This window comes from Eutrigla gurnardus, assembly GCF_963514095.1.
Source record: "Eutrigla gurnardus genome assembly, chromosome: 9".
Lineage (NCBI taxonomy): Eukaryota > Metazoa > Chordata > Actinopteri > Perciformes > Triglidae > Eutrigla > Eutrigla gurnardus.
In genome coordinates, this window is record NC_139923.1 from 16,300,464 (window position 1) to 16,369,237 (window position 68,774).

A 68,774-nucleotide genomic window follows, 5' to 3' on the forward strand; every position below is an offset into this window, starting at 1 on the left:
AACCATCACTAAACTCCCCCCAGAAGCCTGGTAAGAGACAGCGTGGGGATACTGAGCATCACCGACATGCCCACCAACTGCGTCGAGATGGGCATTCACACAGAAGTAGTAGGAAGCCCTACTCCGAAATTCTGTCTCAGTCACGTGAACCAGCAGTGTACAAACATGACAACTCAGATAATGACAGCGCCTCTGACATTTCCTCTGTTTCTGGCTACATGGAGCGTTACAGCCCTGAGCCACAACATAGTAAATATGGCTAACTTAAATCTTCTCCAGGAGTAAACCAAACGACCACTAACCCCTTCTCCTTTTCCTCGCTTTCCTTTTCCTCCTTCGTTCCGTTTCATAGTTGGGGTGTGTCCTGTTTGAAACTACCTGAGTGTAATGATAATGTTGATGTTTGTGAAAATTGTGTCTTAGCAGATGTTTGATATAGGTTAGATGGTTAGAAATCTCTGCCCAGACCGTAGAAATCTCTGCCCAGACCTTGCCTCAATCTCTGCCCAGACAATGCCTCCATCAAAGTCATGGACTTTAACCTGAATGAACTGTTTAACCTCTTTTCCATGGAATATACAGACTGTTTGGACTCCCACGTGTTTCAAGGAATACATGGACGGTTCGGCCCTTATGTTGCTCCGAAGGTTGCGTCCCACACCTCAACCTTCAGACCAAAAGGGGGACTGTTGGGACCTAACCGTTAGGACTACACAATGCGGCCTACAGAAGCCCACACATGCGGCCAGGACAAAGGGACAAAGGGGATTAAAAACTACACCGCCATTTTAGTTTCACATCTCACCCAGGTGAGAGATGCGACACCTCACAACCATCCTATTGGCTGACATCTTCAGGGAACCCCGGGGGGTCCCCTGGAGCGGCCTGAGCTTTATAAACCGAAGCCGCCCGGAGAACGCTCTCTTATTCACTCTTACTCCGACTCCTACTCTGGCCTCTTCCTACAACCGGCGCAACACCACGTTGCAACGGGAGGCGACCCCCTCCCGCAGCGCACCGCTGCAACAAGAGGAACCAAGCCGGTTCCTGCCGTCCAGCTACCAGACGCTGTCTGAAGTAAGCTGACTAAATCGCCAAGCCGCGATTATATCGCCGTCCGTGGAAGAAAGAAACACGGACTGTTTTCTTTATTTGAGTTTGATCAACGAGAGGAAACCCGCTCCGCTCTCGTCTGGACGAAGCCGACTCATCACGTCCCCCGCTGACGCCGGGGACTCACGAACCACCGCCGTTACGGAACGCCGTCATCGTCTTATGCAACGATACCAGTAAGAGGCTATCAGTCTGGGCAGAGACACAAGTGATAGTGTAGGATATGCTTGTAATTCTTGTTAATGTGTTTTAAGTTCTGATCGCGGACCGCCGAGTCCGTTGGTTCATGTGCTGCTGTATTTGAATACTGATTGTGTACCACACAGCTGGGTTGATTTCTGTAACAGTGTTTTCGACTAACCTCCGCCATATTCGCGAGCTCAGAAAGCCTCTACTATCAGTTAAAAGACCGGTCTCGCGGAATAAACGCCAGTTCATTCACGCGAGCCCGTGTGGTAACGGCACGCTTTCTGTCCCTCCGAATATCGCTCGCGCATTTTCTCTCTCTTTGTTTGTGACCCGCTAACACACACACACATACACGTGTCCTAAGCCAGCTGTTCCCGGCGGGCGCTAGGGACATAGCTACATCTGGTGGCTACATACGGCTATCTCTCTCTCTCTCTCGCTACTCCGTCAGACCTCAGTGGCTCCGCCCCTGACCGCTGCGAGGAATAGCTCCACCTCTCTCTCTCTCTCTCTCTCTCTCTCTCTCTCTCGCTACTCCATCAGACCTCAGTGGCTCCGCCCCTGAACGCTGCGAGGAATAGCTCCACCTCTCTCTCTCTCTCTCGCTACATCTGGTGGCCGCCCATAGCCATCTCTCCCTCTCTCTCGACACGCACGCACACACACACACGCACATGCACACGCACGCGCGCACACACACACATCCTTTGTTTAAGCTTAGCTTTGTGTGTTAGGTAGTTAGGTAATAAGGCTTTGTTAATTGCAGTGTTATTGATTGTGATCATTATTACTGATTTTAATAAATCTTATTATATTATAACTAGCGGTCTCTTGTGCTTGTTGTGTATATGTCACTGGATAACAGCAGGTTGTGAAGGCTAGTGCTTGAATTTCACGCCTTTTAATTGTTCGATTGGTTTTGTACTCCTATGCCAATGATCACGATGATTGGCATGTGAGTATAAAACCTTCATATTGAGACTGAATACAGTTTTAGGTTATCTTTTCCCTGATCCCAGGGTGGTGCCCCGTTTATTCATGATTATATCATGATAATATATTAAATATAATTATTAGTACCGATAATCATATTGATATTAATAATTAACTGTTGATAACCAAATCTGCTCCTGCTACAACCCCAACACTGTGTTAAAATGTTTACCATATTGTCTCCTCTTTAAATATTCATAAATTACTATCGTAGCAAAAAAAAATGTCTTAACTACTATGAACAATTATGACTAAATACCCCATTACTCCATTCAATCGCAATGTTAACTATTATTAATGACTTACTAATTTATAAGCATTCAAAAATCCTAACTTATTTACCCATATTAACTCATAATACTGCCATTGATTGTAACGTAAGCTTTTACGAAGTGCGGTTATATAACACAGTGAACACCCCAGACACATAATCCCCCGGTAGAACTAACTCAATACCCTAAACAACTCATCTGCAGAAACAAATGTTGCAGGAGAGTGCTAATTACTGCCAGAATATTCGATCATTAACCATTACATTTTGAGTTATGTATGCAGAGACAGAAAAAGTAACAGCTGGTGAGAATGCTCAGCGGATGGATTTGGCGACTCCGGAACGTCTTCCTCTTTTCCCACAGTCATCCGGCTGAGTCCCAAAAAAAAAAAAAAAAAACACAAAGTGCTGTGTTTTGGATCAGGGGCATCGCTTATTATTTGAGGCACAGAGGGAAGGAGAAGGGGCTGAAAGCCATAGAAGAGAGAGATCGGGGGGCAAAGAGAGGCCCAGGAAAGGATGAGTGCCAGCTCCGCCTCCAGTGTCCATCCCAGATCCCTCCATCCTTCCCTTCATCCTGTCCCTGTCCCTCCTTCCCAGCAGCTGGCCACTTTTTAACCCGGCAGAGAAAGACCTCTCTGATGGTGCAGACTGAGACACCAGTGTGTGTTCAAACTAAGAACAGAGTCTCTAAACTCTCCATGAATTCACCCCCGCTGCGTGCTCTCTCCACCTCCGCGCTCTCCGGCTCCTTTCCTCCCACTCTCCAAAGCCTCTTTCTCATCCTCCAACTCGTCTCCCCTCCCATCGACTCCGCTCCTCCTTATCTCATGTTCTTTTTTCTTCTCACCCTCCTCTCCTTCCCCACTCTCCTCTCTCCCTCTCTCACTCCAGCTGTCACCCCTGTCTCTGGTCTCTTTGGACCAGCCTTCCAGTCCAGTTTTAATTGACTTGGAGTGACATGCAGCTGAGACGATAGGAGCAGTCCTCCTGGGGAGGTCGATATGTACAGATATGGAGCGGCTACAACACCGACTGGACTCCACAGAGTCAACAGCGGCTGGCTGCTGGGTATTAGAAGCTCTACTTTGATATGACACAAATAAAATCCACACAGATGAAGGCACCATGACTTTGTGTTGGTTGCTACTAGCTTAAAATCAAAGTTGTTATTTTTGTCTTATTTTTTCATTTCCATTTTTTTTTAAAAGAGCATTCTTACAAGGTCACTAGAAAACTAATATTATACATTATTATACATTTTGAGATACATTTCCACTTTTCCCCCAAATATTGTTTCGATCACAGTTTGCCAATTTTTTTGATCATTCTGTACATTATCATGAAGGATAAATAAAAACAAACATGCATATTACCATGTTGACCTCGAGATCAGGCTGAAGACACACGGGCAACTCTGCATGTCAAATATTGCCAACATGCACGCTGTTGCCACACTATTACTGAGGTTTGTTTTTGTGTCGGGGAGAAGGTCTGCAGGCTTTCCACTAAACAGAGTAGTCACTCGTTTTCACTCGTGATACATTTTTAATTCCGGAGCCCTTGAACGGAAAGCCACGGTGACCTCAACACATCACGCAGTTAAATAATGCATTCAAGGCTCCTCGCACGTTGAACATCTCTAGAGGGAAGAGTAGGGCAAGGCTAAATCTCCCTCAGGTCTTCTAATCAAAATTTGATATAAAATAACAGGGTGATATTTACTTTAAAAGACAATGTAATGTCTTGTGTAAAATGTGCAAAACTCATGATAATGTCTGTAGAATATTCACTAATCAGGACTGTAAGACGGGTGATTACCTGGTGTTTAACACTATGGAAATAAGAGTCTACTTCAATTGTGATTTATCAACCCGTTCTCACTTCCAAGGTGTCAAATAACGCAGCTTTGTCAGTGCTTGTTGACATGTCGTTTAGTGTATGTGATGCACCCACCTGCTGCATTATGGGAAGAGCAAATGATATAGCATAGAGTGAGATGGTCTCACTTTTCTCTTTTTATGTTTTATGCTCTTTTTTTATGTCCTAAATTTTATCATCATGGTTGTTAATTGTGATTTTTCTAGTGGAATTTACACCAAACTGACCAATCGGTGTCAAATATCACTATTGGCAACACATTGGCTTATCATAAGATTCATGAAAAACATCTCCAATAAAAATATACATATTGTCATCCATATTTTCCTGTATCCGCTTATCCTGAAAGGGCCGTGTGTGACATTCAACATCACTTTGTCTTAACCATGCTGGCCTTGAGGTGAGACAGAATGTCAGTTCTCTAACAGCGCTCAGCAGGTGCAAGCCCAAATGGATGATCGGACAAAATGGTGAAAGACTAAAATATTGAAGCCATCAGTCGTTTACTGACCAATGACCTCTGCTGTACAATTTCAAACAGACCTCTTTCACAGCAGCCTGCATTTGAAGTCAACAATGCATCTGTGATGGAAAAACATCAGGGGGTAGTGCCCTGCCAGATCCACAAACGCCGGTGGAAAGTTTGGAGGCTTGATGAATTCCCTTTTGATTTTGCTGCTACCTCAAGCTGCTTTGTGGGTTCTGAAACCTAAACCTGAGTTTTATTTGTGTGTGGATTCACTTTAGTAGGGACATGTTCTGTTAAATGTATGTGCACTGATTCAAACACAATGTTTGATATAAAGATATAAATGAAGTCTGATTTATGGAAGAAACTTGACAACAACATTTCAAATTGAGGCTTGGGAAATCACACCTGGTCCATCCACGATAACTACACACAGTTAAACAGGGGTGGTAAATAACAAACCGACGGACCTAGTCACACCACAAAGTCACACAACAAAATGACACAGAAGGTTTCCGATACAGCTCCAGGATCAGCACCCTGGACAGCGGTCATGCTCCTTGTACATGCAAAATAACATTCTTTTGCCACTGCTGGAGGCAACAGATGGTTTGTTCCAACCTTGATGTCTTATTCCTCTAGACTCCTAATGAGTTCCCATTAATACTCTGTATAACGCACTTTCAAATATCAGCATTTTAAATAAGAAATAAATGTGGATCCAAGCTGTTGCCCGCTGATGCAATTCCAATGAAACGATCTATAGGTACTTTCCATATGTGCTAATAATGAGGTTAGTTTGAAGTTTAATGCATTCAATGCATGTTCATTAACACTATGATTCTTTCCTGCAGTCAACTGTGTCTGAAAATAATCTCATGCAGCCGGCTGATGAAGCCTAATGAAGAGCAGAGAGCTGCAAACTGTATCTGCACGTTAGATCATACCCTTCTGTTTGTCTTCCGCTCTGCACGCACTTCTCTCTGCTTATGCACATCTGAAGCATCAATAGCAGTTCCTACTCCTGTTCAAGGAGTGGACTGTCCATCTTTTACTCACATCGACTTATAGAAATGAACACGCCACGTGTGTGTGTGTGTGTTGTGCATGTGTGCTTAAGCGCGTGTTCCATCTTTCGATTGATTCATTAACTCAGCTCAACGAATAACCTCTGAATAGGTTTGCTTTGTCAAAAGAAGCCGTTCCATATATTGGATCCGCACACGGTGATCCTTATGGAGCAAGTCGACTAAAAGAACATCTAATTAAATAATACGGCTGGATTTCAGTCTGTATTTGATACCGACTCGTGCCCACACTGTACGGGAGGAGATTTTGAATTTCAATCTGACTCTCTCTCTCTCTCTCTCTCTCTCTCTCTCTCTCTCTGTCTATCATTATTAATGATACTGATTAAATGTAAATTCCTTATAGACCAAATGAGAGCCTGCCCAGCCCCTCTGTCATTGTAAGGCACATGGACTCTGAACAGAATATCCACGAAGGCACATGTTGTATTCCTGTCACCTCTCATTATGCTGGAGAGAATTCAGTTCTCCTTCTCGTTGTCGCAGCGATTTGTGTCACACCAGATGGTGAGCGAGATTTGACCATAAAGAAAGGCTGTTTCCTCTTGTTCCGAAAGCTGTAAAAAATGTCCATACTTGATGTCCACTGTTAAAGCCATTAAAGTAACAAACATTTCAGAGTGAAAATGTCGTACTTCCTGTCAAATATTTTTCACTTCCCGGGAAATTGAGTGTATGGGGTTGTATTTTCACTCTGTGGAAGCTTTTTGTGCTTGGTGATTTAACACAGCTTCACTGATATGATGCAGGAAATTGCTTTTATATGAAGTGGATCATATAGTAATTGACAGTGATCGCCTTTGCAGCTGGTGTCAACATACAGTACAGTGTTAAGTGTTATGATGTGATGCATTTTAGGCTTTCCCTGTCTCATTTTATGCCACGTTGTTACTGTGAAGTCAAACATAAAAAAACATGATTACGGAGAACACATCACAAATATCACTCACGTGACTTCATCCGTCTCCCCTCCCACCAACAACCATAAGTAATCCTTCTCACTTTTTATACTACGTCACTTGGTCTGAGCGTAGCATATTCACGCATATGTGTTGTGTATATACTGTATATGATTCTGGAAATCCTTTTATGGAAGGAAGAGAGCAATCTGATTGAGTGATGACATTTTCATCTCAGGTAAAGGTAATCCGGATAAATCACATTCAGACACAATCCAATATCAGATGCATGTTGTCCCCACACAGGTCTCTCTGACAACCACATCAGATGCTCTGTCGGGATCAACTGTGTTAGTGGCTGAACAATTGTAATTGCTTGATGAGTAAGCCATCCGGAGCACTGCACATTTTGTCTATCACCCAGTAACCCTCAGCGGATATCATTCCCATACACCAGTCCGACATTCAGACGCACGCTAATGCTGCAGGAATCTCATTACCACAGTTGGATTGCGTTGTTGTCTACATGTTATTGGATGTGAGTATGTAGTGTTTTCTCAGATTCCATATTCTTCGGGAAAGACCTGCAGGCTAAATTCAAGCCAACACAAACAATCAATCCAATGGGTTTCAGGAATATGCGCAACATATGTTAGCTGCATCACTCTGCATAAACCATACACGTTCATCAGTTTTCTATCAAAGGAAAAATCATTAATTATGAAAACACAAGTGGTTTAAGCCGTTTGTCCATTTAACTGGGATGGAAGTAAAAACATCAGAGACATTCATCCAAAGATTCTACTTTCTGGTCTGAGGTTTAGGCTAAAACAGGACTCAGGGTTAGGATAACATCTTTGTTTGGGTCATGGTACATAGAAAGCAATGTTGACTCCTGAAAGACAACAAAAGAGAAAAAATATCCTATTGGACCTAAATCCCATTCGTCCAACAGCCTCTTATCCCCAAATAAACACCATTCGTTCCGAAAATACACACTTTCCCTACAATAAGCAGAAAGCACGTATTAAAGCAAGTATTATGCAGAATGTTGTCATTGGACCTTCACAATATTTTTTAAACACAAGTCAACCTTTAGGGCTTCGTACCAGAAAGCACTAGAAATTGCCTTAGGTAAAGGCAACAAATCAACATATGCAAAAACCATCATGACCAGGAAGGTCCAGTGCTTCTGTTTACTGCAGGAAGAGTGTGTATTTTCTGAGCAAGGGGCCTTCGGAGCTATGTGATATCGGTGTTTGTTTTGGGATGGCCTGTCGAACAAATGGGCTTTCGGTCCAATGGGATATTTTTTGGACTATTGGGAATTTAAGACAAAATGAGCAATCATGGCATAGCACAGGTCAAACACACTGGCACTTGAATATGAACACATTTCTTTATGAAGCATTTGCTGATGCAGCTCATGCTGAAGCTTTTCTTAGAAAGACAAACTCACTAAAGATACATGAGAAAATGTGTTTAACTAAGGTCAACGGACCCTTTAAGACATGACTGATTAGTTAATTTGAGAAACGCTGGTTAATTACAAAGCATATTAACTACACTGAAGATGAAGGATTGTGTTACATCTTTTAATAAAGCAAATTTTGACTACATTGGGACATTATTCTATATTATTGTTATGCCACATTGCATCTCTTGGTCTTATCTATGAGAGCCTTTACCCGTGAAGAAGCTTACTTTGGTGATCGGTGGTGTAGGCTTAGCTTGATCTCAACAGCCCTGGGGGACAGATGAGAAAACAAGACCACACACCAAGGGTCCATAGCTCCATTCAGGAGAGCTATATGGACAAACAGCGCAACGCTGTCCAGTACTGGGGGCAATCCATTATTAATATCCTCTTGGATGGGTGGTATGTATATAATGCTTGTGGAGAGAAGTTGATGTAACACTGTATTAAACATAAATAAAAGCGCCTTTGGCAGAAAGGATAACAACAATGTAACATGGGTGAGGGAAGGGTCTGTGCACGGCGCTCATCTCATCTGCATAAGAATCAGCTTTCGTGTTTCAGCATCTTGTGTGGAAAACATGCTGTTGCCGCTGGCCATGCCAAGAGATTAGGTGTAACATTAATATGTGAGGAGGCCAATCTTAATCCGCTGTGCTCACGTACTCATTCTGGGTGAGAACACTCCCAGGCGATTTGATTGCGACATAAAGAGCATGAAACAACACAAAGGCTCAGAGGTGCCTCTGAATTGTATGATTGTGTGAATGTATAAGAAGTTGAAATATAATGTAGTAAATAAGTAAGTAAGTAAATATTGTTTTTTTTTTCATTTCTAAAACAAGTATCCGTTATCATTTCGATATAATGCTTTTACATTGCTTTTGTTTGATTTGAGTTCTGCATTATATACGGTCAACAATGGTATCCTTATAAATCGCCTTGAAAATTGTGTTGGGTATTGTGTATTAAGGATACTGCTCTTGCTTGGTTTTGCTCCTACCTCTCTAACAGAACTTTCTCTGTTGTAATGGGAGAAATCTCCTCATTCCCAACCCTCTCATGTGGTGTTCCCCAGGGGTCAATTTCTGGCCTCATACTTGTTTCTATTTATATGCTTCCTTTGGGTTAAATGATCCGGAAGCATAGTATTAATTTCCACTGTTATGCGGATGAAATGCAACTTTATGTTCCGTTGACTGGTAATGATGCATTATCTCATGTTATGGTTTATCGCTCTTATATTAAATGCTGGATGTCACAAAACCTCCTCCAGCTCAATGAGTCCAAATCTGAGCTGCTTTTATTGGGCTCCCCAAACCTGACCTGTGACCTGAAAAAGAATCTTGGAAACCTGTCCCCAAACGACACAATTACAAATCACCAAGATAGTACAATAAGGCTTTCTTCAACTTCGGAACATTGTAAAAGTTAAACAATTTCTATCCCGAGCTGACCTGTAAAAAGTCATACATGCGTTCATCTCATCATGTCAAAATTTGGTTGCCAGACTGTTAACTAATTCTAGGAAATATGACCATATCGCTCCCATCCTTGCAATGCCACACTGGTCTACTATTAAATGTCTAAATTTAGAATTGAAACTTTTACGAATTACTTTTAAGCCCTACATGGCCTTGCTCCTACTTACATCATAGACTTACTCATGCCCTATGAGCCTAGCCACTGACTGCGCTCCCCAGGTAGGACCCTCCTAACTTTAATGGCTTTAACAGTGGACATCACTTCGGGCGTTCTCCATTAGAGCCCTGCAGTTGTGGAACTCCCTCCCTGAGAACCTTAGGTTGGCTTTGTATCCTCTTTAAATTACTTATTAAAATGCATTTTTACAGTAACTCGGTCTAGTTTCTACCCCTCTTCTATCACTTTTCGTTTGAACCTCTATACATTGTTTTATCAGGTATTATGTACTGTGTACCTGTATTTATCTTATGTTTTTGTTGTTTGTGTTCATTAGTGTATCTTGTTTTATCACTTTGTAACTGTTCTTGAAAAGTGCTATACAAATAAAGTTTATTATTATTATATTTTATTTTTTTACTCCTCAGCACCAGGAGGAGGACAATGGGCGGTCCTTAAAGGAGACGGACCATCAGTTAGCAATTAGGGAGGAAATCAGCCAGCAGTGCAAAGCCCAGCAGCGAAGGTTTGATCCCAGGGGGCTCTCATTTGCTGACGTTACACAGGTCAGTCCCAACACTCCAACAGGCCACTGTGACTCCTGCTGCTGAGGATTGTGCTGGCTGAAGTTGGACTGTCTTCCCAGAGCTACCACACAATCTACCCCCGGCGTTGTCTCCTGGCCATGGGGAGGACGAGACAAAGGTGTGGGTTGTTTTCTTGTACCTGCAACTTTGGATTTAATCCAATAAACAAACTATCAAAACGTACATACTGTTCACCCCCGGTGGCAAAAACAATACACTACTACTCCAGACTGAACAAACAAAAAGCAAAGTAATAAAGTTGCACAGCAATTCCAGCTTAATTCATGTTACCCTTATTTTCATTATTTTTTACAATGTTTCATCAACTGTAGATTTCATTGCTTCTTTGTAAGTGTCAACGTTCATTTTTAGATGGACCTGTTATCAACCAGTCAGCACACAGTGTTTTCAGCTTGATGTGTGGTTTTAAGTCGTGAGAGCAGATAATGACAGTTGGGTGCGTTACACCGTGGGACGACTTTGGAAAAAGACTGACAAAAGTGACAAGGCAACAGCTGACATTTGTCCTCTGCAAATGTCACACTCCCTCTCTGAAGCCATGGGAAGCAAACAAGTCACTTTCTTTCGACCTGTAATTGCACTGCCTGCTGTCGGTCAAGCACTGCCACTTTGAAACTGCCAGAAAAACCCTGAAGTTTCACCAAATTCCAGTCAGGTCGAAGGAATTGCATCTCTTGGACAAATAGAAGAGGAAGAGAGGAAGGATTGAGATGACAGCAGAGCCATGGTTAGAGTCCATTAACATGCAGCACCTTCATAGATTTAGAAGCAGATCTATGAAGTCAGGAGAGAGAAGAGATTCCCCATAGGCAGGTTGTTGGTAGTGGAGAAGACCTCGGATTATGGAAACAACAGGACAATCTGCACCAAACAACTGCAAGAGTATCACTTTGTCTGGTTTTACTATTTATAGGTATGTGAAAATTAACATATTTGCTTTAGTCAGAAACTACTGACAACAAAAAAAAAATGACATTTACAGCATTTATTCTCAGAAAATGACAACTGGTCAAAATGACAAAAAAGATCCAGTGTTTTCAGACTAGAATAATGGAAAGAAAACTAGTTCATAATTATTTTTATACAACACAATACTAATGTGAAGAGTTCAGAAATCAATATTTGGTGGAATAACCCTGATTTTGAATCCCAGCTTTAATGCATCTTGGCATCTCTCCACTAGTCTCTTGCGTTGCTCTTGGGTGACTTATGTCACTTCTGGCACAAAAATTAAATCATCCTGGCTTTGTTTGATGGTTTATGACCATCCATCTTCCTCTTGATCACATTCCAAAGGTTTTCAGTGGGTCTCAGATCTGGAAACTGGGCTGGCCATGACAGGGTCTTGATCTGGTGGTCCTCTACAACTGAACGGGTTGAATTACCAGAAGGCAACATAGCAGATGTCCTGGTCTGCAACAAATACCTTAAAGTCCGGCAAGCAAATGGAAACCATGAAGAGGCTGCAAGGAAGTCAGCCGCAGCCAAATACCTGCATAGAGTAAGACAAGTCCTGAAAGTCCTTGATGATTGCTCTACAGAAGTGTAGAATGATTTTGAAACCTGTCAATATGTGCTAGCAGCATGTCAGTGTTATATGGTTTCTCACTGACTTTTCTGGTACATTTTGTACTTACAGTCACTTTTGATTTGAGTTTCGGTTCACTCAGTCAATGACAGATTTTTGTCTGTTCTCAGTCCGTCTCCCCGTTGTCTCTTTCAGAGACAAGAAATATATGTGACAAGGGCAGGCCACATGCTTGAAAAAAGCGGGGGGAAAAAGAATCATAAAGCCAGACACCTAGATTAACGGCAGTGTCATCTCTGCAAGGTTGGGCTTCAGTGTTAGTTTGTAATCTCCTGAACCGACTGTCACAGCCTTTTGCCAAAGAGTGCACAAATAATGTATTTCGAGAACGAAACAGGCTGCATCTCTACAGGGACGGCGGACATGAGTGATATTAATGGTAACCATTAAAGAAATCGTACACAAAAACACAACCCTTGGATGGGCAGCTGCAAGTGGCACTGAGCAGGCCGGGTGTCACATTTCAGCCGGGCACAAGCAATTTCTGGGTGGCTAAGAGGGGGGGGGGGGGGGGGGGGTGAATGAGCACAACAAATTCTTGTGCCACATTAAATGTTGCCTCTGCCAGGGTGACCTCTGTGGCCAATTATAGGGGAGGCTAATGCTTTGGCTGACATATCTATTTGAATGGATGAGATGTTTTTCTCATTCGCTGACACAGGAGATCACACGCCTATTATCATCACAATGGCCGCATACACAAGCTTATGTAAATGCCTCCTCACGCGGTAGTGACTGTCAGGCCCGCCGCATATTAGCTTTGTGTATGGAAGAATGGCGAGTGTGGAGAGAATAGGAGGGGATAAATTCAGGGTTGCTTGGATATCACTGCCTGAGCTGTAAAGGCTATGCACCCCCAGATAACAAAGCAGTGGTATCTAGTGATATTTAATTAGCTCATTTGAACCGATCCTGTGGCTGCATTGAGGTGCTTGGCATTGCTCTGAAGGAGTACGACAACAAAGTCATCAATGAATTTGACATTTGTGGCCAGAGTAGCAAGACATCAAGGCTCATTGAGGACTCTGAACTGATAATGAGCTACTGTTGTGCTAATGTAATCAATTTCACCTTGATGAAATCAATTCCCAAAGTCCAAAAGGCTAAATTTGAACATGTTCCCAATGTCATAGACAAGGCGAGAGGCTCCCTTGTCAGTCCCATGTGTCCTCCAGGCTTACCCGTCCACTGAGAGCACCTTGTGGACTGAAGTAGGACAAGCGCACGGGCCTGAGGTGCAGAAGGAAATGGAAAACTCCTGGCTGCATATAGTACTGGGCAAATAATACAGCTGGTCTCACTGCCTCTGGGAAACGACCCTTAATTAGGCTCCTTCATGTCCATCCGTGCCAGCACCTGAAGAAAAGGCACGGAAGAAAAGGCTCCGTGGGGGTTGCGTGGGCGTTGGCAGAGATTTCATCTGCAGGGCCATTCTGTGACTTCATTTGTGTCGGCTGGCGACGTCCCCTTCTGCCTGCTTCATTGTTTCCCCGGATGAAGTGGACTACCTCATCAGGCCCCAATTAACTGCATGCATGGTGAAGGACTAGATAGGGAGAAATTTACATGAGCGTGTGTGCGCAATGGGAAAATGTGTGCACGACTCAGGAGTGTGTGTCAGCATGCGTTCGTCTGTGTGGCTGCGTGTGCGTTTGTGTGCAGGCTGTGAGCTGCTGTCAGTAGTCATCCCGTCTGGGGGGAAAAAAGTCAACTGATTTGCCTCCTGCTCTACTCTGTTTGATCCCACTGCTTGCTCAGTCGTGGACATGTTTGGTAACCCCTGGCATGCAGACTATAGGACCGTATTGATGAGCGTGCACGCATGACAGGTGTTTACAGGAGTTTGGATGCAAACATAACACCCACATTCACAAAACACAACGCAGATCCATGTAATTACAACACCGGCGGTGCTCATTTGTGTTTTATTATTGCCCTTGTTTATGGTGTGTGTGATGTAGGGCTGTTCCTGCATCTGTGGAGATCACGATGCAGTGTCTAGGTTTCTCCTCGATCCGCCACCTTGATTAGAGCTCTGTCCGAGAGCCTGTGGAGAGAGAGGAAAGGAGGGAGGGATGTCAGAAAACAGACTGCCATGCTTTTACATACACACTGAGGCATCTGTTTCTCTCTCTTTCCGCGTGACCTTAAAGAACCCACGGTATCCAAAGTGGGTATCCAAAGTGCACAAGTCCAGTCCCATTTGCCACCTTTCATTCTGTCAAGTGGCTGCCCCTCTTTTTTAATGACCCTCACGCTGCGCCTTCTCTTCTTTGAAAAGTTCAATCCGGCGCCCCTCTGCTGTCAGCTCGTCTCTGGCTGTGATAATTGAAGCCCCTCATCTTTGGGCTAATTTGCTGTCTTTGTACCGTTTTGTACTTTTCCCTTTTCAGGGCATTATTCGCTCCACCTGCCATACTTCAGGATTCCTTGATGTTGCACAGCCCTCACTGCCCTTAACATGGACAGCCCTAACGGAGACGTGCCACCAGCACTACTGTGGCCTACTGTCCTCTGCTGGCCCCCACTGGGTATTGCACCTGTTTGAAATGCCACCAGTGTTTCAGTTGGGCTTGCTCAGAAAAGGAGCTTAAATGCAATGGGTGATTTAGCAGTAATAGTTTGGCTTTCACTTGGTTGTAATCTCTAACGTAAGTTAGTCGGTGTACTTCCTTATTGACTACCCTGTGAATGAGGAAAAAAGCGGCCATTTGGCGGGAGATTCTGCTGCATTAGGCGTGATTCGCACACACATTGAGGCACAGGTTTTTATTCCGGATTGGTACATTCCCCTTCATATTGTCACGCTCAGCAGTTTTGTCAGCTGTGGGGGATGAGTAGTTCAAGGTTAGTTTTTTCAAAATGCTCTATTGGGACTGCACAAAGAGGAAAGACTTGCATGTCCCCTCAAGATCTCAAGCGCTTTAAACTTCAGACTAGCATGCAATAAAAAAAAAATAAAAAAAATACATCCAGTTGTGTGTCACTGTGAGAATGAGTGACTTAAAATAGCTCCAACCATTTTGCATTTTGGCATGGATGGGGACGATGTGCTGCAGCTGGCTAAAGATTTCCGACAGTGACTATGGAGCCTCCCCGGATATGTGTGTGCACACAAACACACTTGTACGCAAAGACAACACACAGACACACTTATCCTCACAACTTGGCAGACCTGCCCACAGACTTGGCCAGGGAATGCAGGCCAAAGAATGACTTTGCTTCTTCCGTGTCAGCAGTGGGCCCTCAGCACAGAGGTGGTGGAGGGGGAGGGGGCGGGATGAAGCAGAGACTGCTGCTATCCTTTGCTCGAGTGGTACTAATAAGAATAGGAAACCCAGATAAAGGGCTCTCTTTCGTGCCGTACCCACAGCAATAATGAGGCCTGGCATCTGATGGATTACCCAGACTTATTTAGCAAAGGCTGCCTCATTTTTCCAGCCACCCTCAGCTACCCTCAGCTCTCCCAGTCGGTTGAACAAAGGCCAGTCTTTTTAGTGCCTTTTGTCGCACAGCGATCACGCGTGTATGGACTTTGTATCTCTGCGCTCATTAATCGCTCAGCGATAAGTCTGGCATGATTTCCTTGGAGCTACAGAAGAAAATGTGCACTTGGTGATGATACTGGACATAACGGCCCCCTTGAGTCAAAACCATAATGACTCGCTACATTGCCGGGAAATGTCATGTAAAGCAAATGCTCTCAATTGGGAGATGTTTCAAATAACTGTCGCCCACCGGTGAGAATATAGATCTGCAGCCTTGAGGCCTTAATTCAACCCAGAGGATCGTTAGTCACTATAGAGAGCCAAAGTCCCGATGTCACCTCTACGCTACCGTTCCACTCGCTTCTGTGACTCAATGTAATATTTCATTAAACATTGCATTTATCAGTCTTTCCAGAAAAAAATTAAACATATTCCTGGGTTTTAGTAACCATATATCAAGATAAATGTGCCCCTATAGTGATTATTAAGAAGCTGAAGCCGTCATGATATTAACAGTTACACATTAACAACAATTAATGACAAAAAAACTGAAAATGTACAGCAGCGTTGGATCCTACGTCATTTTAGTTTCTTTCAAACCCAATATATCATTCAAATGTCATCTCTCCAACTGTTTAGCTGTAATCTCAGCTGTCTCACTGTGCAGTTATTAAAGACACGACTGAACTACCTGCAGCCATGTGTGACTCATCACCATCGACTCACTTCACTCTAGAGCTGTGTCGTTTAGCCCATGATCTTCTTGGGCTTTTCTGTTTATTAAAAGCAGTATATATATATATATATATATATATATATATATATATATATATATATATATATATATATACATATATATATATGTGTGTGTGTGTGTGTGTGTGTGTGTGTGTGTGTGCGTCTGTAGATCTATTAAAAAGGAAAATCTGATATATCACATTGACATAAGTATTCAGACCCTTTGCTACCCTTTGAAATGGAGCTCAGCTGCCTCCCTTGATCATCTCTGGGATATTTCTCCACGTTGATTGGAGACCACCTGTGGTAAATCCAATTGATTGGACATGATTTGGAATGGCACACACCTGTCTGGACCAGGTCTCACAGCTGACAACGCATGTCAGAGGAAAAAGCAAGCCATGAGGTCTGCAGAGTTCAGAGACGGGATTTTGTCGAGGCCCAGTAGATGCTACAAAAGAATTCTGCTGCATTGAAAGTCCCCAAGAGCACAGTGACCGCCATAATTCTTAAAAGGAAGACGTTTGGAACAAACAGGGCTCTTCCTAAAGCTGGCCGCCTGGCCTAACTGAGCAATCAGGGAAAGGGCTTTGGTAAGAGGGGTGACCAAGAACCTAATGGTCTGGCTGGGCTCCAGAGATCCTGTGTGGAGATGGGAGAAACTTCCAGAAAGACAACCATCACTGCAACACTCCATCAATCTGGGCTTTATGGCAGAGTGGCCAGACGGAAGCCTCTCTTCAGTGAAAGATACATGAAATTATGCGTGGAGTTTGCCAAAAAGCACCGAATGGACACTCAGACTATGATGAAACTGAGATTGAACTGTTTGGCCTCAATTCTAAGCTTTATGTCTGGAGGAAACCAGACATCGCTCATCACCTGCCCAGTACCATCATGGTGGTGGCAGCATCATTGGGGGTGTCCCGCAAGGACTGGTCGACTAGTCAACAAAAAGTTTGTTTTGACCACTTGGGGGCAGCAGAAACATGATGTGACCACTATTCCCTCTCTTTTAACTCTTTGTTTGGTATCTACCAACTCCTGGGGAAAATATCTAGAGAAATGCTCCACTATGACTCCCACAGTTAGTCTCTCTGCTGTTTGGTGCTGAGCAGGTTTTCACTGAAGATTGATGCCTGCCACTAACGACACTATTAGAGCAGTGAGAGTAAACAAAAACCAGTAAAGTTTCAGGTCAGACTGCTAAACAATGAACTGCAACTGAGTGATTGTCTGTCTTCACATTCTGAAATAGGTTTGATGACTCAGCAAATAACAGATTTGGGCTTCATTGTCGGTGTAGGTGATGCATTAGTAATTTGTTACCCAAAGAGCCGCCTGACCATTGGGATGACTAATCTGAAGGCCGATGTCTTCCTGTTTAGTTTGCAGCATTAATCACCCATATATTGACAGGAAATATTTCTTCAGATAGTAGCAAAAAAACAAGACCATTTAAACAAACACCTAATCATCACTAATTGTGCTAAAAAAGGGGGGCATTCAAGAAGAAACAATCATTTGAGATCCACTCACTTGTAGCTTCAAAGAGCCTGTTTGATAGATGAAAAACCAGTGACCACTCACCTCTAAAAGAAGTGAAATTCCAAGGACAGACTGGCTTAACCACCTCTTTTGCAAACACGTCCATTGTGTGTGTTTGCACGTGTCTTCTTCTTTTTTTGCATTTGTGCGCGTGTGGGCTATTGAAGTCAGCTCTGTGTTCTCTCTCCGGTGCTTCATGGTCCTCAGCCAAAGCCAGAGCTCTGTAACGGAAGATAAAGGCTCGTCTGTTACCAAGACAGGGGGAAATGGAGCTTGGCTCTTTGGAGAAGGCCACTCACAACTGTATTTACATCATTCTGGAGGGGGAGCACGGCAACGCTAAACTCGTGTGCCCTCATCGGTGAAGTGCCGCGTCTGCACAGAGAGAGAAAGAGCGGCCGTTTGTGTAGAGAGCTCTCCCTATAGGCGTAAACAAAAAAGGTGGGGGAGGGCTGCCTTTTAATTGCGGGGGGTAATTTATTGCCTGACTTGCTAATTCAATTGTGTCTTCAACCATCCTACCTAAAAGCATGAGTGCACAAAGCCAGCATTTGAACAAGGCGTGGAGTGGAAGACTTAGCCGGAGGCGAGAAGAGACAGGGGGACAGAAAGGAGAGGGGATTGCAGGGAAGAAGGAGAAGGAGAGAAAGGCATGCCTGGTGGCAAATTCAAAGGGGAGGAGATGTAAGGGGGACCAAAACACATGCCCTGCTGCATAACGTCATTGATCGCCCTGTTGTAATGCCACAAGTTACAGAAGTCGAGGGCGTTCGCTCCGATTTGTTCAGCACGCCTGAGGAAAGGAAAAGGAAAAGGTGCACTAATGAGACAAGCTCGGAGTTATATTATTCCTCTAAAGCTTGTGGTCACATGTTTCTCTGTCCGGGTGTGCGTTTTGAAGGGATTCTGTTCAAATAACTTATTTTCAATCACAATGTGTCCTCTGTATGACATTTTATATTGCTGCAGTGACAAACTAATCATGCATTTTTTTGTTTTGTTTCTGCTTTTAAAGCCTAATTGTATTTATTCTGGGCTTCATTGCTATTGATATTTATTGTTGTTTAGAGTAATTGACATTGTCATATAAACAATGAAACAAATTACTATGTGTAATGTGAAAGGGAGTCCGAGAGGATTACAAGCCAACCCTGCTGTTTCCCTCAGCTCACATAATAAATGACAGTCTTTTGACTCTTTTATTAGGATAACTGTTTCGGTTCACGCTCATCGCTCTTGTCAGTGTCACTTTCAAATGCAAAAGGCTTTTATTTTCAATTAAAACACTATAAGCTATTTGGCCCACACTAAATGGATATACACACATTTAACAACTAGCTGGTGACGTTTACCTCAGGAGTTGATTGTGACCATATATGACTTGTATATTGGATTTACACTAAATGCTAATGTTGCTCTGCATCTGCTGGATGTGTTAAATAAGCAACTTGCCGTCTTCAAATTGTGGCTATAAATGTAAAGGTTTAAAGCATGTTAATTGGTCAGAAGTTAAAGGTGCAATATGAGATTGCAGCTAACGGTGCTAACAGTACTACCTAAATCAAAATTGCTGAGGGAGCCAACTGTTAACTTGAAGGGGGAACTAGAAGGTGGGCGTTACCTCCACAACAGACGCCGGAGGTCGGTATGGCATTGGCAGCAATAACCGCCGTTTGAGCACAGTACAAAGCGGCGACAATTAGCTAGCGAGTGGGGTACATGGGGTCTCAACTGCTCGAACATGTGCGTACAGCCGGCCTGGCAATGTAAACAAAGCACAGAGCAGCTCAGATTACAACACAGAGAGGAAGTGTGACTTCATTCTCGGCTCGCGTTGACATCACTCCCGTATATCTTTAGTTGCTTGCAGCTATATTAATGCTCTGAATTTCAGATGTAGCACCTTTAAACGCTACAAATCTGCAAGAAGCACCTGAGCAGTGGGGATGTGAATTAAGGTCACAGTAGACTAAATAAACAAGAAAATGTGGTAGAAAGTTTTGAAGAGAAATCAATAAGCTCAAGAAAGACATTTAGGCGTCGGCCAGGAATCTAATCTTTATCCTCCAGATACAGGGAAAGCATGCAGACAACAACCCTCCTTGCGTTGCAGCCAGCTGCGTGGCTACTCGATGGTAAAAAGTGTTTGCTATGTACGCTGATGCTGAACATCATGAGCTACAAATGTACATGTTGTGTACAGACCTGAATCTGTGTCTGAGCTTTGGCTGTTACATCAAACATGTCACATGCAATTAGCCGTGTTTGTTGGGTGAACAAGGTCAGGCAGTGAAAATGTTTTGCTGTCCCATGTCCATCACATTAAAGGACATGACGTACAGCTGTTCCCTGAAGCTACACATATGTTTGCCTCTTGCTGCGGTGCGAATACATGTACCACTGCAAAGTGCAGATACGTGTAACAATACAAAGTGCAGATACATGTATGACAAAAATTCACATCTGGTGACCTTTGACTATATTCCATATCCGGTCTGTCCATCACTGTCACCCAAGGGAGAGGAGAAGGTGAGGACCCCCACACGGCCGCGAATTGCAGCTTGACGATTCCCATGATGTGACTGCATGCTGTCATGCAGGGTAAAACCCGACTGTAACAGTTCAGGTTATGTTGTTGTTGTAGGACACAGCAAATACGAAATGCATTATAAATAATTGCGTCTTTAATCCAACATGACATCCATGACTGTGATTTGTCACAGCCACAATGAGCAGCTTGTTGCTGCATAAAAAATGTGTTTCCCCAAGAACGTTATGAATGTATTAAACAAAAACTGTTTCACGCTCGTCCATTTCCAAGAGATGCTGCTTGTATAATTAAACTGAAATACAATTATGAAAGGTAACATCTTTTTTTTTGTCCAGTTCATATTCTTTTTTATGAATTTACTCAAACAAAAGCCCAGTGACCTGAGTTTTGTCATCATTATCTTTATTGTGTGTATATATGTATACTGTATATAGATAGATAGATAGATAGATAGATAGATAGATAGATAGATAGATAGATAGATAGATAGATAGATAGATAGATAGATAGATAGATAGATAGATAGATAGATAGATAGATAGATGTGTGATAAAGGTGGCTACTTTTCTTCTTGACCGGTAAGATATCATTAAAGCTAGCTAGCTTTTAGCTAACACTAACACTGGCAACCCATTGAGGGCGCATGCGCTTCAAGCAACAGCTGTGTTGTGAAGTGAATGCATTGAAGGGGGGGGTGCGGGTGCGATATCTAGTGGCTGGATGTTATCAATGTTGTCAATAGCACCTTTAAAAATACATATAATACAATATTATACAATGATAAAATTATCTTCAATGTACTTGTCCAGTTTACACCGAACACCAACAGCTATCAGAAAGAAAAGGAAAAAACAACGCCTTGATTTTTTTCACAATAAAGTTACTTTGCTGAAATACAATCAATTAAAAGCTGATTTCCAAGAAAGTACTCTTACTGTTCCAGAGAGGTTAGTGTATTATTTCCTTGGAAACCAGCTTTTAATTGATGGTATCTGAGCAAAGTAACAATCTAGTCAAGGCATTTTTTTTTTTTGTATTTAATTCAATAACCACTGGACAAACCTAGGGTTGTATAATGTTGTAGCATAGGAATAATGCACACAATGCATAATGAAAGGAGAAACTGGGCAGACTCATAGAGGCCCAGCAGCCCTGAACGTCTGATTTTACCCGTCCTTCTTCTTTTCATGTGAAATTCCTGCACTTTTTTATAAAATGACTTTAAATGTGGAATATTCTGCATCCTGCTTTAAAAGATACAATATATGCTTGGATAAAGAGTGTGCCAATGAACAAGGCTCATGACCATCCTCCACAAAGTCAATACAATATGTGAGAGAATAGAGTGCATTCATCAGCGCTGGTTGCTATCACCCCATGGTTCATTCAGTAAGATTATCTTACTTAGGCTATTGATTTTCTTTTGTCCATTATCTGTCAGGCGGTGCAAGGAAAATGATAAACGTGACATGGTTGGGGAGAAGCACTGTGTATGAATTTAGATAAGACATTTAAAGCTCAATGCAGAAGCGTCATACTTCAAGTTATTATCCATTGTCATCTCCTCTCCCCTCTTTAGCCCTTTACAAAGGGCAGTCTAGTCACTTTCGAGCCATCATTTGAAATCTGGGTTGCCTCACATTAAAGGTCTCATCTGCTGTTATTTAATCCGCTTTTTATTGGGTATTTCTGTGAAAATATGTGCTGCCAAAAATGTACCTGTCTTTAAAAGCTGTGACTGAACATAATTTAATAGTTGCCAAGAAAAGTAATATGATTTACATTTTTTCCCTCTCAAATGTCTCCTTTCTTTCTTTTTAAGGACACACGTCTCCTTCATTTTAGCAAAATACCAATTACAAGTTCTCTGAGAACCCTAACAATGCTTTTTGTTTGTCTGTTTAGCTGCTGCAAAAGTATATCTCTTTCAGTAGCATCTCTGTTGACCTTATGCACCTGTTTCAAATGCAAATTGTATTCCGGTGGTGATTAGGAGAGGCTTTCTTGCAGATTTAAAGTGTATGAAGTGTTGTTCATTGTGTATAAAATACAGCAAAGAAAAACAAGGTGCTTAGAGTGCTTCAAAATATGCATCATGGAGGGCAGTGAATAACATTAAATTCAGATTTCAATCAGTAGCTTCTTCATAACATTAAAGGTCATATAACAGCAGGCAAATGTAGAACCTCAGTGGAGAAAATCAAAGAGCTAACCTGGCTATCTGCCTACTGATAACTCTGAAGCACACTTATTAACATGAATCTTTGTTTGATGTGTAAACAAAAAAAAAGAGACAAATTGTGGTTTTAGGTAGGGATATGATGGAACATTCTTTATGGACAGTACAAGGTATTTCTGTGTCTCCGCTGGTTGCCTGAAAACTTTTTTGTGGTAGCAACGGGGCTCCAGGAAGTCTCTACTTTCGGTTATGGATCGACAGCAACAGAGGCGCGCCAGCTGTTACATGAAAAAGTGTTATTGATCTCTGAAGTATATTTCCCCAAATGTTGAACTTTTAGTAGCTTTTTGAAAGATTAAACGGATTGCTACCCGGGAAATGCAGCACAATTACATTACGGTATGTAGAATTTGCATTCGTTAAACTATTTGTATTGATGCGAAATGTCAGCACAAAGTTAGCTACTCTTCCACTGTAAAACTTTTTCTGGCATTTTTACAGACTGCACGAGCACAAAGGACAAAGCTGTTGAGCGATCAGGAGATGATGATAATGATGATGATGACAGCTATGATTTTTTTTTTAGTTTTTCCCCATTGTCGTGATTACGTACAGTATGATCCCTTTTTCCAGGTAGTTTCACTGATGAGCTTCAACCATACAGGAAGTACTAATCACTGAAATCACCTGTAATTGTGTCTGATTGGGATTACATTTACATTTACATTTACATTTAGGTCATTTAGCAGACGCTTTTGTCCAAAGCGACTTACAATAAGTACATTTGTCAAAAGAAGGAAACAAGGAAACCACAACGAATCATTGCCGATAAAGTAAGAGCTAAAAATAGAACAAGTGTTAGGTCGTCATCTGAGTAAACTAGTACTTCAAGAGCAACAGTGCTACGATCAGAGTGCTATAGGTAAGGTTTTTTTTGGGGGGGGGGGGTGTTAGTGGGTCGATGAAAGAGTCCGATCCCTGCTCCAGCCATCTCCAACATCTCCATGTTCTCCCAGTGAGGATGGAAAATACCCACACCCATCCATCTCTATCCCATTCACTCATAGGCCTTTGATTTTCCAGGTTAGCTAGCGAGGACTAATTATGCAGGTGCATAGCAACAAGATGATGCAACAGCCCTTATGCCCTTTAAGCTCTAGCTCTCTGTGGCATCGGCAAAGCCAACAGCTGTGCTTTGTTTTTGTGTATAACAGCAAGTGGCACTCGAGGTGCCTAATATCCTGCCACATTCACCGTCACACGCTGAACCATAACCAGTTATGCTGATGAGGTCATTAACTAAGCTAGCAGATGCATTACTTAGCATATGTTTACACCTTTGTTTTCAAACAACGCACGGTGGTATTAATATTAACAACCTATCTTAAAGCGTGAGGGCGTGAAGGAGCTGCAGTAAGATTTATCCTCATTAATATCTAACTGTATGCAGCAATTATTTGCTCTATAGCCGAGGGCTGTGGTGCAAGGATGACCTTTCTTTCATGTGGTGTTTGTGTGTGTTCAAATGAATGTGCCACCCATGTATGCACTAGGGGGGGGAGGGGGGGGCAGCATGATTCTTAGCTTATTTATATTTAATATTGATTGTGTAACTGCCAGCACAGTTAAACTCCCTACTGCTCTCTTTTTATCAGGAAAACACAAAGTTAAATGTTTCAAAGTTATTGTTACGACTGTAATGTACTGGTACTCAGATCAGTACTCGGTATATCAGCAAGTACTGGAATTTAAATATTTGTACTCAGCCTGAAAAAAAGTGGTATCTGCGCATCCCTATTTGTAAAAGTCTAGTGCATATAACTGTGTCATGTATCTTTCTGTTCCCACAACAATATACAGAGAAAATGGGACATTTTTGTGTATATTTACAAATGGTAAATAATTGTGATTAATCGTGATTAATCCACAGCTACCCTGTGATTAATCAGATGAAAATGTTTAATCGTTTGATAGCCTGCATATCTTCATTTCATTTAAAAGCCTGATGCACAATACCAAAGGAGTAACATGCTTACTCCTGACTCATGTAGGATGAGGTACTGCATTTTTACTGGTGTTAATATGTTCTACATTGGCGTATGGCAAGGCAAGGCTTATAGCACATTTCAACATAGATTCAACATATGGCGAGCATGGAGTAATATTTGAATCAGCCCACATCGTGAAGTGGTTTTGGTGATGATAGGGCACTGATTACACTCCCATAACAACTTACTGTAAATCAAATCTTTAAAACAATGGCAATCAACTGTGCTGTGGTCTCAGTTCATACAGAAGTAAACCAGACTTACATTTACATTAACATTCGGGGCATTTAGCAGACCCTTTTGTCCAAAGCGACCAACAGTAAGCACGTTTGTCGAAAGAAAGAAACCACAACATATCATTGCCGATAAAGTAAGAGCGAAAAAATAGAAACACATGTGAGTAAAGTAGTAGCTGTTCAGCAAGGATAGAAGTGCAGTTTTTTTTTGTGGAAGTCAGTTCTATGCAGTCGAGGTGAAGTCTGAACAGGTGAGTCTTGAGTCTTTTTGCGGAAGATGGCAAGACTTGGCATCGACAGATTCGTAACCATATATTCTCGGTCTCCTGGCATGCCTTGTGACATTATCACCCTCGATACCTTGAGGCAGACAGAGGGCTTGATGCTAGGCAGTGTGGGTGTCACAATATTGCCACTTTCCAGGCCACATAGGCCACCTGGCAAGGGCATATGGCTAACCCACAGAGGGCCAGTGGCTGGAAACCTTTCCTCTGCACTAAAACTTCTCAAGCTGGGAACAGCTGATTCGACGTGACGTGACAGGTGGATAACGGTAGGGGGACAGCTGGATGCTCTGCCCTGCAGGCCTGCTGGGATCTGAAGGGTCTCCGCTTCAGAGCTGATTGAAGCTGGCTCGCCATTTCCCAAGCTTTGTTTGCTGTGACACTGCCCACAATGCAGTGACCGTTGATGCTGAATGCTAAAAAGAAAGGAGAGAAGTTAAAATCCAAGCCAGAAATGCTACTGCGGGGAGTTGAACAGTTGGCCTGCATCGTTCTGTATTCCAAGTCAGCCAATTAGTGACAAACATGATTCCACTGGCAATGCTACCTCTTATTAATGCATGACTGTTGGAGAGCTACAATACCAGCTATCTTCTGCTAGGGATTACTTGTTGGCAGATGTTTTTTTCTGTTCACCTTAACTAAATATTATTATCTAATTGTGTTCCTGTTGTAATTGTAAGTAAGCCTCAATGTGGGAAAAACTACAGCCTTATATTACTATAGGGAAAAAAACACTTCTAACAAATAAAACTAATGAACAATTTAAAAATGCAGCTTCGATTGCAAAGCAGAATTGTTTTCAGCCATATAAAACATCAATACCAAATGTCAGGTTTTGATGCGGCCCCCTGAGGACTCACTATTTTCATTCTTAAGTTCAACAGTCAAAAGATGGAAAGAGCAAAAGATGTCAGTTTTTCCACCGACAGCAGCCTCTGAATGCAATGCCGCCACAAGACATTTTACTAAGGGCAGTTACTCTACTTCTCTTTACATGCTTGCTGTAACTACTATTATAACACTGTTACCTTCAGCACCTAAGGCTAATATGTAACCAGCAACTGAATCATTTGAAAGGCTTTCTTGAAAATGTATACTGTGACTTCAAGGAGAAGTAGACAAAACAGGTTGTGTAATGGGTGTTTTTCTGATTTAAACCTCACTGACTAGTTAGTATTAGTATTACAAATCCATGCTGTGTAGTCAATATAATGTTGTAATGACAACAAATGTGTCAGGCTGTACCGTAGGTCAATTCATAAATCCATATGACATCATACATATTTCACATTTATATATTCTAATTATATAACATTTGGTGGAAAGGTGAGGCCAAGAAAAGTATCTAACATGCAGGTTGAGCATCTTCAGACTTGGTTGGTTAATACTGAGAGGTTTGCTACTGCTCTTGGAGAATTTCTGGGGAAACCATTTCTTACATCCCCAGAAATTGATATGATTATCTTCAAGAAATAAGAAATTTGAGGAGCACTCTGAGCTAAATGTCTTGGTTTTGTTTGTGGCTTTCTTTTCTGAACTCTGGATGTACCCAACCTGTGTGGGTAATGGGCCTGACAATTGGGTTGGATTAACTCTGGGTAATTGCGAAGAGATTGCAATCAAAGTTTCAATTAGACTGCCGCTGCAGTCAGGTTACTCCCGCCTGGGTGTTGATTTGCTGATTTGGAATTAGAGTATTAGTCTTCTCACTCTCCCTCTCTCATTTTCTATGTCTTAAGTTATTGGTTGGGAGCTTCATTATTAATCATGTGTATTCCGTCCACAACAGGACAGTAATGTGTTACTGAATTCTATACAAGCCCACAGAGAGGAAGCTGTGCTAAAAAGGGACTACTTCCACAAGCGGTGTATTTTTCTCATATGAATATAATTGTATTTCAATTTATGGGGGTTGCTCAGTGCAATATGAGGATATTATTGTTTGCAGAAGTTGATTGTACTCCTGGGTTGTCATCCCTGTAAAGATCATTGATGAGTTGTGTGTTGTTGTGCTTTGCTCCTCGCATCGTTTTGCATGAGTAAATCCAAATCGGATGAAAGGTTTCATCCTCTCATCCGTTCAATACTTCGTGCGAACTCTGATGTGTAGCCTACTTGATAAACAAAGCTTGAAATTTCCCAAGGGATTTAACTCTGGAAATAAATTTGAGAGATGTAATACGCAAAGCGAACAGTAGGGTGAAGCAACACCCTATGTGACATGGTTCTTCTACACGAAGAAAACGGTGGCCGACGAGAGGCCACAGAATTAGAAAATGTAGAACAGTTTGCTGTAATAGTAATGACATTAATGTGCCTTTCTTTGTTTGTTCTCATTGATGTTTGAAAGGGCATAATGTTGAATTAACTTTCATAATAATGCTGGTCCTGGTGCAAACCTTTCATAGGCTGAATCAGAAACTGGGTAGCTGTAGTCAACATATTACATTTCTCTTTATATCTCTTCACCATATATTTCAGTTTTTTTGTGATTCCATTGCATTCTCTTTTGTAACAAAGCATTAACTCAAATCCGATACAATATTAAAAATACAGACCGAAGTATCAGTATTTTGCAGGGCTAAATATTACGTTTGCGACATGCCTGTCTATGTGGTGTGATTCTATGGAGTTGCTGCTGTAGCTATTGTTTTGATTAGGACAATCATTTGGAAAGGTACAGCTACGGATTACGTTATCTAAGGTTAGTTTCCGCTCGATGGTTTTCGTAATTATTAATTAATTATTCAATTGATGATGTTTCATATCGCATACTGACGAGTTAGAGTAAGATGAAGCAGAAGGTTAGCTGCCCGTCGGCTAGTTAATAGCTTGCTGAGTGCTAACGCTGGCTAGCTAGCCCTGCAGCATATCAGTCCAATATGCTAGTGCTGGACGATTGTTTCTGATAATAACTTCTACGTGCCTTTGCCTTTCTAATAACGTTAATGTTAGTCGTCGTGAATATCAGACATTCGACAGCCGTGCAACAATAAGTCGTGGTGCTTAAGACCGCATTTCTTGCACGGCAGCTGTTGAAGTTGACATTAGCTCGTGTTAGTTAACATATTGACGCTAGCCAGTAATGGTGCTGTTTACCAGCTGGACATACGGTTTGAATGGATTTCATCAACATCTTAATGTTGTCATCTTAATGTCAGTTTAACGTAAACGCTGCTAACGTGACTTTAAATTAGATTCTGTCCACCACAGCCTTTGCTAACAATGTAGCTTGTACACAATGTTAACGTTAGCCAACGCTTCCCACACTGCTGACATTATTACAAACAACAAAAAACCCTAACTCAACAACCTATTGTGGTATCTAATGCCATTTAGCTACCTTTGTTTGTAAAATCTTGGCTTTGGAGTCTGTGCTGGCCTTGGATCCCTTGTACCGAGGTTGGCCTATTCTAGGATTTATAGTTTGGTAGTTTTTAATATACAGTAGTCATATAGGTGACCAATTGTATACACCGTATTTATTGATATGAAATAACCCATGTAAAAAGTGAAACTATAAAGCAACGGTAAAGCAGAAATTGTAGTGTTATTTGGTCCAGGTAAAACTAAGATCAAATGTCTCATCATGCATTGTGTGCTCTCACCCAGCCGAGGGCACTGCGCCATAGGTTTTAGCAAATCACTAGTAATGCAGTATTTTTAATGCTTCGTTTACTTTTTGAGTTGTTGTTCATAGCAAAGCCTCAGCATCTTGAAGCTAAAGCTGCATGTAAAATAATGTCATAGTGTTGCTCAAATGAGCTTCCAAAATAGGTGGCACACAGGGATCCTCTTGTCTGGCTGTTTATGTGATGATGGCATTTATGTGAGTCATTTGAAACTGACTTCAGGCATCACAGCAGTTTTTGAAAGAAAACCCCAGCTCACCTTAACTGCTGCTGTCGGGGGACTTCCCCACATATTCACATAAAGGGCTTGTGGTGGTAGACCAGCTAATTCCTCTGTGACTTTTCCCACACTATTTATTGGCAGGGGCAAAAACCGCATCCAGGATGCAGAGGCGTGCTTCCCACGTAGCAGTTTAGAAGAGGTCGAAGGTTAAAACACAAGGATGTTGTTCCTATTTTTGGAGCTAAACCTGGGCTGTTTGCCCACAAGTACTCTTGAGTCAGCATTTTAAATTGGTGTTCTTTCAATTAATTTAGTCCCTTTATAAACAAATTACCTAATGTTTTTGAAGTTGTCTTGAGAGTCAAAACAGTTGTATTTCTACTGTCAAGCTGAGATTTAACACAAGTAAACCGTTTTTCTGATGTTTGACTACAAACTCTCTTTAAAACTTAGTTAGAACAGAGGTTCAGCTGGAGAACAGAATGTTTTTCCAGCGAGCTCTTTTCTTATCGCTAATTAAGAGGCAGTTCCAAAGCTATACTTCCTCCTGTTGAAAATGGGCTAAATTAGCTCCTGGGTAGTTGGGGTGCTTTGTCTTTTCATTCACTTGCTTGATAATGATTGATGACAGCAGGACATTTCTATTAGAGGAAATTATGGCTAGTCAAGAGGATTTTGGAGTGAAGACTGTGGGGAGATTGCAGCAAAGGTGATACCACGGCAGAAGTAACAATCTGCTCTATTTCCTGGCTAGGCAGCATCCCTGGTGACAATGCTCAACACCTCAGTCCAACCATGTCTCAAAATGCTTAACCCACCTTCATCGGTGTCACCTCCTTTTTTCATCTTGTTCCCCCAGATAGCACAAGCCTTACCTTAACTAACTACTGACCTTTTCACATCATTAACACCACTCAGATTTGTAGCTCTTACCACACTGATTTGAGATGTTTCTCCCACTGTTTTTCTCCAGATCTCCCCTGTAGTCATAGAGGTCATGGAAGAGCAGACAGGCTCTCCGGCTGCCAATGCTGATAACAACAGCCAAAGAAATGGAGATGAGGTAAGAACTGAACACACAGACATAAAATGACATATTTTCAAGTTTTTCCAATGCAAACTCCAAGTATGACTCCTGCTAGTGTGGGGATTGCTACATGGACCTTCAAAACATATGTGTTTTGTTTATTGTTATCGTTGTAGAAGCCCCGACGTGTCAACTGGACCAAGGGGAGGAAGAGAAAGAAGCCAATGAAAGACAGCAATGCACCCAAGGCCCCCCTTACAGGCTACGTTCGCTTCATGAACGACAGACGGGAGCAGCTACGGGCGGAGCGTCCAGACGTGCCCTTTCCAGAGATTACGAGGATGCTGGGCAACGAGTGGAGCAAGCTGCCCCCCGAGGAGAAGCAGGTCAGTGAAGAAGTTCCAGACAGGTTAACACATTAAGCAAACACCTGTGAGGAATCATGTGTCACAGTTCTGCCTTTCCTTCCTTTCCAGTTTGTGTGCTATTCGAAGATTACATAAAAAAAGCTTAAACTCATATAGTTTAGTGTTGGGATGTCCTGATCCATGCTCAAAGATCAGTATCGGGGCCAAACAAGGCATTATTTAACTGATCAGTATTGGCTATATGGTGTCTGGTCCAAACTTTTGTTCAGCACTTCAGTGCATTGTCACAGTCTCTCTGTGGTGCATGGTGTTACAACGGTGGCGAGCCGATGACAGCCACACTCACCACGTCACTGCGAGTGCAGCAAAAGCACTGTGAGCAAACGGCTAATAAGAGATATTTATTGATGTAATCTGTGCAACAGATGTATTGAAGATGAAAATAAAAGCTCAGCGGAATACAGTTCATCCAGGTAACTCAGGAAAAGGCAGCACCATAGCTCACACACACCACACTCAAGGATACATTTAGAGGGCCAGAGACAAGGCCAAAAAGATTCTACTAAGAGGGTTTGTTATTTTACTATGTTTGTTAATGCAATGCAGAACAATTCCGTTATCAAGCACATACATTGGATTGATTTTAATAACTTGAAAGTGTTCAGTGTGTACTGTGTTATCTCTGATTAAGACACGCTATCAGCAATTGGTCAATATTAATTAATAAATGTTGGCATCTGATGCAAAAGAACTTGATTGAAACGTTCTTGATTACTGCAACAATAGGGAATAACTAGGTTGATCGAGAGAGATGTGGAAGACAATAAACAGACAAAAGGCAGGAGCAGCCAGGAGCAAGATATGTTCATTTTTTGATTAACAAGCTGGTGGATTTTTCATTTTCATTACTTTTGGCTTTTAGTGATTGCACCAACATTGCCCTCAAATGACTGGACTGAAATATTAATCAGCAACATGCCAACACCGAAGACTATTCCCAGCTACATTTAACACTCTCAAACCAGCCAAGACTTTCATTAATTTTTTTCCTTGTGCACAAAAAGAATGTTAGAACAAAAGCCTCTTGAGTGTCAGTGCTTTCGAGCTGACAAAACACTGACTTACACATGACTGTGTTTGGTAGATTGACATCCTTTTACAAATTGCCTTGAGAAAGAGATTACTAAAGATAAAGTTGCTTCTTGTAGTGATAGGACTTAATAAATAGGGATCCACGATGTGACTTTTTCACTCCTGATGCCAATACTGAGTACCGATCGGATAACAGTGTTTCATTAATAAGTCACAGAAGGGACTGGGATCTTTATTTTGTCTGTAAGGTAACATCAGGCTCACCTTTTAACTTTGTAAAACAAAAATTAAAAAATAAATAAAGACATACACATATATTTACTATTGCTGTTTATGATTCAGCAACAAAATTTAAACAGGAATTAAGATTCCAGTACATCCATCCATCCATCCATTTTCTACCGCTTATCCTGTATTTAGGGTCACGGGGGGGCTGGAGCCGATCCCAGCTGTCATTGGGCGAAGGCAGGGTACACCCTGGACAGGACGCCAGTCTATCACAGGGAGACATGTAGAGACAAACAACCATTCACGCTGATTCCAGTACATAATGTGTTAAATTTAATCATAGAATTGAATTCAATAGATTGGCCCAATTGTCACTGATTCAGATATTTTAGTCAGTATCAGTCTAATATCTGTATTGGTGCATCCCTAATCATTACAGGTTTACAGATGTTCCATAACAATTTGCTAATCCATTGCAAACATATGCGTCATACCACTGTGCTTCAACCAGGGACAACTTGGATGGCCTAACCAAAATATGGTTTTCATTTTTATGTCAAAAATATCATTCTTTCTTTTAGAAACCTAATAATTGAAATAATAATAATAATGAAAATAATTCCTTCCACTCATCATGCCATCTCACCCACCTTCATCCTGTTAAGCCAAACTTATTTTTTCTCTTTGTGTGAATCTTCTCACCTTTCTGTCTTCTCTCTGCAGCGGTACTTGGATGAGGCGGAGCGAGATAAGGAGCGTTACATGCGGGAGCTGGAAAAGTACCAGAAGACAGAGGCCTACAAACATTTCACTAGGAAGGTCCAGGAGAAGCAGAAGGGCAAGCGGCACAGGGGAGGTGAGATCTGCTTAGCAGGCATGTCAAATACTTCATGTTTAGAGGTTGACTAACATTAACATGGATCTGCAGTGAATGTCATACAATGCAACAAGCTGCCAGTTGCCTTCTGTGCTTATGTGTCTGTAAATGCATTTAGTTATCCGAAAGATATACATGGAGGAATTGGAATCTTTAATTTGAGCACTAGTTTGAACATTTTGGTTTTGACCATAAAGATGCCCATTAGTAAACCATTAAATGAGCTTCTAAAGTTGCTTTGTGGCTTAACGTAGACGACGTCAGTCTTGTTGGGAATCTCCTTTAAATGCTCATGTGTACCTGCTTAAATTTCAAACAAGATGTCGGTGTATTTAAAAAAATAAAAATAAAATGAGGCTGACAAGAATCAGAAATCATTTCCCAACCTTCTGCAATGTTATCTACATAATTTGAATATATTCCATTATTTGGTGTTGGAACTCATTATTTTCCTTGCTCAGTCAATGGAAATGTGGCAAGGAAAAGGGATAGTTTTTGAGTTCATACTAGTTTCAGGTTATGAGTTATAGTTCGGCTTGAGGCCAAGGAGCCGTTACTATGTCTCCCACAACACATGGTCCACATTATCTCTTCCTACTTTGGTCCTGTGAATAAATCCAAGTTTGAATATCAATAATGTTGATGACATAAACAGCTCTGCCTCGGCAAACAAAAAAAATCTTGACTTAAGGGGATGATCTGCCTCATTTCAGTTGATTCACAATATAGAGTGCAGACATTGGATTTATTTTACTTTTTTGATGACTTTACTTCATTGTATTAGTTCCCGATGTAGTAAAGGCACGCTGTGCTTGGGGAAACATGATTCATCTGCCGTGCTCTTTCTTTATTCTTTCCTTCCTTTCCAGATGTCGGGCACCAGGTAGCCAACGAGGCTCTTCATGAGGTCAGTAACTCCTTCGTGCCCTTTCACATTCACAGTCACTCACAAGAATTCAATATCGGATTTAATGAAGTGAAGAAACGGGGCGTTGGCTGCAGAGCGGACATGTAACAGTGAAACGTCGTGATGGAAAGTAGAATTTTTGGCGGTGACGTCTTATTGGCTACTCCTATAAATGTGATATTAATTAATGCGTATTCAGACATTCTCCTCTTTGCTGCTCTGCTCGACTTAGTGCTGGCTGAAGGCATGCGATATGATTAAAGTATATTGGCACAAAACCTGCAACAAGAGTTACAGCCACCATTAGAAAACAGGATGACGGTCCTCTAATCAATCGGGATCTTCTTTCACCTGAAAAGAGTGAGTTCAATAGTAAAACAAAAAGTAAGTTGGTGCTAATGGGGATGTGAATACTCTGCCACAATTCCTGCAAGGAAAGCGCAATGTCGTCTAATTAATCACATCAGCCTGTCAACATATATTCTTAATTGTAATATGTGTATGAATGGTAAGAAAAGGAAAAGCTATTTTCAAATATGATACTTATAACTTCTGCCTCGGGAACACTGAATGCATTGTGGGAGCTACACAATGTCCCGATATGAAACGCAAGGTTAGGACGGTGATTAATTTAACAACCATGGGTGGCAAAGAACTCAGCCGCATTGATTGACCCCATGACCTAACAGTCAGTGTTACATCTATAAACAAACCGCGTACCTATCAGCTGTGTGCTCATCAGCATCACGCTGTCTTCTGACGTTTGGAGTTTTTAGACAGAAGATACAAGTCGTGTATTGTGATATTTACTGGAAATTACATACAATGTAGTCAATAGCAGAGTCTGTGTTGCTATTTTTTTACACCAAGGAACTGCAATTGTGTTGTGCATGCCCTTCTCTTGCTCTACCCATCAAGCACTTATTGTTGCATCGCTAAAGCTGGGTTAAGTGGTTTTGTTGTTGTGTTTGTGCTCGTAATCCAAGCACTTGGCTTATACTAAGTCTGTAATTTATTAAGTTCTGCATATAATTATGAGGAGGTTTTCCTCTGTGAGTCGTATTAGCATTCTCCTGAAGGGTTATGGTCAAGGTCACTGTAGCGGAATCAACATTCCTGTGGGGATACCAGTGTTTCCCCACTAGATTTCAAATGACACGGGATTCGGGATACATTTGATCAGAGAAAATTATGATGCATCCTTTCAGAGGAAGGAGAAAAGAAGACAAACTTGTGCTGTATCTTGTGCTGCTATTACGAGACCCATTTCAATGCCTTTGATATTTTAGCAGCATTGTTGATGAAATTACTCCCCCTTCCTCATTTCTTGAACTCTATCACTGTATTTCCCCTTTGGCCAGGTATGAAATCAATTACCCACCCACCTACTGCCCTAGACTGATAAATGACCAGCTCTCGCTGTCAGTCTGTGTGGCCACATGTTTCCACTGTTCAGCTTATCTCTGTCTCTGGCTGTCAACAGAAGGATGCAGAAGGGAAGGACAGGACTGTGTTCGACATACCGATCTTCACAGAGGAGTTTCTCAACCACAGCAAAGGTAAAGAGCTTGAACAGAGTCTGCTGTCTCGTTGAGAAATACTGTGACTTCTGTAAGTCTCCATTTGTTTCAGTGTTTGTGAACACATTCCTCTGCTACCTCATGAGAACTTAGTTTCACAGTGCTCCATCGTCCCAGAATAGTTCCACAGTCCGGCAAACAGTCATGCCCTACACACCTCTCTGAGCAAATAAAAAATTCATGATGACACCAACTGACGTATCCTGCTTAATAGCCTCTCCGTAGTTCTCTTATCTGCCGTTGTTTAAGCTGATCTGCGTATTCCTCAACAGCTCGCGAAGCAGAGATGCGGCAGCTGCGTAAGACCAACATGGAGTATGAGGAGCGCAACGCAGCGCTGCAGAAACATGTGGAGAGCATGCGCGGCGCAGTAGAGAGGCTGGAAGGCGACGTGATGCAAGAGAGGGGGCGGAACGGGCTCCTCCACCAACACCTGGAGACCCTGCGCCAGGCGCTCACCTCCAGCTTTTCCTCCGTGCCTCTGCCAGGTGAGAACCACAAGTACTTCATTCAGTGTTGATCCCAGTTCCAAACACACAACCAAAGCAAGTCTTAGTCTTCCGATGAGTCATCTGTAGTCCACTTGCAAGGGAAATTCTTGAGACAGAATGATTTAGTTTCAATAACAAAGATGTTAAATGACTCAAGAGTTTAGCAGATACAATTTTAAATTGGACATTTTTGCAGCATCTTAAATTAATCAGATATTTGCTGATACATCTATTACATATATATATATATATAACAGTGTAGACCATTCGTTCTTGAATTGAAATGAAATATACTCCTTTTTTTAATCAACATTCTGCTGTGTGTGGGAAAATAAAATCAAATACTAGCTTTGCTGTTGTTTCGGAACGTGTGCGATGTGACTGTTGGGCTTGGTGTTATTGACTTGATATCCCGTTCCAGTAATCCATCCCTAGACACAAACGCTGTAGTAAACGATTAGCTCCAGAGTCAGAGTTGAAGCTGGTGAGACATGAATAATAATGTAGGCGTTTTCATACACCCACTCTGTTTATTGTGGTTTGAACTCCAGTGTATCTCCTGGTGAGATGTATATTTACAGTCGGACCACTCGCTGTTTTAGAACCTTCATTTTAATTTAATGAATGTGGTTCTGCTTTGTTCACACTTGTTTTATGCACACACAGAGGACCTGTGCTGTGCTCACCCCCACAGGCTTTTCTCTTGCAGTTTTCCCCCCACACCTATTTGAATTCCTTGCTCACACAGCAGCAGAGGCACCAACTGGAATGTATTCATAAGAGCTCGGCGATAATAGATGATTTCAAACTCCTCAGGGAAGCTCTTTGGCACATTCAGTTTAGGAGAAAATCTCAATAAATTAATAACCGCTAACGTCAAAGTTTCTTCCAAGTGCAAGCATGTTTGCGTCTGATTTGATTGGTTCTTTCAGTAATTGTGCCATTTACATTAATACTTACTTTATGTAGTTTTTGACACACATTTAAATGATTAGATCCAGCCGTGGGATGATGTTACTTGCAGCAAAAGCATCAGTAATGAGATGTAGTGGCTGGTATTGTTGGCTCGGATCCTTTGTATTTGGATTGGTCTTTTCATCTCATAATTTGTGCCCTTGGTGTTCGATGGTCAACCCTGCCGTCACTTAGCTGAACATAAAACCTCCATTGCTGTAAAGGCTGGTTAATGTAATCAGAAATAAATGACACTTCAAAACATTTAAGCATCATTTATTAAAATGAAATACAACATAAAAGGCCGACCCCAATATTGCTGCCGAGTGCCATTTTAGTGACACATTTGGCAGCTGATAAAGTTGATCCTTTTAAAGGTTTGTGTTCTCATTCACTTTAAAAGCAACTTTTTGTACTGACATCACATACTTGTTGTCCCACAGCCAGTGGAGAGACGCCCACTCTTGACAGCATTGACTCCTACATGAAGAAGCTCCACAGCATCATTGTCAGCAGCCCCCAGGAACACGAGAGTCTCATCAACACTGTGAGAGACGTGGTCAACCGTTTGGACAGGTAAAAGCTGCTTTGGTTGTGATGACTTTAGTGGAATATAGAGTTGCAACTCATGACTTTACATTATTGATTATTCCAATAACTTATTTATTTTTGATAAATTGCCTTGTCAGTCAAATGTAATGCCTAAAATGAGGCCTTAAAATTGCTTTCAGTCAGACCAAGGTAGGTCAATTAGTCTAATTGACAGGCTGTTTCACTTCAAGGTCCATTTATTAGCTGTTGTGGCGTTTTTTTTAAATGTTTCACCATAGTATGATTTTTTTTTTTGGGGGGGGGGGGGGGGGGGGGTTAGCTGTGAATTTATAATGTCTAACATGTTTTTTGCTGTAATGCCTTTCCCCCAGATAATTGGACCAGATCCCATTATGGTTTTGATGGATTGAGATTCACCACAACATTCAGTAGAGACTGCTCGCCAGCGGTGAATCTTCCTGTCGATCTGTCATCCCAGTTGATTTTAAAACTTTTATTACTCTGCTAAGGAGATGTAGGTGAAGGTGATGTAGCATCTCATATTTATTTATTATTGTTTTACATTAAAAAAAACCTGTTCATACTTTAACGTAGCTGTAGTTTGTTTTATAAAATAATTAAATGGTAGGACAGGAAGCAGTTTTATGTCACTCGTTGCTCCTGTTCTTCACTGTCCATTCATAGCAAACACTTCCACAACAATATCTACACATTATCAAAGATGTTCTGATCAAAGAAAATGTGTCAGCGGCTTTGTATTTACCATATCCAAGGAATAGATTTGAGCGGACTTTACTTTAAAATGTGCCATTTTTTTATTTGTTTTTTCTGTGTGAAAAAGTCTGTGTTTTCAATAAACATATTTACATTTGAGCAGTCTGTTTGTTCTGGTTAGGTTCATGATATGCTGGAAATATGTTGGCATACTGACATTAAAATCAAGTGTGGACACAAAGTACCATTGCGACAAGGTTTCATCATATTCAGAAAGAAAGACATGTCAAAAATGAACGATAGAAAATGTTAAAATAGACAGTTATTTGTCAAAATAAATGCATTTTCAATTTGTGGTTCATCACACTTTAAGAATGGTTGACTTTTAACAGCCTAGCTTTGCAGTCCACTGTATAAAAAAGAACCATGAGTCGAACCTGCTCACTGTTTGGATTGTGCCGTCAGCGCCAAAGCTTATTACTTACAGTCGATTTGGAGTCGAAAAGATTTGGAATGGATTTGCTGTAATTTACCGGAATCTGGAGAAAGAGACACAGATGACTTTGCACTCTGTGGCTCAGTCACAGCCACTGAGCCGCACACAGCTTTGGGAAACAATAACCTACTGTATCATGCTGGAGGATTTTCCCACTCATAGCCTTTAAATGAGGAACGAAAATGCCTGTAGATGACTGCTATAAATCCTTTTTAATAGATTTACATTATGATTGGTTTGGAAATTTATAATGAATGTTCCCATTTGTCTTATCAGGAGCTTGCCAATTAGCCTGGATCCCAAGTATCAAGTTGCTTAGTACAGTATTTCTTTTTCACTTGATATTATGAGCCCTTCCTGTTTCCATGCATGGGTGCCTATTTCCTCTTTACCAGCTGAGACTTCCTGTCCACAATGGCTGCATGTGTCACAGGTTTATATCCGACAATGCCCCTAACAGATGTTCTGTTCCCTCGGGATAGGTCTGTTTATACAGTGAGCTACTTATATGCAATTGCTGACTGCTATGATACTGATTGCGTGGACATTGGGGGGGGAATCGGTTTCAGTTTGATGTGCACGTTGTAAAGCTCCTCGGAGCTAAGCGCTCATGTACCATGTGATGCAGTGTGGAGAGGACTTTGATAATTTGAAGGTTTGGATTTTTTTACAACCTGGAAGCTGATTCACTGCCAGTTTGTTTTGGCAGTAATATAATTGTAACTGTCAAAGTGAAACAAGCAATAGATTTGTTTGTGAGCGGCAACTATAACAAGACAGGGTCACTGTACATCTACAGTTGTGGCCCTGTAATGCTGTTCTTGTATGCACAGCAATGCTTTGAGATAAATGATATTATCAGCATGGTCACATGTCCACAATGAAAATCTTAACATGCTGAGGTTTAACACGTATACATGCAAATTAACACTAAACTAGATGGAATGTCACTATACTCTTGCAATATTATGAACCAAAAAACCAAAGATTTCAGCAAATTAAAATGGTGACCTGATGTGAATGTGTGTAGCCTAGCAAATTTAGTGGCGATCCACCCAATAGTTGTTGATATTTTCCTCTAAACCAGAACTTTTAACCTCAAAGTGACAGTAGAGGAAACATCAGGAGATCACGAAAATCAGCACGACTCATCATCTGACAACCACGAATATTTGTACAGAATTTTGCATCAATCTTGTTGGCATCGAGGTTCTCCAAAGGATAAAAGAAAATGTTGGCCTGTTGGTGGTTCGACGCAGACATTCACCAAAATCATTAAACTTCTTCCTCTGGGTACCATGAATATCTGTACCGATTGTGATGAAAAAGTTGTTGAGAAATAATTCAATAAAAAAAAAGAAGTCAACCTCATTATAAACTCGCTGAAATAATTATGGCAATCAATTCAATTGTTGAGATAACTCAGCATAGACGAGCAGCTTTGAAATGCTGCTGCTGCGGCTAAAAATGCTAAATTTAGAGAAATGCTCCAGTAGCTCTTGTGTGGGTTTGATGTACCACGGGACCTTTTCTTCTGTGACCAGTCAAACTCACTACCTTATTAGAGTTGTTTACCTTCTAACTTCTGGGATCATCTTTCTCATGTTAACTGCTTGGTGTGTGCAGTAGCCCCCAAAGCTCATTTGTATAATGAGCTTAGCTACAGCTTTTTTTTTTTTTTTTGCTTTGATGTTGCCCCAAGGCTGCAAAAAAAAACAACAACACGGAAAAGGGGGGGAAAGGGGAGGAAATGGTGAAGAGTAACGTCTTATTATCATAGTTTATGTCATCATGTTGATGATGGGTTGACCCATTTCACCCATCTCCAAGCGACTAATCGATCTCCGTAAATCTGTTAGAAGACGTGACAGGATTGTTGGAAGCAGTGTGCCTGTGCAGTTCTTCCCTTTGGATTGTCCTCTTCGCCACACCATCATCACACCCAGGCCCAATCCCAATGTCCCCCCCTCACGGACTCACGGACTTTGAAGGCGTTCCCATTATGTGCCTGAGGCCTTAGGGCTGTCCCACGGTCACATCGTGAAGTGCGTGAGGGCTCGCTTGTGGACTTTGTGAGCCCTTTATGCCCACTTTCCGTAAGTCAGCATCGATGCTGACTAGCCTGAGGAAATTACCCACAGTTCATAGCGCTGCAAGGTGAAACACGGGGTAGCAGGGGAAGCCCGGAGGAATAAAAGAAAAATAAGGTGAACAAAGAGGAAGGCACGTGTGGAATATTACCTTTAAGCAGAAACTTAAACAGAATTAAACAGAAACAGAACAGAATGTAAAACAGAAACATAATTATTATGATTATATTAAACATCGGTTTAATCATCAACCAGTTATTTTAATTTAGCTTATTGAAGCGGTTTTAACTATACAAGTAAATCAATTATTTGACAATGAAGATGTTGAGAGCAGGCTATAAAACATCAAATAAATACAACACAATAAAAAATAAATTCAATACAATAAAAACCAACACTTAAATTATATATTTTATGTAAAAAGTAAAGTGACATGCCGAGTGCTGTCCCATTTGTATTTAAGATTTCAAGCCCTCACAGCCACTCACACTCAACCATTTACCAGGTGACGTCAGTTAAGTCCCTGCGGGTTTAGACCTTAGAGGGAACATTGGGATTTGGCCCCAGTATTTGTCTACACAAAAATAAATAAAAAGAGCTTCCTGCTCATGGGTTGGCAGGTTTGCCTTAGGAGAGAGGAGCCAGCTCCAACAAAGAGCCACAGATCCTGGACCAGAGGAGTGGAGGGAGTGACTCAGAGCAGAGAGGATGAGTCAGGTGGCATGTGCTGAATTGGCACTCAGCGGTCTCAATGTCCAGAATGGTTTCGTTTTGCACAATCAAATGCTTTGCACTGGGGGGCTTGGAGAGAGCAGACACTCCAGCAATGTGGCAGGCAGAGAACGGGCCCTAACATGTAATTGATGTTGCCACCTCAGAGATCCAAAATCTAAGTTAAATCTACAAAGTTGTTGCTTGCTGTACTCTTTTTTTTTCTTCTAAAAAAATCTATAGCAAAATGATGTGCTTATTCTATGCACACAATACAACTATATTTAAAAGAGTATTCTATTACAGGATGTATTTTTTTGTTGTCATTTTTTATTCATTTTGGTCATACAAAAATACTATAATAGCTGGGTGATCTGGATGTTGATGTTGTCCAATGCCAAGTGTCTCTGTAATCATGTGATGAAATGATATGTTTTACAGTAGTATACAGTATACAGTAGTTTAGCTGCAAAGCTAAAGAGAGCCAAGAGAGCAACCATGCCTTTCAAACATAAGAGTGGTATTGAGAAAAGACCGGATAGAAAAGAACAGAAAATAAATTATATTTCTTTGGCACTTAATGGTGTGAGTGTGTGAGTGTGCGTACAGCACACACTGGGGCCCGTTGTAACCGGGGCCAATGCCTCTATCATTTAAACCCTGTTCATCTTAAAGTTCCTCTTCAAACAGATCCAGATTCAGTGAAAGAGTTTTTAGGATTCTCAGTAGAGCCTTCTAACTGGACCTCAGACATTAGGCCCAAAGTAACACAAGGATTGAAGGCAATAAGCAGTTCACTCTGATGAAGATGCAGCTGGCTTCAAAACGTTAGTCTTCTAATAGCCTACAGTGATACTCAGTGGGGTCAGGAGGTCAGCGATATCATTTGCTATAAATTTTAACGTTGTGCTTTATCATTAAAAAGTACCTACAGAGGGGAACCATTTGTACCAATAAAACTAGCATATTGTGTCCATTACTCTACGACCCATGATAGCTTTGGGTCAATAGACACAGCTGATACATTACATACACAGGATTTCTTAGGGATTTACCAGGATTTTTTTACTAAGTGTCTTAATTAATCTTTAGGCATGAAAAACCAGGTTTGAACTTTATTTTTTTTCAACCCATATTTAATAAAGATATAAGTACATGTACACTCAGATGGACAGCATGCATTTTTGTAGAAACATATTCAACAAACAAATTTATAAAATTATATAATATAGTGTGTTGAAATGTGACATTTTCACGTGAATTATAAAGTAATTTAATTTATGCATGCATAAGGAGGAATGAGGATTTCACTCTCCTGTAAAGATTCCCAAGTGTCTTGCTCACGATTCATCCAGCACTAACTTACACTGAATGTTTTTATGGCTAGTTATACTGCAAGGAAACCTACTCTACATACTGTTTTATAAGCAGTGCCTGTCCTTTTCCTTTAAGCTCTGTTAGGTGATGCATCCTCAGCCTCAACTCCCTCACCATCATTTGCATCCTCAATAAAAAAAAAGTTTGGAGACCCCTACTCTAATAAAGTTTGTTGCATTAAATAAATGTGTTTCATACTTTGTAGGAAGTCCCTCCCAAAACAAGCGTACCCGATTCTGAACACAACAGTGACTCTTGTGAGGTAGCAGAAGTGTGTTATACCTCCTTCTTTTTTTCCTAACAGGACATTTCGGTCAGATATCACACAGCTGGAGAACAGCTTCCCTGCAGCTGGTGTCTTGGTTGTCATCCTGGTTTGCTTAAAGATACTGAAATCAGACAGACCCTTGCTGGGAAAAAAGAGCCATGTCTTCTGGTAGAATGTCTCTCGAATGCTGCATCGGTTTCTCAACATGTCTGGAGGCAGTGAGTTCTTAGATTTGACAAGTGGAGCAGACTTTTGAACAAGGACATGATGTTTTGTTGATTGTTCTTCTAGCTGAGTCTTATACTCCTGGGAAAAAAGAACATTTCATTTTTCATGGAGAATTGTTTTTCTTCTATTCCATCATCAAGGACAGTGTCCCTATTTTCAACTCTGTCACTAATGTGAGTCACTTGAAACGTCTATTCCAGTCAGCCCTTGCTCATACCGCCCTGTCTCTCTCTCTCTCTCTCTCTCTCTCTCTCTCTCTCTCTCTCTCTCTCTCTCTCTCTCACTTTCTCCGATTTTATATGGTGGTGTGTCCTGGATAATCTTTGCTGAAACAGTGACTGTTTTTGACGACATTTCAGGCACAGATTCAACAAACGACTCCACAGCTGTCTCTGCTTAATGTTCATGAAATTTAATTTTCCTCAGAGCGTTGTTTATTCATTATGTTCAAAAGGGCTGTGTCTGATTTGATTTTTTTCATGCGATATTGAGCAAAACGGTGTCAAATTGCATGCTCTCCAGGAAAAATAAATGTTTTGCCCATCATTCAGTTATTTCAACAATGATTTGTCTATCCAGACACTGGGGGAGCTGCCCAAGCATTCAATCAAAAAGTAGACTTCCTCAAATGAGCAGTTTCCAAATGACGTTAGCTTCATTGTGTCTGCTGTCTTCATCTGTAAAGACAAGCATGACTCTCCTGTAGATGAGGTGCAGGCAAGTTATACAAACCCCAGAAACTATACAACAATACAGCTCTAACTCGTATTTATTCAGCTGGAGAATGAGAGAATCAGTACTCTTAAAAAGGCAATAGCGGAAAATGGGAGTCATCCTTCCTCTTTCTTGATCCATCATCCGCTCCATCTCTCCCAGCCCTGGAAAATCCTTGGCCTTGGTGCCCTGGACTGGGGCAAGGAGGAGGAGGAAACAATGCTTGGAATGTGTAAAAAAAAATTGAGTCATTCCCTCAACTTCTGGCTCAGCTCCTCCTCCTCTTCCCATATGCATGTTGCCTTCAGGTTCTCCTCCTAAACTCTTTTATCCAAGTTCTCAAGTTGTGAATGTCACCTGTCTGAACAATCTATTGTGCCTGCTGCCTGAACAAGCTGTTGCTTCCATCACTGGACTTTTATTCTAGGAAAAGACTCTCCAGAGAAGCAAACATTTAAGCCTGCACAAACTTGGGAATCGTAAACATTATGCTCACAGATGGGGAAAAAACATAATTTTACAGTTATACTGCCACTTACCTGTGTTTTTCATGTGAACTTGGCTTTTAATTATGATTAGAACATTTCCAACAGCACCCGAAGGCAGCAGGAGAGGAGGGGATTTCCTCTCAAGAAGTCATTATCCCTCATGAGAAGCGCCATGTCAGTAAAAGACACGGTGACTGCTCTCAGTGCTTTTCAATAACTGTAACATGCACACAATCACTGTGCTCTGCACGTCTGTTCCCTTCCTGCTGGTGTCAGCTGTCTTCTCCATTAAGCTTTGAAGTGTGGTCTCATAATTTATCATCAGCGTGAATGTGGATTTTTTTTATTGTTATACAGGCATTAACGTAAAGAACGCTGTAACAAACATATGTCAAAGCAACACAAAATACTGTCTGTAATACCCGAGAAAAGAATAGTAATGCTAGGAGGTATGGCTGCAATGCAATTAAACTGAAAAGGGCATTAACAGTGATGGAAGCAATATTCAAATATTTTAACCAAGTAAAATTATCAATAACAAAATGCAGCAAGTGCTTATTATGCAGAGTGACCCATTTCAGAGTTATTTTCATGATGTTTCAGATTGTTATTATTATTATTAAAGAATGCAGCTGGTCAGGTTAATGCTATGCTTCTACTGTCTTGCGTGATCTAGAATTGCTTCATATTTCATAAAAGCATCACATGTTTTGTATATGGAAACCTTCATTGGCGAAAAAACTTTAGTTGTCAAATAAATGTAGTGAAGTAAAATATGTATACGTGAACACTTTAAGTCTTTCTCAGACTCCCTGGACACATCTGTATAAAGATATGATGCAACATTACATGTAGTGATCACATATCTACTTTTCTCTGCAGAAATATTGGCTCAACAAAGTGGAAAACACACAGTTGTAATAAGCAGATTTAAAAATGTATAAAGGTCTAAAGGCACATTGTGAACACCAAAGGCAATTCAAAGTGCAATACATTCCATTCAATGCATCAACTAATTATAAACAACCACTCAGTCTGTCTATGATTATATTTTTTTAGATTTACATTGTAAGTTTACTTATTTATAATATCTTTACAGTTACATATTATAATTGTTCTGTTTTGCTTCTTGTTGCACTTTCCTGTAGCTTAAACTTAAATAAATGTCCTTCTAATAAAGGATTATTTAAATTTATTTAAAAATGTAGTAACATTTTGAACTATTTCACATTCTATTCCTTTTGTATGCAAGCCCATTTTTGCCGCTGTCAGAAAAAACGTTTCTCCAAATTAGTATCTGAAAATAATGAGAAAGTGGGTTGTAGTAGTAGTAGTAAGAAAGTTTCTTTTCCGACAGTGGCGGAAATGGGCTTTCATACTTTCGTGAACAGCTTGTCATTTTGTTTGTCCAGATTTAGAACAAACAGTTTGAATGTCTTGCATGCCCACATTAGTACAGACGGGTTTGGTTTGCCTTGTAGATTGCGCGTTCACGCGCTTCTCCTGGCCTGCCCAGTATCCTAGTGCGCTCGCTCCCGCTCCAGGCTGGTGGAAAAAACTGCAGCGGCTGTTACCGGAGCCACGCAGAGAGGGGAGCCGTGTGCGAGAAATCACTGGCACTGGCAATAGTTGAGCTACACACACTCGGATTTTTTCGTCATTCCTACCGAGGACGACGTTGTCAAAACCGGGATTTATGGCGGCCAAGAAGCGGTAGTATCTGCGGGGAGATATTCGGCGTCTGAAAGGTATGGAAAAGTTAGCTAAGGATTCATTTCCCCCCAATTTGAAAGTGTCTCAGCCACAAGTCTCGTCAGTTTCCTTCGACTGCCAAGTTCCAGTTTGTACGGCAGGGGAATGTCGTGTCTTTACGAATAAGCTAATGGCTCAGAGTTAGGTTCATGCTAAACGTGTAATGTAATGTAAATGCAGGGCAGTCCACGTCCGGGATGCGAAGACAGCGGAGAAGTTTGAAGCCGTCGTTACGTTTCAGTGTATCGACTGATAGCGGATTAATTACCGACTGCGTGCACACTTCGTAACGTTGCAACATTACTAGCCGCTGCTGTCATGACTTCAGTTGGGGCGAAATACTGGAGGGAGGGCAGCTCAGTTCGTTCAGACAGTTGGTGCTGCTTTTGTTTGGGTTTGCTCAAAAGTTAAGTTTAGCGTAAGCATGGTTTGGAAAGGAGCCCATACCGAAATTCTACTTCTCCGTGTTTACGAAATGGGATAGGCAAACGGGGGGTCGAGGGACCACCGCGGGGCTTTTCGAGGGAACCAGTGGGATATGTTTAAACATCTCACCCCGAATGTTAATATAATACGGACATAGGGATGAATGGAAAGAGAAGAGGACGTGTTACTGTTGCCGGCATTGTCACTCCTCGATCTGCAGACACCCACCGCTGTACCAAGTCATGCATTGTGCAGCTGTAACAACAGACTTATTAAAAAAGGAATGTCTTTTATCATGTCATCAAGTGGGAGTCTGTGTGCATTTAGTGCCCCTTAAAATTATACTGTTTTGCCAAATACATACAAGAAATCCTCTTGATTGGAGTTGATGTAAAATAATTATGATTTAAAGTGTAACCTGTTACCAGGTAACCTATATTATCCTGTGTTGTCCTCCTTTTCCACCAAATACCAACCTATGGTTCCACTCACATTATTCCCATGACAAGCCATTTTTATCAGGCGTGCTTTGAACATTAGTTTCTCCCTGGTCCCGGAAATCAAAGGCGAAACTGAAATTATAGCCTAAAGCATTAAATGACACTCACAATATGCCCGTATCAGTACTGTGTTTAATTTTCTAGAACAAATTGCTTCTCAAAATTGCGAGGTACCTAAAAAATGGAGCATGAGGGCTCTGACAAGTGATGACAGAAATAACATTGTTAATGCAGGTGTGCAAATGAGAAAATTGGAGGTTGTGGGGGAGACATGAACACATTTTTTTAACGGCGATGTTCTCACCTGTCAACGTCTGTGGTGCCACCTGAGTTCTGAACCATCTAGAGACGATCTGATTTGACAGACCACTAAAGGTTCAACAATAAACCATATTGTATAGTAGGTATTCATGATACGACATCAAAATTCTAATTCCCATTCCCCACTCATTTCTACTGTCAGTCGTCTAGCCTTGAGACAGTTCCACGTAACAGTATCACGCTTCAAAAATTCATAGCAGTCAAATCCGTATTGCATATCTGCTGAAATCCACGATATCTTTTATTCTTCTGCAATCATCCGAACAACAAACCCTTCTGTTTATGCGAAGAATGTGTTTGTGAAAGTGAAACATTCTTCAGCGTCAGTGTCACAAGTTCAGGCCAGTGAAAGTTTAAGCACATTGCTGCTAAAAACCCATTCAAACCGGACACTGGGCTCTTGATAAATAAGATCTTCTTTGTGCGTTCACGTGGGACTGTAGTTGTCAGTTCTTGTTTTGACTTGCTCATGTTTTGATTACCACTCTCAAGTCCACAGTGTCAACAAAGGCAGGCGTCTGACATTGTTACTTCTTCACCTGTTTTAAGCGGACGAGGAGTCGGATTTGCAGAGACGTCAGATTTGCCGTCTGATAAGTGGCCTGCGGATGCCTGTCCCCACAGAACGTGGGACAAATATTTACTGGCTTGTTTCCTACATTTCTGAATTGTGAACATACCTGAGATTCTTTGTGGGGAGCAACAGGAAGATAGTGTTTGACACTGATCTCGATCTTTCTATTTCACAGGGCTGCGAGAGGTTTCCGTGTGTATCTCTCAGTGTCTCTGACTGATGGAGATAATCTGACAGTTGTAGGATGTACGCCTAAATGATCAGAACATTTCACAACATTTGTTATTTCATGGCATCTGCTCGACAGTCACATGCATTTTATTTGCCTTTCACCTTTGTGCTTGCCTATCACAGACACTCAGCCGTTGTATTGCTCTATGCTATTAGCAGGGTGTATGCTATTAGAAGAGATGACATAAATGTGTCATAAATGACCTTTCCCGTATAGGCTCTTTTGGTGTTGTAAAGGAATGTCATAGATGACTCACTGGCCTATCATGAAATGGCAGCGCAGTGAGATGTTCGATATCAGTACACGCATCGTCAATTGTGATGAAAGTTGTTTCTGTTTGCCAGACAGATCAATGACCCAGAGCTTTCCCCTTAACTGAAACTCGTCAGTATCTGTTCATCAAGTAGATATCCATACATATTTTGGAAGCGGATGCCATTTAGCAACCAACCAAATTCTTCACCTTGAATTTGAATAATAAAGGAAAAACACGCTTGTTTGCCTCTGTTAAAAAAAAAAAAATGCACAAAAAAATGTTCCAATACAATACATAGCTTAATGAGCTACTGCTGCACAAACATCATTATTACGTTGCAAATGTGCCTTTTGAAAGCATTGAAAACATTCCGTTAAAATGTTATCGAAGTAAAGTCATTGCTTAATTTGAATCTATAAGGCATTCTCTGATATTAGAGATTCTTTATATATTTATAATGTATGAGTGCACACTTTGGTCCACCTAAAATATGTGGAATTTGTTTTGCTGAATTACAAATGATTTTAATTGCTAATCCAGCTACGCCTAGCTATGACCAGGGTCCGACAACTATCCAGCTCTCCTCCATAGACTAATATTATTTTCATGTATTAGTGATGCTCGTTACGTGGAGAGGTTGGAAGCGGATATAGGTGGAGCTAACATAGCATTAAAGTTAGCACATTATTAACATGTGTTAACACTTCTATAATATGTGAGCTACTGAAGGTATATTGAATGTGTACACATGCAGCTTTTGCTCTTTAATGATTGTAACAGTGAGTAAAGAAAGACCTACTCGGCTTCATAGGAACACTGTTGTTATTCTTAATTGCCAGGTGATGAGGTGTGATCTGTAGGCTTTAGCGTTTATCTTTATCTTTTTAACCTGTTTTCGCTGCAGAATCAGTATGATATCCTGAATATATCCTTCAAATGCATATTGTAGAACCTTCTGACTGCTCCACTCTGTTTCTTAAAATGAGATAATACGTATTCAGTGAGTGCCGTTAGTAACAGTGTGGTCTCCGTGGTGGCACCGACAGTGTGAGACAAGCACTCCTAAATCTATGATGTCAATTTGAGTTTCCATCCCAACTGACTTCAGTATACTGTATTCCTGCTTATATTTTCTGTGCAAATCCTAATGAGATATTTCCAAATGTGTTGGTTGGCAGACATGAATCTCATTTGTTTTGGAGAAGTTTTAGTGACATAAAGAATAGGTAATTTATCAGTTGACAGAGTGCATGTGTATGTGTGGGCTCTGAAACAGATCTGTGACGGAAGGACCGTGACCCTCGACCTCTCCCCCTTGCCCTGAGCCAGGGATTGATCTAGGTAACAGGTGTGACCCAGAGGTGAACACACATACACTTAATGAGGGACCAGTTGCAGTACAGTGTATCTCACACACATCTTATCAATGCAGTTTTCAAATTAGGTTTATTTTTAGAGTGAGGTGTGTGTTTTTTTCCCTCACAAATGCTAGAATGGAGTCAATGGCCTCAGCATACAAATGTGATTTGCCTCTGTACCAAATACTGCCTCTTGATCCAGGCTCACCCATCTTCTTTTCTGAAGTGTCTTTGAACAAGGCACTCAATCCTTCCTCACTCCAAGACTGCTGTTCTGTAGCGCTGCACTCTGACCCACATGTGGAGAGGGACAAGTCAAATAACTCTTCTTTAGAGATCAATGCACTGTCACATTCATATTTTATATTTAGTTTCTTATATTTTCTGGGGAAGAAATCTTTCAATATCCAGCACACAGTTGTCCCAGTACACATACATAAATGATCAAAATGAACAGACATCAGTTAATTGGAAATGCTGCCCCTGCTAAATTATAGCTTTGGAAAAAATGAATATAACATGAGATTTGAAATACGGATAGTACGGAAGTTCAGCATTACACACCATAGACTGTATATATACTTCTTATATATAAGAAGTTTGCGTAGTCACCGTGACGTCATCCATTGGTGTTGAAGCCTCAAGTTCAGTGTTTTTTTTTTGCAGCCAGAAGTGACATGAAAGTGGAGCTAAGTACAACCAAGATTTGTAGGTGATCGAAATGTTACAATTAACGTTAATGAACAGAAAACACAGTGAAAACACAGTGAAAGGCCTAAAGTTGTGAAACTAAAATAGTCAGCTCCCGGACCTGGGGTAACAACCTGTCATTGACAAAGTAGCCATGCCCTCAAGGATAACCTGCTGTATCATCTATTTTACTATAAATGTTATAATTTACTAAATGAACATCATGTTGTATTGAAGAAGATTTGAAACTAGCAACTGAGATCATTAACTCATGTTTACCATGTTTAGTGATGTAATAAATCAAGTGAGTTATTTTCTCAGACTTCTTTACAGTCACATTTTTCTTTTTTTTTGCAACCAGAGGAGTCTTCCTCCGCTGGCTATGAGAAAGAATGCACGTTTAAGTCAATCTTGCGTTGACTTCTCTTTGTCAGGACTGGGGGTTACCGCCTATAGCTCACATCATTTATATCTACATTTTAAATCTTCACATCCATACAGTTCTGCCCCGCTTCAGTTTTCCAAATGTCACATTCTTTGTGATAAAAAACATTGTTCCCATTTTACAGATTTGGCCATGTATTTGCCCCTTAAAAAAACACTCCAGGTTTTAGAAGGTCAGCAGAGTTGATAAAGTGCTGTTTGGTCTGGAAGCGGTGTCTAAAACCTTCAGCTCTGTCTGCAATCAAGGCAGAGCTGGAGCCCAGTTGTGCTTTGTTTTGGATATCTTGATATAATTTGTGTTGGCAGCTTCAGGTCGTGGGTTATACCGAGTTCATTTTGCAGCTATCAGGCAAAAACATAGCACCTACCGAAAGCCAGAGTAGTGTCATGTGAGTCTTCCAGGTGGGAAGATGCCAGAACAAATTAAACTAAACTCCAGAAGTCACCCAAAAGAGCGGTGAAACAGACTTGTGGTGTTTACCAAAAGCCTATTTTGATGAATTAGAAGCATTATTCTTTAAATCAGGTGAAACATTATCAGATGAAGTGACTGATTTTCAGTTCTTCACTTGATTTCACATTTGCTGTGACATGACATCAGCGTTAAACCAGGTGAGCTAAGTGTTGCCAGAGATATGACTCATTTTTCTATTAGTCTTTGATCTGTGGCTTGTTCCAAGATGGTAGATGATAAAGGAGCACAGTGATAATGTCATCTTATATCAAGCCAGGGGGCTTCTCCTCCTGTCAGGGCATTTGATCTATGAGACGGGGATAATCATCAATGTCTGTCTGACCAGCGGCCTTGTGTATGCTGGCTCATTTTTGTTTGTTTGTGTGACTATTTGTGTGCTCATGTGCATGTTATACATGTGGACAAATACACAGCTTGGCATGGATGTGTTCCTGTTTTAAAAGGGTTTCCATTTAACTTACCAAAGTTGATCTACAGTGTAGCATTCAATGTGAATTTTCTATTAACCATAAATTAACTAGGAGTTATGTCTTACTTTTTGGGATCTCCTTGTATGTGGTCTAATTAAGTAGAAATGCATTGTTGATCAATTTAATAGTGCTTCAACTGCTTCAACAGAGCTGATACATTGCAAACAGTTTCTGTCACTAAAAGAATGTTAACTTTGTAAACATTTGTGGTTATCTAGGAATCCTGAGGCCAGGGCTTTGCTGATAAGCTATTAGCTAAGGTCTTGACCTTGAAAATGAGCTTGTCTAATGAGCTATTCCCTTATTTGAGGTTTCAACATCATAAGGCTGCATTCATAAGCAGATGTTTTGATCCAAAGGCACATCGACCTGCATTGAAGATGCTCATATATAGCCTTAAGACAAGTTTATTATGGGTGCCGTCTTAAAACAAATACGTCTTGCACTTTTTCATTCACAAGTTTGCGTTAACAGCTGCATTGCTTTGCATACATATGAGGACAGTTGTCTTAAACGATGACTATAAAGATGGCTAGAAGCTATATGCTGCTGCTCAGCCCTTGTCATTCTTTGTCCTTTCACCAAAGCGTGTGATTTAGAAGTGTCTCTCCTCGTCACAGGGCAGGCAGAGTTCAGCTATTCAGCATATCTTAAGCTGACTTAATGGGCCGAAGCTGTTCGAGTCTGTGATTTAATGGTGTCAGATATTCTCCTTTTGAACTGAATAGTGGGTGTGGGATAGACTACTCTTGCCATCATCATCATCCTGTGGCTTCCATAAAACAAAGGCTGAACCAGAGCCAGTGGTGATGTAAGGTCTTTTCATTGTTGAGGTCTTCCAGACCTCTCACCTGTCTCCCTGCTTGTGAAAAGCAGTGCGGTGTCTCCTCGTTAAAGTCTATTTAATAGCTGATTGATGTGGGTCATGTCAGACGTTACATTAGCTGTTGCTTTTGGCCGTCAGTGGGAAGCCTTAATGGGTGAAAACGTGGCAGCATGTTGAATGAATGCTCAATTATTTTTGATGTTGAATGACCTGATGGTGCAATTCCTTCTCAAAATCCTCCTGGTTTGGAGACCATCCCTCAGACATGGTTCCAACACCACTTGGGTGCAGTTTGAATATTTCTGAAGGAAAATTGTGAGTCTTGGCCATGACTCTCTAATTCTATTCAAACTTTTCACATCAAAGTATTAATGATAACAGCCTTGACAAATCAGTACTTTTTACGCTGGGTCGTTCACACAATGTATAAACTCCACTCTGGCCTAAAGAAGACTCTCTGACCCTGCAACCAAATGCTTCACTTAAGGGGTCCGTTCCAGCTGCATTGCATTCTAAGCTCGATATGTTATGTTATTTCCCAGGCTCCCATTTATTAACAGAGCAGAAGAATGGGAGTAATGAGTGATGTTGTGGCTGTAGCCCCTTAACCTACGTTTCCTCTAGTGTACTTGCAGGGCTTTAGTTGGAAATAGACATGGGACAATTTTATCACAATTATCCAGGCCAAAAAATGAAGGAAGAATTTTTAAGAACAGATTAGAACAATACAAACAAGTTATCTGAAAACATACGCTTTGTTAATTTTCCACCACTTTTTATCACATTATCGTGACGATGCTTTAATTAAATGCTTGTTCGTTTGTTTCTGCGATAAACCCACACTAGCTACGTTGAGCAGGGACCTTCTTCAATAAACACAGCCTTGCTTTTTAGCTTGCTTGTTACAACAATGAGAACATATATTCTCAATATTGAGTTTTCTCTAAAGGTTAGTATGAAGTTAACTAACTGGTAATTGCCAAAGGGTTATAGCACCTTCAGTGTAGCCGGTGCTATATTCAGTACTTCATTCATTCAAGTTGTTTAAGGCAAAATCAAATCATACCACCTCATAAACCTGGATCAAGCTCATCTCATGTCCCACATATAGTGAAGAATCAACTTGCCGCTAAAACTTATAACAGAATTCTTGTAAAGGATTATGGCTAAAATACAGTAAATTAAGGCCTTTGGTCTATTGTTTTCAGACATTTGTGGATACTTGACCGTAAAGGTCCCAAAACAACAACGAGGAATGTGACATGCATTAATTACTCCACGTGGCCTAATTTTTAACCATTTTATTACTGTCTTTGAAGGGACTTTGCGATACATTCTTTGCCATTTTCGACTGAATTCACAGGTTAGTCATTGCTTTGTTTGTTACAATGAAATGTGGAAACTGTGCCTCAGTTTTTCGGTTCAGTTTTGCAGTCCTAGCTCCTAATTCATGCCTCAGTCAGAGAACTAACACAGCCTACAGCCTGAGGCTGGAACGAGAGATGGCCAATAAAGACAATATGTGGTGGTAGATCAGAACCCCTGGATGAATCTGGTTTCCAATTTCATTTAGTGGCAAAATGCCTTTAGGCTCGGCCCCACAGTTCTGCATTTCTGGTGATTACATCCGGGTGTGGATGGATGGGGTAAAGCAAATAACTGAAATGCGAATAAATTGCACTTTCGACACTGAGGGACACGCAGTCAGATGCATTTGAGCCCCCCCAGCATTTGTGCACACCTGCACATGCACAGTTTATATTTTCCATCGATGACAGTCTCGCCTGATAGCTGCTACTCTCAGAGATTGCCATGAGTCAAAGACTGTGGCTAACTCTTACACTGGGAAAATGTCACCAAACAGAGAAACATAAAATCTCCTGAAAGTCTGTCCAGGGAGAAAATGCCCTTTCATCTAAATGCACTTTTGTTTTGAATACATTTCCCAAATGTCTGTGGTTTTGTTGTTTCTATGTTCAATTCACATGAGGGAGAATCCCACATAAAAAAAAAAAAAAAAATCTATGTTGCCTAATCTGACTTTTAACTGCCTTGATACTGTATTGAACTCCATATATGGAAGGCTAATCCTCCCATGAAGGATCTGTGGTGATCTATCTACACAAGTATTTGTATGAGTTAGGACAAAGTCTCTGTGATTGGTTGAGGCCAACATAATTCTGGCTTACTCAAGTGTGTTGAGAGCACAAAGGGGTGCTTGCTTCTGGCCAAGTTTTGACCTCACTAACTCTCCTGGACTCGGCCTGCATCTTTAAATAACATGCTACATGTTATACTGAAATCTCTCAGACATACTTTGCTGCTGTTGGACTTGTTGTCTATGGTGAACCTGAGCTCTGCCTGCTGTTGTAGATTATAGGGCTGGATAGGGGCCACTTACATGCCTCAATATTATCTCATACATGAATCAAGACTAAGAATTGTATGTTTTTGGAGGTGGGTTGTGCAAGTTTGTTGGATATCATAACGGTCATCAGGTGCACAACTTTGCAGAACTTTTTTTTTTACAGATTGATTTTGCAGATTTTTTTCAAGTTGTGGTTTATCGTCTAAATATACTACTGAATTTATGTTTCTTAATCTGCATCTTATCGAAGCCCAGTGGAATATAGACGTCTAATAAATAACAGATGAGATGGATGGGGATGGTTTGTGCACCGCTTCTCTGCAAATTCACACTTAAAGTCCTCTATAATGATGTATGTATACAATCCTAAGCCATTAAAATAATACTTGTTGACAGATTCATATATTATAGAACATATTTTAATTCTATATTGGTATTTCTACTTCACTTTTCACATTCTTACAAATAGGAAGATTTATATTTGCTTCTCATACGTTGTATTCATGTAAATGTCTATTTTTTTTTATCATGTCTGGGACCCCCTGCAGTAACTCTGCGGTCTCCCTAGGGGTCCCGGACCCCCTGTTGAAGATCTCTGGCATAATCCATAAAGCAAAATGTGATGACATGAACCTAATTCCTACATCATAGTGGCCAATGTTGGCACAAATTCAAAAAGTCAAAAGTAATAATTCTTCATTTGGGATGCAGTCGATAAAGTAGGCACTGTTAATGCGGCGCCAAAAATCATAGGATAGGCAGTATGGTCAATATCTGCCAATGACAACAAAACACTTTGACTTTTGACTTTGATCTTTAGTATTCATGAGAATTTGTATCTGTATCATGATGCATTCAAAATCACATTTATTGTTGTATTAAACAACAAACGCAATGGATGCATTGTACATGATCTGACCTCATTTATCCCGTGACATCATGATCTACTCCTGTGTAGGGTTGTCACGATACTAGAATACTAGACCTGTCTACTTATCTCTGAAATCGCTTTTGTGTTTTTCCAAAAATGTGATAATATTTATGGAGGGAGTGCAGTTATAACAGAATGGCTCCATCATGCTCCTGACAGAATAGCAGCTAGGGCTGGTACATAGTGAAGGGTCTATTCCATTAGGAAACAAATCGTGATATTGAATGAGTGCTCATCCATAGATGTGTGACATTTTGGTTTTCAAATTAATATCAAGCTCAATAGTGCTGTAGGATTTAACCACAAACGACTCATCCTTGAAATGACGCTTCTGGGTTCTGTATTGAGGAGTAACACATATATTTAGTTTGAATATAGCATGGTTATCAACTGAGAACATGATGAATTTAATGGCAAACGGAGGAACAATTGTACCTCTCAGTATTTGTTAGCACTCCAAGATGGTTAAGACATTAAGCAGCATTCATGGTGAAAACCCATCCCTGCATTCACCTCATCACTTGTAAACAAACATCTGGTGCCTGACCCGGCCTGACACAGCAAGACACTTTCCTGCAAATAATCCTGTTGGCGCTGCTCAAATTAAATTTGCAGACTCACCCCATTTCCGAGTCACCCAGCTGAGTGTGGGCACATCTCAAATTACCTGTTTAACTGCTGTCGCTGTCTCACATACACACACATACACACAGCCCATCCATGCTGTGATCTCATTAGTAATATTAGCGCATGCCGTATCTCTGTGCATGCCGTATTTCCATCTCTACTACCCCTCCCGGGTGTGTAAGCATTTGTTATTTGGTGCGTGACATGATCTGGATCCCACGAAGAGCAAAATGGCAAGAAAACAACCATTACTTGAGACCGTGGCCTACACCTGGGATTATGCCACAGCTATATCAGACCGGCAGTCTGACGGGGGGCTGATTGGTAGGGAGTGAGACGAGTGAAGTGTCTGTCTGAGAATGAAAGAAGGAGCGGAAGTCCTTATTTGGACGTTCAAGTTTGTTGTCCGAATTGAATGCCTGCTTGTGAAACTTTGGTGTGCGTGAGTGTGTCATTGTGATAGCAGCTGGGTGTCCTGCCCAGATATTGGCATTCAGCCAGTAGATCTGGGCCATGGAAAGAGGAGGAGGAGGAGTAGGAGGAGGAGGAATTGAAAGCACTATGATCCAGAGGATTGTTGACTGACAGGAACAGTGGCTGTGCATAAACTAGCCAATGAGCACGGGGCTAGCAAACAAGACCACAGCATAACAAGCTCCTGTATTCAATTCATTTTATGTCTGGACTCAGTATTGGGACATAGTATGACTTGCATTTTAAGTTCAAAGTGAAAATGTGATGTTTAGTCATAAGGATTGCTTTATGCCTTGGTTTTGCTTGGCACTGTTGCACACCAAGGAGGAGTTTCTGTCATAATGTTGAAAGTGTGTTTGCTTTCTTTGCTGAGGAAGAAAAGATGTAAATGGAGAAAATATATATATATATATATATATATATATATATATATATATATAGATCCATTCATCCATATGCATTAATCAGCCTTTATAATCTTGCCAGGACTGCATCGGACATGATAAATTGATGTTGGGACAGTATTTTTCTTTTCTGTACGCTGTCAACTTTACATCAAGGACATTTGAATTAAATCACTTTCTTGATATTCATTAATTAAGTAAACTATTATTCAGAATTCGTATACTGTTTTAAGGGAGGTAGAAATTAGTATGTGAGATCTCTCTTACTCATTCGCTTACACACACACACACACACACACACACACACACACACACACACACACACACACACACACACACACACATATAACCCATACTTACCCTCACCCTACTCTCCTTTTAATTAAAAGTAGCCTATATCTTTGCACACAAGCTCACAAGTCCCATTACATCTTAGCTAGTTAAGAGAGACACGTTAATTCACTTTTAGTGTAAGCAACAATGGTCTGCTAAATGACCTAAATGTAAATGTAATGATGTGAAAGCATGACAGAAAGGAGCAACAGCATATCAATCAGGCTGACTTCCTTCATAAAGGACTTTAAATCAAACAGGTATATCACAGTCATTTTATACAACAGCAAAGGACATACAGACTAATAACGAATAGAGTGTGTGTTGTTAAATGCCAAAAGATTTAACTTGATTTGTTATTTTCTAGTAAAGTTTTGGTGCATTTTTGGTCACTATTTTAGAATTGCCATAAATATCATGGTTTGCATGTTTTCGTCCTTTCTTTCTCATTTTAATTGAATGCATAATTGGTTACATAATCTAGTGTTTGGCATTCAGCTAAAAATAAGTGGCAGGTAGTTGACCAGCACAAAGCAGTAGTGGGCTGCTACGGGTTTTAAGCTTTTACAGTGATTCCAAGTGCTGTGTTTCTTTGTATGCTTGTCTCTGCTATCAGCAGTTAACATGTCCACCTCCTGGATGGGATTGTGTATTTTCTTTTTGTCAAACAAAGCTCTCTTAGGAATATGAATTACTCCCACAGTTGTCAAGACACTGTATAGATGTAAAAATGTGGGGGCATAAAACTTGTTGCCCAGACGGTATGGGAATTACATGAAACACATGTGCAGACTGGATATTTAAGTGAGCAACTTACACCCCATACCAGTGTATTTTTTTTGAAGATTTGTTATTTAGTGAAGATCCTGTTTTTTTGCTTTGAGATACAAAATCCTGAAGCCTGATATTTCCAAAAAAAGATGGCACACTCTTATTTGCAGAATCCCTGTCATTGGCGGTGTCTTGTGGTGATGCCATTATATTTTGTGATGTAGGGACACTATGCCAACTATGGCATTTGAAAAAAATGTTTTAAACACATGGGTTTAAACTATTTGAATATCTATTTTGCACATTATGTCTCTAACAATATAATTCTAACGGGCCAAGAGTGACACCGTTTTGTCAGTCGGCCTGTTTTTATTTATACCTGTCGCTCGCTTTGAAAGCCTGCAGTGGACAAGGAATGGCTGATTCGTTGAAATGAAGAGCTATTTTTTTGTGATATCTCATCATTTCACTACAAAATGCTAAGTGAGGTGCAGCCATCTGGAGGGAGATCGCCTGGAAGTTCACTAGCTGTTGGCTAAATAGAATGTCAAGTACACAGATCGTTGATCACTGTTCAGGCTAATCTCCAGCACACAACTGATAGTTGCGCGGTTAATTTACATGACGTGACATTACCTTTCATTTTTGATTCATAAAAGTGACGTGTGACATTCAGTGTGTTAAGTCATCTTGCACAGCGTTCCATGCAAAATACCATTTCAAAAGAAAAGAAAAGAAAATATACAGTGATTATAAAGTTAGATATGGAGCTTTGAAGCGGGAGATCATCTTCATGATTAGCTTTACAACAGCCTGTAGTGTGAATTCAATTAAATACATACTTATTCAAACTGATGACTACATCACCCCTCTGGGTAGCAATGAAAGTGCAACATTGTGGCCCTGCACAAGTTAATAGGCTCCCCGAGGGAGTGGGAGCTTGATCTTAAGTGATGCCTTTAAGCCACCTGATTGAGTTTGCATCGCTTCCTGTTTTATCTGGCTTGCTACAACTGGAGACAGTTTTAATGGTCAGTCTGTGTTTTTCTGTCTAAACCAGTTATGTGTTTTCTTTGTACCAACTGGAGTTTCTAGAGCTTGGCGAGTCTGCCGATCTGTAATTAGTGCCAACCATAAACAACTGCAATCCCACTGAGCACGGCCACGGGTGGCTGCCCTCACCACGACTATCTGGAGTATCCCTTTTTTTTTCACCGATGTGTGTGATGTCGAGCCAGCTGCCTGCCCAGGGAGATGAGCGGTGGGTTTACCGTATGACAGAGGGGAAGAGAGAAAGTTGGCGAATTGAGAGCAGAAACATGGATGATGAAAATAAATACAAATACCATTAAAAGAAGAAATAGGAAGAGACACATACCTTGTAAAGACTGTGATAAAAGAGCCTCTTGTTAAGCAACTGCCCTCCTGCAGAATCATATTTAAATATAGAGTCTGATGCCATCTAAATGTGATGCAACTGCTCTCAGATCAGAACATGTGCTTTTTTCTACCCTGGCTCCAAGATGCACAATAATGACATCATAGCTTATGTACTACAGGGTAGCTCTCCATTCCAGTCATTTGTCTAGTCGTTTGGCTTTCATGCTGAGTCTTTCTCAAATTTGTGATCCTCTAGGTCTCTTGTCACAGTCGACCCGAGCTGTATTTTCCTCAAGGTGCTTGAGTCATGACATAACCCTTAATTATATATTGGGTTAGGTGTGAGTACAATTTTGTGAGTCTATTGTTTTTTGTTTTTTATAGACCATATTTCTTTGGTTGTCGTTGGTTTATGTATTTGAGTATACCAAATGCATTTTAGAACTATGAAGACACAGGGCTTGAGAAATTCAAGACATCTTAGAGAAGAAATTGCATTCTCAAAATCCTTTTCTTTTAATCTGGAATACCCAACTTTCCAGGAGCTTTCATGGGTCATGATGAACTCTCGGGTTGTTGCTGTCTTGAGAACGGGGTCTTGGCCTCAAGACATGCTCCATGTACCATTGCAAGCAGTTGGCTGCCCATCCTGTGGTCTCCCAGCCCACTTAGTCTGCACACACAACCAATCTAGACACACGGCTAAGAGAAGGAATCATCTGTGCAATTCATGCAGACACCAGAATGTTTTGTGAATGTGAGGAGCGCTATTCCTGTCTGTCAGTGAGATTTAAAGTCTGAAAAGATACTTATTTGCATACAATGTTGTTCTTGCCACCAAATAAAAGTGGATTGCCAAAAACAGGATGCAATTGCCTCTCAATGCCCAATGGTGTCTTCCTGACAATTTTTATTAAAACCATATTTCTTTGCTATGGTCACTCTTGCATGAACAGGATTGTAATAAGCTAGCATGTCAATGTCTTGGAAACTTTCTCTTGCAGTACAAGCCAGCCAAGTACATAATGTCATATATGGTTTGAGGGCTAGTGTCATGCAAAGTCTTTGAATCAGTTCTGTTGATCTTGGCATATTTCCTTCCCATAGGGATCTCTTAGTCTTAGCTTGAGTCGAAGTTCAAAGGCCCAGTGCTTGTGCATGTTGCCCAAGGCTCACGTCCTCGCCTTTCAAATCTTGTACCATCGACTAAAGTATCATGGAAGGTTGACTCAAACTTGTGTGATCATTTCCCAAACTTTATGGAAGAAAGTTGTCCATCATGGCATCATAGCAGCAGCATGTAAATGAAGAATGCCCATGGAGGCATTATAATGCAGACACAGCTCAACGAGTTGGTGAAAACTGCAGTAGTGCTGTTGGGATGTAATAAAAGTTTGCTCTCAGCTCTGTATCAGCCCTGATTACCATTGCTTAACTGCCATAGAGGGACATGTGGAGCTGTTTAACTATCTGCCGACGTAGAAATACTGTAATGCACTGTCAATTAGAGCCAGAGGAAGGAAGTGGTCACGGTTTAAACTCGGAGCAAAGGTAAGCCCAGGGGAGAAATGGCCTGACTCTATACTTCCTCTCTTTTACTTTTTAGTTATCATATGTGGGGCATTTTGTTTTTGTGAACTTTGTAATGCAGTTCAGCTTGTGTTCTTAATTTCACTGGGGTGTATGGTTAAGCTCTTGTGTTTTTTTTTATTTGTACTGTATCTTTATCACTTTTTGTGCATGCTTACTCTGTTAGTATGGCACCATTGCCAAACCTCTTGCATAAATACAACAATCATACTAAAATATGATTGAGATATTAGACATACACATTATATAGTTAGTTTGATTTTGTTGAAAAGTATACACATTCCCAACATGAATGGGTACTCACACAACCCTGGTCATGTGCACAACACTCGCACCTCACACCTGCATGTGTTCACACAAACATTCTGTTCACCTCCCCACCCCCATCCCCTGCCCACTGGCAGCCAATATTAGTCTTGGATTATACATTAAAGCCTGAGTCATGTTTAGCAAGTGGACCCTCTTAAAACAAAAAAATAAAAAAGGCTTTTGGTGTAAACAGACTCCCCACCTCTAAACCCTTGGCTCTAATAGTTTAAAGCCACTAACTGGGCTCTACACTAACAATTCCTTATAAAGCTTGGTTTCTTGCCTGAGCAGACTACAGTATAGAGAGGGCGGAACCAGAATGCCATGCCTGCAGGGATGAATTTAGGCCAGGGGAGTGGTTCATGTCTAATTTTTGTTGACTCATGGCTTTTAATGAGAATTGGGACATGCAGCGTTGTGGAGACTGACTTTGAAATGGATTGATTGTTTGTTATTATAAGGTTAATGCAGTGTAGAGAGGCACTGCACATAAAATATCCGGATGTCTTACTTATTCCTGATGAATATGGGGAGATTTGTCTTTATATTCTCACTTTAGGTGGTGTTAAATTGATATCCGCTTGACCGGCCTCAGTATGAGGCAAACAGGTGCCAGCAGGAAACAAAGATTTACAGCTTAGTTTTCTTTTTAATTAAGATGACTGAGCAGCTCACTCTCCAGGGGCCACAACACCTTGAGCTCACCTCCCTGCCAGTGCCATCCCTTACCAGTCTCTTTTTTCTTGTGGAAGCAATCTCCAGACATGGGATACGCCACTCATGTACCAGTTAGAATACAGATATCATAACTCCCTCTGGTGCTTATTTATATGCAATCTCAGTTTTACACAGAATACCAATTTTTTTGTCTGTCAACCTTGAGCAGGGTTGGACAATGTGGTGAAAATCACAATATTTTGGAGCAAATATGTTGTGTTTGAGGGTTGACCATTGATGCTTTTACCAGATATTTACACAACGATATTTTGGATAAATGATCATTAGTAATTTGGATATGATAAGTGTGTACTGGCAAATTATAGAACATCTTAAACCGTCTGGTAAATTGAGAAAATGACCTCACTTTACTGCAATGCAGCCTTTAAAACCAACAAAAAGACAACATGTATGCCATATGACGGTAACATCATATGACACAACCATATCCACAACCTTTTTGGGATTTGCTGTATTTAGTAACAGTTGTTGAAACATTTATTACGGTGATTTATAAATAGTTCTGTGCTTCTCTTGATATACATGTATATGCACAAAACAGTTGTACGTTTGTCAGTTATGAACAAAAATCCATCCATTTTTAATTAGCTTGCAGTCGGAGCTCACCACGAGCCCTTGCTGGTGACATTAATCTGACATCTGCCCTCTCGCCTCTTGCCTCCCTTGTCTCTAGGAAATTTGTCTGCCCCCTTTAGATGCCCCGTGGTTTTGTCTGAATCAGCGAGTTCTGATGCTTTCAGACCTATAATATTCAAGACAACAGGGAGCTGCATAGCCCGGCAGGTAAGCTGAGTAAAAGAATTGTTTTTTTTCTGTTATTAAAATTGCTGCTTCACTTTACACTGTCCTCCTATTTTGTACATGACAATAGTGTCAGTTTTGAAATGCAAGACATTTTTTTGCATTGAACTGAACACTTTTAATTTCTCTATAAGCTACTTCACAAAAAAATGTAGAAAAAAAGTGTATGAACACAAGTCTAGAACACAATTGTTTCCCCATCTCATTTCATACTGTGAATCCTAATGTCTAGTTAACACTACATGACGGCCCGCTACACATGATACACAGATACCGGTAGCTGGTGTACTAAATATCTGGACTTGTAGAGGAGTCTTTGACTGTATATGCTATGCTCTGCAGTTGCAACACAGACAGATAAATGGAGATAAATAGTAAACATGCAGGTTATGTAGTTAACACGCACGCACGCTCCCCCTCCCAGTGCAACCTGCGACATCGGCGATATATATATATATAAAATTGTCATCACCATCAAAGCTCAGCAGCTATTTTTGACCATGTTTTGCTCTGATTTGATAGTTGTTATCACATCTACTTTGATGACTGACTGCTATGCTGTATAATGTGTTGTTTGAGTAAGTCCCTCTACATTTAATGCCAGCATGTTGTCATTGCTGTTCTATTTCACATTGACATACATATTTCCCATTCTTGTTTCCGTACTCCCCCTGACACGTATAATTAGTTTATTTCTGTGTCTTGCAAGCATACCATGCTCATGTTGCTACAAGAAGTGTCAGTGATGGATCTGAGTTGAATTTTTCGATCTTTTTGGTAGAGGTGTTGTGAAACATAGTTATATCTAATTCTGTGTATCTGCACTCTTTATAAAAATATGAATGCTTAGATTTAGTTTCCTTCAGGGTATTTGGGTCATTGGGACAATGTCATGTGCACTGTGAGGTCGAATTAGCGACATAATAAAATCCCAAATTTGTATTAAGATGGACTATGGATTAATGGCTTGAGCATAATTGGACGTCTGGCTGAGTCCAGGCCAGCCACCACACATTGCTCTGTGTTCACAGGCTCCCACTAAAAGAGCCATGCGCCATCTAGTCTCATAGAGGATCAGGGGCATCTTTAGGGGGAGATGATTTGAGTGGGTTGTATTTGACATAATTATCCTCTAAATGCTGATTCACTGATAGAGAGGTCATTAACTTCAATGTGTTCAAGAGGATGTAGAATGTGATGTCCAAATCTCTTCTTGATTTCCTGTGGGAGGTCTGAGTGTATAATAGCAGTGGTAGTGGTAAAGTCAGAGTTCTAATCCAGCTGTGTTCTAGTTGCTAACATGTGTGAAGAAGTTATTGATTGCTGTATTGCACCGGGGATTCCATTGCTGGCCCTTAAGCAAGACCCTTTATGCTATCTGCCAACCTCAGACACAAGTGAAACCAATACGAGAGCCCCGGATCAACAAGGTCCACATCAGGTGTTGAGGAACCAGGGCCCCACTGAGAGGGGGTATATGAGGAGGATGTGGGATCATCAGTTGCGTCGAAACCCATCATCTCAGCTTACTAATAAACAACTACTTTCTACTAGGATACCGGGGGTTCGATTCACGATAAGGGTGTGGCAAAAAAATCCAGTGTGGGCCAGGCAAGACCCTTGATGCTATCTGCCTATCTGAATCTTGATCTGAAATAAGATTAGATAAGATGAACTTACACAATATTTTGAATGATATTTGGGTAATTTGCCAGCGAGTGAGTTGAAATATAATGTAAGCATATAAGTCAAATATTACCTAAAGGTTCATATAAATATTTAAGTAATTATAGTTTAGTTTTTCAAAAACATCATTGGTTGAATGAATCGTGACAAGATGCAGCTTACCACATATACCTGTGTGATTGCAGAATGGACATGGAGTCGGTGCGGAGAAAGCTTTAATTTTCACCGTTCCAGTTTTGGTCTAATGTAGCTTTCATGATTTATTATTTTTATATTAAAAATGTTTTTTGTTTGTTTACCCAATTGCTATTGAAGCTGTGTCACAGTTAGTCAAGCAGCCAGACAAGTATAACACGACATGATGGTTCTCAGCTCCCACAGTTTGACTTTTCTCTTTGAGCTTGCAGAGCTACTGTGTGTTAGATTCATTCCCACCGGGATGGATAAAACTTTCTGGGTCAGTGCTAGGTCCTGGACATGAAGTTATTAAAGTGATCATTGATTTTTTCTTTAATCTTTTTTGAAATATAGATCTTAATATATTAATGGTTCAAATTGTTGAGCAGCAGTAATTTACTTATAGAACATTATCGTTGTTTACAAAAGTAAAAGCACTATTGGCTAAAGGCAAGTTAAGGTCAGATTTACTGTTTATTTAAAGTTAAGTTTGATGTAGCGATTTAGGACGATTGGAAGAGGTGAATTAAAATGCAGTTCTTGTAGTGGTCTCTAGATGACTGTTCCAAAAAACTGCCCAAGGGTGAATTTTCTGACCAATACTGTGTCTCCACTGCATGGTATGGCTCTACTCAACCCGACTCACTTTTGGTACCAGGGCCTTTTTTCACTGCCGTGTTTGTGGCAGATGTGTGTGATAATATGTGGAAAGTGGGCGATTGAGCGACAGAGAGAGATGGCAATGTGCCCAGAGAAGATCAGCTGATGTTAGAGATTGTAGCAGAGAAGAAATTAGCCTTAAATTGGTTATTTAATGTACTGTGTCACACTGCTGCTACCTGGCCTGATGTGGCCCATGGAGGCATCGCTTTGTGGCTCCACCTGCCTTGCTGTGATGCTGCTCACGATGGACCACTGGTCCACTGTTAAATCTACTACCACTGCTAATACCAACACTGAAGGAACGCAGAAGGAACCACTTAGCCTGGTCTGCTCGAGATTTCTGCCTAAAGTTACTAAAAGGTTACTAAAGGTATTAAAAGATTGATCTCAGGATTTTATGAATCGATATCAAATCGTTCAAATGAAATGAAAGATCGATCGATATTATGATCTTTTATTTTTTCTGTGGATATTTGGCCAAAATGTAGGTGGAAGTGCAATTTGTCTACTTTTTTCTTTCATAATTTAGCTATAGAATTAACTCTTATCCTGTTTTTAGTTTGAAAGTCACTTAACTATTTAAGATTTGCATTGCATAAAGATGAATGTCAACAAAATCAGCTGATACGAGTGATAAAGCAGCTTTGGTTTTAAATATAAAGATTTAAAAATGGATCACCCTTTAAAAAAAAATGTTTTTTTTAAAAGTGCGACAGTAATTGCGATAAAACTTTTCCTCGATGTTTTGACAGACAACACAAACAGCAAATGATCACAATAGCGCCGTGCTGAACCTAACATGTGACTGGAAAAGCGTTGTAGCCTAGTCAAGTTAGGTTGATACACACAGCACAGTGGAGGAGAAGCAGCTGGCAGCAGCACACATGCTAATGTTAACTACTACTGCGTAGGTGCACAGCGAGTTAAAAGAAAAAACATATTTCAGGAAATGTTAAATTGAGCGTTACAGAAGAGGACCCCCCCACGGGCACAGGCCAAGATGAGGACATGGTTGAAAAGATGGGTCTGAGGATTTCGCTAGTGTGAAGATATTTTAAATATTTAAAGTCTGACAATAAACAGAGTAGTGTGCATTGCAAACTGTCTTGAAACTATGTCCCCACAAAGTCAGGTAACACCACCAATCAACAAATAGTGTTTGTGTGATGTTCAACTTCCTAGAGAAAAAAATATATATTTAAACCAAAACTAACCTTTTCATATCTTCACATCTCACGTAAGCATACAAAATAACCTTTAACCTTGACAGAAATGAATTATAAAATTATTAAGAAAAAATGTGATATATATTGATATTGATTCATATGAAACAAAAATGATTGTGATAAGATTTTTTTCTATAGCCCAGCCACACTTAGTTTTACCAGACTTGTTTTGTTCTGTTTAGATTCTTGTGGCTTTGCTACAGAGGCCAATTTTCCCTGTGGAGTTTCAGACCTCTGTGAAAGTCTGTATGTATTGACTGGCAGTATATATGTGTAGATTACACACTGTTGACTCATGGAAACACTTTCAGCTACACTGCTTATTGATTGCTGCATTTCCCCGCTGTGATTGTCCTTGATAAATGCATTAGGATGTGCCCTGTTACTTTTGCCTCTAGAGTTACCACTTCAGCAATGCTCACTAAAAGTGCCCTTGCTATCTTGCTCCAACAATAAATATTGGAGAGTATTCCCATTAGGACCCCATTGATAAGGTTAGAATCAATCAAGCCACAGAAATCATCTAACTTTCGGGAAATGTAGTGTGGCGATAGTAAATGGTAAAAGATAGACTTTGGATCTGTCCTTGAAGCCCATCATCTCAATGGAGCCAAGGTCAGGGGAGATCAATAAATTAGATGGCATCTGGAACATGTATTCCCATCACACTCCAGCTTTGCCTCTCTCTCGATCCCCAACTTTCCCTCAAGGCCTCACTAAGTGGGCTATGGAAACCAGCAGCTGTTAGAGTAGCACCTCAGAGAGGGAAAGTGAAATTCACTGGGACTTTAAGAATCAACAATACAAATTCATTGGAGATATAACATTTAGTTATTGCTTTTCTATATACAATTAACTTAAGCGATAAGTATTTTCCTGCAAGTATCCATTACAAAGCAGATTTGTTTATGATTCGAATCCTTTAATAAATTAACAGTTATAGTTAATAGATATTCTAGCCTGCATCCTTAGAACACTGACCACATGTTTACATTAATTGATTGCTTTCTCTTGCCATCACCGGTAGGGATTATTAGTAAAATGGCGGCAGTTCGACATCTTTAACCTTCTGGGTCCAGTGGGAGAGTTGGTGGATTTAGCTAGCCTATTCAAAATGTTTTAAGAGGGGTGGTAGTCACCCCTAAATTCCACCAAGCTGTGACCCTCATCCCCTCCATTATGCCTGCTATAGTTATCCCAGGCCTGTTTCAGCTCAGTTATGGCAGGAATGTGCCATTGCATGAGAAGAGGTCATCCCTCCTCATGGCCTACCATGGCTCTTCCCCAGTCCTTAGTCATGGTTGCCAAGATATGGGCATGCTTTCCCACGCATGCAATCAGCCTCCCGTTCATCAATAAGGAATGTTGATATTTATTATGCAGGGAGCTTGGCTTGGCTTTTTCCAGACTATTTTGAGGAAGTTATCAGTGTTACCTTTCTCTTTGAAGCTCTACTTAGTCAGGTTTCCATGAACACTTATATGTGATCCAGTTTATTTTTTCCCTTCAAACCAGCCTTAGATTTTCGGTGGTCTCACAAATATTATTATTTCATAATCAGCATGTTTTGGAATGACTTGGGATGCCAGTCGGTCCACCACTTTGGTTGAAATCTATTCAATGTTCCCCAGAGCCGCTAGCATTGGCTGTGTAGAGCCTTGAT

At 40.8% G+C, this 68,774-nt stretch overlaps 1 protein-coding gene across 4 annotated transcripts; it reads left to right on the forward strand.

Annotated features, from left to right (window-relative positions):
• Positions 1 to 27,901: 27,901 nt before the first annotated feature.
• hmg20a (high mobility group 20A) lies at positions 27,902 to 38,096 on the forward strand (the record flags this gene model as incomplete). Of its 4 annotated transcripts, none has more annotated exons than XM_084018307.1 (9): positions 27,902 to 27,969; positions 30,121 to 30,210; positions 30,351 to 30,560; positions 32,586 to 32,718; positions 33,609 to 33,646; positions 35,130 to 35,205; positions 35,499 to 35,714; positions 37,115 to 37,247; positions 37,595 to 38,096. In XM_084018307.1, exons 2-9 carry the CDS (start codon positions 30,145 to 30,147, stop codon positions 37,596 to 37,598), a joined length of 876 nt encoding a protein of 291 aa, XP_083874433.1. In that variant the 5' UTR covers positions 27,902 to 27,969; positions 30,121 to 30,144. The 4 variants fall into 4 exon arrangements, with proteins under 4 accessions (XP_083874433.1, XP_083874436.1, XP_083874434.1 ...); XM_084018310.1 differs by having other exon boundaries at positions 35,133 to 35,205; XM_084018309.1 differs by having other exon boundaries at positions 27,911 to 27,996.
• Positions 38,097 to 68,774: the final 30,678 nt, after the last annotated feature.